Source organism: Rhinoderma darwinii, chromosome 1 (genome assembly GCF_050947455.1).
Source record: "Rhinoderma darwinii isolate aRhiDar2 chromosome 1, aRhiDar2.hap1, whole genome shotgun sequence".
Taxonomy (NCBI): Eukaryota; Metazoa; Chordata; class Amphibia; order Anura; family Rhinodermatidae; genus Rhinoderma; species Rhinoderma darwinii.
The window spans coordinates 329,356,099-329,428,187 of record NC_134687.1 but is presented as its reverse complement, the minus strand read 5'-3'; positions in this window follow the sequence as shown (position 1 = coordinate 329,428,187).

Here is a 72,089-nt window from a genome sequence, read left to right as displayed (position 1 = left end):
AGGGACTTGGGGACAGTGTATGCTCATGGTTCAAGAATTTGTTAAGAGACAAAAATAAAGACTCGTTGTAAATTAGTACTATACATACTTAAAATGGGCTAATGTCAGTATTCGCATATTACAAAGATCTGTGTTAGACCCAATTGTTTTTAATTTCTTAATGAACTTGTCGATGGGATTGAAAGTAAACTGAAACAAAACTTTCTAGGATACTTAAAACTCGAGAATGTAAAATATTACAGATGGACCTAGATAACTTGGCAGCATGAGAAAATACATGGGAGATTTATTTTAATATTGATAGATATAAAGTAATGCACCAAGGCCGTTGTGATCATAATACATTAGATGGAATTAGCAGCACATGGCTCAGTGGTTAAAATCCAACAAAGGAGTACATCTACATGGAGTTTGTATGTTCTCCCTGTGTTTGCGTGGGTTTCCACTGGGTACTCAAGTTTACTCCTACACTCTAAAAACTTTTTAAAAGGGTATCAGATTGAGAGCCCCACGGGGGACAGCAAGTAAGGGAAAATTCTGTACAGTGCTGTGGAATATTTTATTGCTATATAAGTAACATAAATAAATAATAATTGAATGAAACTGGGGATAACAGAACAAGAGTTTGTGTATTCTAATTACAAGTAAGCTAAGCAGCAGTACTCAATGTCAAGCAGCAGCTGCAAAAGCAAATAAGATTTAAGGGGGCATAAAAAGATATATAAATACCCATAATTCCAATGTAATACTACCCCTCTATAAATTGGATTCAGTTTTGGGCTCCACATAGTAAAAAGAATATATGAAAACTGGGAGGGGGGTGTTAAAGGTGGACGGAAAGGTCTTTGAGCGAAAGGCGATTTGGACATCAATAAAGGAAAGAATTCATTACAGTTAAAGTAGTCAAACTATGAAATGCCCAACCACAAGAGGTAGTAATGGCAAATACTGTCAGCATTTTAAAAAGGGCTAGATGCTTATCTAATATGAAATGTCATTGAGGGATATAATTGATTGAGAGAGGTTAATCTTAATGGACCTGAATCTTTTTTCAACCTATGTATCTATGTGAATTCCCATAGATTTTTGGTGTGGAATTTGCACCAAAAAATGCGTCAATTCCGATACTTAAGAATGTGGCCTCAGGCTATTGTGGACATTTTTAAATTACTCTATTTTTGCTTCTAAGTGGGAGGTTCTGTCACCAATGTATTTAATTGCTATTGTATTGTCATCTGGAGCTGCATCAATATCCTTTTGAACAGAGTCTCTTTATTCTGACAGCAGAACTCTCATGCGTGGCTCAGAGAAAGAGGTTGTGCGGCAGCATGTATTAAGTAGTGAGAAAATGTTGAAGGGGAGACTAACATTTTATTTGTCTTTCTAACCTTTGCAGGGAAATCCTGGTCTGACTGACCAGGGTACATGGCCACCAACTCATGAGAAGGGCTGCAGTTTGCAGAGCCTCCTGATACCTACTTTCTGTTGATGAGCCGTCCCAGGAGCCAGATCAAACATATTCTCTTTTTTCTATGTGCTATTTTGGTCACGTCCTGTGGGTTGGTAATAAGAGTTCAATTGAACCAATGATGTTTTATGTGACCTTTCCTCTCCCCGTAGTAGTGGATGCAGAAGCGGATTGGCTACTCCTGGTACTTTTTTTTGACCGTATTTGCTACTCGGTGTGCCTGATATGGGCTGCTATAAATCAAGCTGTGAATGGAGCTCTGTTTCACTCAACTATTCTCCTTAGCACGCCACCAATGTGAAAGGGGTTCAGGTTCAGTATACTATTTTTGCTTTAACTGCATTTAAAGTGTTTAAAAATGCAGCAGCTAATATTGTCAATTCACAATTGTTCTTGAGCACTGTCATAGCTTAGTAGGTTTACCTGTAGGCTTATGGAAAACTAGACATGACATATTGTGATGTTATAACGCATTGCAATAAAAGACAAACTCAGTTCTGCTCCATCAGTTACTATGTCAAATAAATAGAAAATAGAAAATTATAAAGCAGCAGACATTCTTAGCACAACCAATGACTTCTTTGCCTATTTGATATGTCATGAAATAAGATCATAAAGCCACATGACTTTTCTTTAGAATATTAATCCATTTGAAAATAAGTTACACATGTAATAGAGCCCTGCTGTATGCCAGTTTTAATTAAGGAACGTTGTGACAATTTGTGCTCATTTCTCTGTTTGAACATTAAAGCAACAGGAGTTGTTACAGTGGGTGGTAGATGACTTAGTTATTGCCATTACCTGGCAGCATATGGAGGTGCATAGAAGCAAATGAAATTAACAAAGCAAATGTTACTTATGAATGACAAAATGGAGCTTAATCCTAATCCTAATGCTTTTCAAATTTCCCTTATGACAATTAAAATAAAAGTTCAAATAAAATAAGTAGACCAATATCATTGTTTGTAGGCAATTTGAATTGAAGTATTGGAAAACTGTGGTTTTCTATAGTTCGTAAAGCTCAATAAAAAAAGAATATACCGTATATCAGTTCTAAGATAGAGCGTCAGTGCTGCCAATATCAGCCAATCAGATCACTTTTTTAATTTTCAATCATACCGTGGGAATGTGAAAGCCGAAATCTGATTGTAGCCATGGACAACACTGACACAACTCCATTTACCAACAATCATGTCAAATTATAGTGATTTTAATACAGGAGGCAGGCGTGGTGTGGAGATGTGCTGTCATCACTGCATGCTAAGTAGAATGTACATGTAGTGAGAGATGGGGCTCTAGTGAGCTGCAGCGTACCTGGAGATGAGTACCCCAGAGCCCCTTACCTTCTGTGCATGAAACCCTGAGCCCTGGAGTTCTGTACTAATTTGCATGAGTTCTGATATCGCTGTTGCTACTACTGCTGTAGTCTTGGTCTGTGTGAGGTTGGCGGTGGTGAGTGAGTGAAGGAGCACTGCATGTAGCAGGGCTTCCCTCCATTTTTCCTGAGCTCCATTAAGGCTTCATCTGTGTCTCATCTGTTCCTCATCTATGCTTCATCTGTGCCTCATTTGTGCCTCATCTATATGTCCCTCTGCATCATTGAGCCTCATTGTGCTTCACTATGCTTCAATGTACCTGTGCCTCATAGTTGCCCTGCTTGAGCTATCAAGTGCCTGTGCCTCAATTGAACTACTGGACAAAGGTGACCTGTGAATTGTGTTTCCCTCTTGAGCTCCATCCGTGCCTCATTTGTGCCTCATTTTTGGCTTATTTGTTCCTCATCTGTGCTTCATTGAGTCTTATTGTACCTCATTGCGTCTTATTGTACCACATTGTACCTCATTGCGTCTCACTGTGCTTTATTGTGCCTTATTGTGCCTAATTTTTGTGCCTTATTGCTGTTCTGCTCGAGCCTCATGTGTGCCTTAATTGAGATGCTTGTGTTATTATAATATTGCATTCCGTAGGTACTATTATTACAGCTGTATTAAACCATGACAGTATTATTGTAACACACCATACAGTATTTTTTTTTCCATTAACTTTTTTTATTTAAAAGATATATCAAATATGCTAGGAGTCCCTGCCTCTCCGTGGAACTACTGTCCTGTACTGAAAACATGATTACAGTACGGGACAGTTGTCCTGCAGCGAGGCAGGGACTCCTAGCAACGTACATAACTATGATGCTAGGAGCCCGGCTCCCTGCAGTGTGTTCGGTCCAGGACTTGCGGCCGAAATACGTTCCGTCCATTACGGACGTAACATGCTCGTGTAAACCCAGCCTTATAGGCATATCTCTTTACTAAATGCTGATTATGAAATTCTGGCAAAAATTTGTGCTATAAGACTTGAGATATTTATAAGACAAATAGTGGATGTAGATCAAATGGGATTTATGCCACAGGGTTCAAGTATTTATAACCTAAAGAATGCCTTTACTGGTATCCAGATTGGCCTAATGGATAAGAAGGGAAAAGGCCTTGTGTCCTTAGACGCAACAAAAGGCTTTTGACTGCACAAACTGGTCATTCCATTGGTTGGAGATGAAGGCCTTTGGTTTTGGGGATACTTTTATAGACTAGGTTAAACTATTATACTCAAATCCAAAATGTCCAAGTCCTGGTGAATAACCACACTACGGACAGTTGTGGTGTTGAGGGAATGAGACAGGTGTGCCCTATATCGCCGCAAACTTTTTGCAATTTTTATTGAGCCTCTAGCTATTGCAGTCAGTGGTGATGATAGAATAACTGGATTTGGTCCGGGTAGTAGAAAGAATAAAATATGTTTGACGATATCATGCATTTTTTTGGATAATGTATCTACCTCTTACCCAGTTATGATGGAGATAATAAACAAATTTGGTGGGTTCTCTAGTCTAACAATAAATTGGGGTAAGTCTTATCTACTATCACTAGCTAACACAATAAATGAGATTGGCAGTGGTGCTGGAAGTATTACCCATTCTAATTATTTTAAATATCTGGGTATTGTTATTTCTGGTAGGGTTGAAGAATTTTTGGAACTTAACCTCTCCCCTACCCTGTTATGGGTACAGGCTAAGTTGAAGAACTGGAGGAGATTCCAATTTTCCCTGTCGGATCAGATTGCGTTAATTAAAATTATTATTTTGCCTAAAATTATTTTATAGTTTTATTAACTGTCTTGTAATGATCCCAAAAGCATGGTTTAAGTTACTTGATTCCAAGATATCTGACTTCTTTTGGGATGCTCAAAAATCCAGAATTAACTGCTCAACTTTACTGCTACCTCGGGAACAAGGAGCAATAATCACCGTTATTTTTTTAAAATATATTTTCTCTCTTTTCAAATGCAATATTTGGTTGACTAGAGAAATATCACTTTCAATGTATATTTGGTTGATGTTTTGTCAAAAGGGAAATATGTTAATATTTATGAATTGCTTGCATCTGGATCATTGCAGGATTGTGAGCTCTCAAGTGGTAGAATGTTGCACAAAGTTTGGGTAACACTTAAGAAGAAGTATAAGGTAAAATTCACAAAATTTTCTCCACTATGGTATAATAAGAAGGAAACTGATGACACCTGCCTTTTGTGTTAAAAAAAAAGCATCACTAAATTATCAAAATTACTGGATAATGGTAAAATCATCAGTTTTAATCACTTACATTTATATGCACTGAATGACAATATGGATAAATTTAAATATCTCCAACTACACCATGCATTATGTGCAGAGGCGTTGGAGTCACTCAATGTGGATAATTGGATATTTTCTTATTTTTTGGAAAACACAAATACTAGAAAAGGGAGCTTAGGGAAAATGTATAAAAACTCAGGACTGACACGTTAAATAGTGACTTGCTTGAGGATAAAAGACTAAAATGGTCTAGGGATTTAGGCCCTCTCTCTAAAACACAATGGTATGAAATATGGACTATTCTAGCTAGTTCTAGGCTAAGCTCTTCATATAAATTGGTGCAATACAAAATATTATACAGGATATATTATACGCCTAACTTTCTATATACAATCGGTAAATGTGACTACTCAATTTGGGTTAAATGTGGAGAACAAGATGCAGGTCTAATTCACATTTTGTGGCGCTGCTCAAAACTGTTCTTAGTACATATTGATTTGATTTACGATCTTCCTGTGCAATTGTCCATTAACAATTGTGTTTTGGGCCTGTGGGAAAATTCCCCGGGTACATGGCAGACCATTATGTTTATCAATTCTTTATTATATATCGCAAAATACTGTATTGCCAAAAATTCTCCACAAGTGGCAATATGGAAGAAATTAGTTGATGAGATGATCACTTTTGAAACATGTGGCTTCAGGAAGAATCTTGGTAGGGAAATAATGTATTTCTATGAGTGCTGGAAAAACTAAAATGTTAACCTTCTCTTTTTTTTTTTTCCATCTCGTCACCTCTACAGATAATGTCTGAAAATCAGTTTGGTATTAGCTATTTTGCACATATATTAGATATTACGTATCTTTTCTATTTTTTTGCACTTATAGCAGACATTGTTTGAGACATATTGTATAATGCGTTTTTGTATCTATGAAAAAAAATAAAAGAAAGGAACGTTGTGACAATTTGTGCTAATTTCTCTGTTTGAACATTAAAGCAACAGGAGTTGTTACAGTGGGTGGTAGATGACTTAGTTATTGCCATTACCTGGCAGCATATGGAGGTGCATAGAAGCAAATGAAATTAACAAAGCAAATGTTACTTATGAATGACAAAATGGAGCTTAATGCTAATCCTAATGCTAATCCTAATGCTTTTCAAATTTCTCTTATGAAATTAAGATAAAAGTTCAAATAAAACAAGTAGACCAATATCATTGTTTGTGGGCAGTTTGAATTGAAGTATTGGAAAACTGGCTTTCTATGTTTCAAAAAGCTCAATAAAAAAAAAGGATATACCGTATATCAGTTCTAAGATAGAGCGTCAGTGCTGCCAATATCAGCCAATCAGATCACTTTTTAAATTTTCAATCATACTCGGGGAATATGAAAGCTGAAATCTGATTGTAGCCATGGACAACACTGACACAACTCCATTTACCAACAATCATGCAAAACTATAGTGATTTTAATACACTATAATATAAAGATACACGTTTACTGACCAAGCAAACGAGAAATTAACAGTCTTAATTCCTAAACTCTTTTTGCATTACTTTACTGTCTTGATTTACCAATGCTGTACTTTGTTTTTGTTTTTACATGGCGTGGAGTGAATAGAAAAGCTTAGTCTTACCTTATCACAATTTTTTTTATCATCTAACTTCATCTTACCCTTATCAGTAGGAACCAAAAACTTTGTTGCTCTCTTAAGGCCCTTTTACACCAGCCGATAAGTGACCAGTGCAGCGAGCGCCAATCAACTAGTTAATCGTTGATCGGCACTCGTTTGCTCCTGTCACACGGAGCTATGGATGGGGACGAGCGGTGGTTACTCCGATCGCTCGTCCCCATACATTATTATCATGTCGGCAGGGCGTCTCCCTGTTTACACAAGGAGATGTGCTGCCGGCAACGATAATATTTCACTTTTTTTTTAAAACAATACGACCAGCAGATGATCAAGCATGTACTCGTTCATCTGCTGATCGTTCCCGTGTTTACACAGGGCAATTATCGGCAATGAGCGTTCTATGAATGCTCAACTGCCTGATAATCGTCCAGTGTAAAACCCTCTTTAGGCCTTCTTCACACAGTCTTTTTTTCCTGTATAAAAAAAAATGCTTCTAAAAACACTAGCAGTTTTCAAATGTAATATGCATTTTTTTATGGCGTTTTTGTGGCGTATTCCATTTGGTGTCATTTTGTACATGCTTTTTTTTTTTCGTTTTTGAAGTCCTATAGAGAAGCCTATGGAAAAATTTCTATACCTAAAGTATGATACGTTTGTAAAGAAACAACAACACTGACCACAAAATTGTGTGTAGTGTATTTCATATTTTACTTTAGACTTTAATGTAACATCTGGCCGCACTAAAAAAACAAACCACAAAAAATGGCATCAAAAACACAGAAAAACGCTGTGTGAATGCAGATTCACAAAATTAAAAAGTAAATCCAGTTTCTGTTTCAACCTGTTGTACAATATGTACAGAATAACAAAGCGCTTACCTCGCTGACATTACATCATTGCTAAGTACGCGCAGTACAATTCTATTTGAAAAGTGACAGAAAGATGAAGAAAATAAAATTTGTCTGAAGAATATTCCCTACTTGTATAATAGGGAGATGATTAACTTTTATGTCTTATCCACTGTATAGATGATACAATTTATATTGATGGATGTCATACTGGTGATGCCGGGTAGGGGCAGTGGTCTAGCAAACAATTGGGGTCCAAGAAGTGAGACCACCACTAATCTAGCATTTGTTACCGATTCAGTGGATAACTAATAATTTGTTATAAGCTGTAATATCTCATTAATTATTTACAATGTGGACCCTGGGAAACCCTTTTAAGGCCTTGTTTACATCAGCGTCGTGTTCCTTTCATCGGTTCCATTAGACCTTTTCGACAGAGGAACCCATGAACTGAAAGACAAATGGAAGCCATAGCTTCCATTTGAATTACCAATGATTTCAATGCTAAATCTTCAGTTGCTAATGGTTTCCGTTTGTCTCCGTCCCATAAGGTTTCTGGTTTTTTTAGCAGACATAATAGCGTGAAATAACGGAAAGGTCGAACCCGACGCTGATGTGAACGAGGCCTAACATATACCTAAGTTGTTAAATAACATTCCTGCTCTATGAATGTTATGAAAACATATACCCCAAAAACATATTATCAAGTCTTCTATTGTTTTGTAGTTCTTTTTTTTTCTTAGTAACTGAATTGTTAGCAAATGAGTAGAAACAACTTACATCTTTATATACTCTAGATCCTTCACATTGTTCAAGGTTTCTTTCTCAAACCATCTTAAATATCTTTTTATTTATTTGCATGCAAAGCAGAAGATTCTGTCAGTGTTAAGCTAGAAAGTGACAAAGATACAAATGAAGGCCAACAGCTAACATTCCACTCAGGGCAGTGTGATCCATGGCAGGCACATTTTCGCTATGTATAGTCAACAATAGAGTTCTCAGCAGTGTTGTATTCAATAAAAAGCACAAAGAAAACAAGATTTATTACTCACAAGACACAAGGATGGGATATCTAACGTTATGATTGATGATTGCTTTAAACGCTTAGATTGACAAATTCAATAAATCAAGGCATGCCTACGTATGTTTACTGAAATTAGGTCTACTTTATCCTACAGTGCATTAGGAAAGTCCTAAGACCCTTTCACTTTTTTTCAGATTTTGTTATATAGAGGCTTTGTGCTAAAATAAAAAATAAATTCAAGTCTTTCCCCATTATTCTGCAAACATTTAAATACATTTGATTGGATATGATTTGGAAAAAAAACACCCCTATATAAGGTGTCACAGCTGACAATACATATCAAAGCAAAAACCAAGCCATGAGGAGGAAAGAACGACCTGTAGAGCTCAGAGACAGGATTGTGTGGAGGCACAGATCTGGAGAATGGTACTAAAAAATTTCTGCTGCACTGAAAGTTCACAAGAGCACAATGGCCTCCATAATTCTTAAATGGAAGAAGTTTGGAACAATCAAGACACTTCCTATAGCTGGCCGCCCCACCAAACTAAATAATAAGGGGAGAAGGGCCTTGGTAAGAGAGGTGAGCAAGAACCCAATGGTCACTCTGGCTGAGCTCCAAAGATCCTGTGTGCAGGTGGGAGAAAATTCCAAAAGGTCAACCATTACTGAGCACTCCACCAACCTGGGTTTTATGACAGAGTGGCCAGAAAGATGCTTCTCTTCAGTAAAAGACACATGAAAGCCCGCCTGGAGTTTTCAAAAAAGCACCTAAAGGACTCTCAGACTGAGAAACAAGATTCTGTGGTCTGATGAAACAAAGCTTGAACTTTTTGGCCTCAATTCTAAGGGTATGTTCACACGGCCAAATTTCAGACGTATACGAGGCGTATTATGCCTCGTTTTACGTCTGAAAATAGGGCTGCAATACGTCGGCAAACATCTGCCCATTCATTTGAATGGGTTTGCCGACGTACTGTGCAGACGACCTGTTATTTACGAGTCGTCGTTTGACAGCTGTCAAACGACGACCCGTAAATTCAGTGCCTCGGCAAAGAAGTGCAGGGCACTTCTTTCAGACGTTTTTGGAGCTGTTTTCTCATAGACTCCAATGAAAACAGCTCCAAAAACGAGTTGGTAAAAAAATGAGTTGGTAAAAATGCGAGTTGGTAAAAAACGTCTGAAAAGCAGGGTCTGTTTTCCCCTGAAAACAGCTCTGGATTTTCAGACGTTTTGGTTGACTACGTGTGAACATACCCTAAGCGTCATGTCTGGAGGAAACTGCTCATCACCTGCTCAATACCATCCCTACAGTGAAGCATGGTGGTGGCAGCATCATGGTTTGGGGGTGTTTTTTAGTGGGTGGGACAGGGAGACTTGTCAGGGTTGAGGGAAAGATGAATGGAGTGAAGTACAGAGATATTCTTAACCCCTTAAGTACGCAGCCTTGTTTTGGCCTTAAGGCTCAGAGCCATTTTTGAAATCTGACATAATTCACTTTATGTGGTAATAACTTCGAAATGCTTAAACCTATCCAAGCGATTCTGAGATTGTTTTCTCGTGACACATTGGGCTTTATGTTAGTGGTAAAATTTGGTTGATATATTTAGTGTTTATTTGTGAACAATTGCACAATTTAGAGAAAATTTAGAAAAAATAGCATTTTTCTAAATTTAAATGCATCTGCTTGTAAAACAGATGGTTATACCACCCAAAATAGTCACTAGTTCACATTTCCCATATATCTAATTTAGATTGGCATAGTTTCTTGAACATTCTTTTATTTTTCTTGGACGTTACAAGGCTTAGAACAATAACAGCAATTTCTCATATTTTTAAGAAAATTTCAAAAGCCTTTTTTTTAAGGTACCTGTTCAGTCCTGAAGTGGCTTTGAGGGGCCTATGTATTAGAATCCCCAATAAAACACCCCATTTTAAAAACTAGACCCTTAAAAGTATTCAAAACAGCATTTAGAACGTTTTTTAACCCTTTAGGCATTTCACAGGAATTAAAGCAAAGTGGAGGTGAAATGTGCAAATTTCATTTTTTTTGCTGAATTTCAATTGTATTATTTTTTTTCTATAACACAGAAGGTTTTACAAGAGAAACACTACTAAATATGTATTGTCCAGATTATGCAGTTTTTATAAATGTCCCACATGTGGCTCTAGTGTGCTCGTGGACTAAAACACAAGCGCAAGAAGCACCTGGTGCATTTTGGGGCCTCTTTTTTATTAGAATATATTTTAGGCAGCATGCCAGGTTTGAAGAGGTGTTGAGGTGCCAAAACAGTAGGAATCCCCCAAAAATTACCCCATTTTGGAAACTACACCCCTCACGGAATTAATTTATGGTTGTTAGTATTTTAACCACACAATTTTTTCACAGCACATATTTGAATTGGGCTGTGAAATTTAAAAAAAATATTTTTTTCCAATAAGATGTCATTTTTTATCAAAATTTCTTATTTTCACAGGGAACAAAATACCCCATTTTGTTTCGCAATTTGTCCTGAGTGCGGCAATACCCCATTTGTAGTTATAAACTGCCGTTTGGGCCCATAGGAAGGCTTATAAGGAAAGGAGCACTATGCGTTCTTTGGAGTCCAGATTTTGTTGGATTGGTTTTCCGGTGCCATGTCGCATTTGCAGAGCCGCAGAGGTATCAAAGCAATGGAAACCCACTAGAAGTGACCCCATTTTGGAAACTACACCCCTAAAGGAATTCATTTATGGGTGTTGTGACCATTTAGACCCCACAGGTTTTTCACAGAAATTATTTTAATTGGGCTGTGAATTAAAATAAATGTAATTTTTTCCAATAAGATGTAGTTTTGGCTCAAAATTTCTTATTTTTAGAAAACAATAAAATACCCCATTTTGTTGCCAAATTTGTCCTGAGTGCGACAATACCCCATTTGTAGTGATAAACTACCGTTTGGGGCCATGGGAGGGTTCAGAAGGAAAGGAGAGCTATTTGTTCTTTGGAGTCCAGATTTTGCTGGATTGGTTTTCGGGTGCCATGTTGCATTTGCAGAGACCCAGAGGTATAAAAGCAATGAAAACCCCCAAGAAGACCCCATTTTAATATCTACACCCCTTAAGGCATTCATCTAGAGGTGTAGTGAGAGTTTTGACCCCACAGGTATTGTCTGAAAGGTAATGCGCAGCAGATGGTGCAGTGTGAGATTTGCAATTTTCTAGATATGTATGCCATTTCAGTGTCCAATATATTGTGCCCAGCATGCGCCACCGGAGATATACACCTTATAAATTGTAATGTGGGTTCTCCTGGGTACGGCAATACCCTACATATGGCTGTTATCAGCTGCCTGGGCACACAGCAGGGCTCAGAAGGGAAAGACGAGGGGGGATAAGCTGAGCTGAGTGCATCAGGGTAAGTAAAACTGGGGTAGATTAAAAATCAAGGGATGTATGATAAATTTTAAAACACTCTTTCATACAGAGCCCTGTTTTTCTGGACACGTGCCACATTGATATATTGTGTCCTTCCTTATCCCATTCTTATAGCAGACTTTGCACCTCTCTTGACTTTTTCCCATCTTGCCAGTTTGGGGAACTTCTCCTGGAAAGTGTTGCCCTGGTACGAAGCGTGTGGCCTCGCTTCCAGAAGTACTGGGTGCCACCCCTTCTTGGTCCCTAAAGATTAGTTTCTTGATAACCTCCTCTTGAAATTCCAGGAAAGTTCCCATCTGGCATGCACATCAACGTGACACATACGCATTGTATAATGCCATCTGTATGATGTGCACGACCAACTTCTCATACCACACCGAATGGAGCTGTAGGGCATCAGGACTTGATCTGACAAGTCCACCCCTCCCATGTACCTATTGTAGTCCAGGATGCAGTCTGGTTTTGGGGTCTCTGTACTGGTACCTTGTACAGGTACATGGGTACTGGCGTGGCCATGTGTTGTTGTTAATACAAGGACATCTCTCTTGTCCTTGTACTTGACACAAAATATGTTGTTGCTAGAATGTGCCCTGCTCTCACCCCTTCTGAGTGTTTGCCCAAGCAGTGTCTTAGAGAGGCCTCTCAGATTTCTTCTAGCAGTGCCGCATGTCTCAGTACTTCTGGAAGCGAGGCAGTTGAAGAGTGGGACGCTGGTATAAAATGTATCCAGATAGAGGTGGTAACCCTGGTCCAGCAGAGGGTGCACCAAATCGCACACAATTTTTACATTAACTCCCAGTAAGGGGGGGGGGCATTCTGGGGGCTGAATACTGGTGTCCTTTCCTTCATATATCCTAAATTTGTAGGTATAGCCTGATGCACTCTCGCACAGCTTATACATCTTCACGCCATACCTTGCCCTCTTACCCGGCAGGTACTGGCGGAATTGAAGCCTCCCTTTAAAATGTACCAAGGACTCATCAATAGAAATACACTTCTCGGACGTGTATGCTTGGGAAATCTGGGTACTGAAATGGTCTGATAGGGGTCACAGTTTATACAAACGGTCAAAACTGGGGTCATCTCGGGGTGGGCGCTGCTCATTATCAGTATAATGTAGGAAGCGAAGTATTGCATCATTTTTATTTTTTTTTAGGTTCCAGTTCAGCTCAAAGTATTCACAACAGCATTTAGAAAGTTTATTAACCCTTTAGGTGTTTCACAGGAATTTAGAGCAAAGTAGAGGTGAAATTTACATATTTATTTTTTTGGGCAGAAAATCCTTTTTATTCAATTTTTTCTGTAAAACAGAAGTCTTTACCAGAGAAACGCAACTTAATACTTATTGCCCAGATTATTCCGTTTTGATTAATATCCCACATGTGGCCCTAGTGTGGTAATGGACTGAAGCACCGGCCTCAGAAGCAAAGGTGCACCTAGTGGATTTTGAGGCCTCCTTTTTAATAGGCACCATGTCCGGTTTGAAGAGGTCTTGTGGTGCCAAAACAGTGGAAAACCCCCAAAAGTGAACCTATTTTGGAAACTAGACCCCTTGATGAATTCATTGTAGTTTTCATGGGGTGCATGCGACTTTTTGATCAGTTTTTATTCTATTTTTAAGAGGTGTGGTGACTAAAAAACATAAATCATTTTTTTTTTTTAAAAACGTGCGCTATAAATGACATATTCACTTTATTTTGCGGGTCGATACGATTACGGCGATACCATATGTTTATAGGGTTTTTTTTATGTCTTACGGCGTTTGCACAATAAAATACTTTTTGTAAAAAATCATTTACTTTTTGTGTTACCTTATTCTAAGGACTTGTTTTTTGCGTAACGAACTGTAGTCTGGATCAGGACCATTTTTAGGTACATCCGACTTTTTGATCTCTTTTTATTCCATTTTTTGGGAGGTGAAGTGGCCAAACAATTGTGATTCTGGTACAGTTTATTGTTATTTTCTTTTATCGCGGGATAAATAATGGAATAATTTTGTCATTCAGGCAGTTACGGACGCGCCGATACCAATTATGTATAGTTTATTTGTTTATTTATTTTTATTAATAATAAAGGACTAATAAGGGAAAAAAGGGGATTTTTAATTTTATTACTGTTAAAAATTTTATTTTCTTATTTTTACACAACTTTTTTTTACTTTTTTACACTTTTTAACTTTATCCCACTAGGGGACTTGAGAGCGGAGGCCCTGATCGCAATTCTAATACACTGCACTACATGCATAATGCAGTGTATTAGAGCTGTCAGCTACTCGCTGAGAGCAAGCATAGTGGGTCCTGATTTTGTACCATCATCAGGCTGTTGTGAGTGTGGAACATTGCAATCCCAAAAAAAACCTACTGGTTCAACATAAAGGTGGACTCCTATAAGTCGGCTAAAGGCTAACACAACTTTTTTTTTTCGCCACCCAACTTGCAGGAATTGTCTTTCTAGTCTCCAAAACAACACACTGTCTTCTGCTGCTATCCATACACCATATGCATATATAATGTTATATACACCGATCAGTCATAACATTAAAACCTCTGACAGGTGAATTGAATAGCATTGATTATCTCGTTACAATAGAACCTGTCAATAGATGAATATATAAGGCAGAGAGTGAACAGTCACTTCTTGAAGTTGATGTGTTGGAAGTAGAAAAAATAGGCAACTGTAAGAATTTGAGCGACTTTGACAAGGACCAAATTGTACTGGCTGAAAGACGAGACCAGAGGACCTCCAAAATGGCAGGTCTTCTTGGGTGTTTCCAGTATGCAGTGGTTAGTGCGTTCCAAAAATGGTCCAAGGGAACACAATCTATGTACAGGGTCATGGGCACCCAATGCTCCTTGTTGCCTGTGGGGATTGAAGGCTAGCCCGTCTGGTCCGATCCCACAGAAGTGCTACTGTAACACAATTTGCTGATAAAGTTAAATAATTTAAAAGAAAATATATCTAATAGTAGATGGTATATGTTGGTACTAATTTACTATACTTAGAGAACTGATGGTATGAAAATGCAAAAGTACGGTAAACACGTATTATTTTTTTAAGTTGTATAATATCACATTGCATTGTTCTTATGATGTACTATGATGCATTTGGCACTTTAAGGGTTTTGACTCCTGCGTGACTCCTGTTTCTATGTATGCTTTTCCCGTAATGCCTTTTCCTCGTGGGACATGTTGCCATGGCAATTAATTTGTTTAACACTTTGATAGGGATTATGGTATTTTACCTGTGGTGTGGGAGAAGTCGTTCTTTTGTATGCAGGAAAACAAGTGATCCTTTTATATTCCTTATTGTATAATCTATATAATTTCTAATCTATACTGGCCTAGTGCGCATGCGCTCCTGTGTAAAGGGTTTGCGCAAGGCCGGTAGTAGCCATAATATTGGCGAATGTGCTCAGATGGGTTTTGTATGCGTTTCGAGTATGACACTGATGACGCGGAAGGTCTGCACCTACTGAAACCTGGATGCGACATGTACCATTGGGCACCAACATTTGTTATGACTATTTAAATGCAGTGAGCTTAACTTTATACATCTCATGATAAATTTTGCGAAATGTGCATTCAGCTGCCATCTGGGGTTACCTCTCCAACCACCAGATCATGTCCACATCAGGTATTCTATCACTTTTTAATATGGAGTAAGTTTAGTGTTCTTTTCTACATACAGAACCAGGTTCAAGTGTATGTATATTGGTACTATTTATTCTTATTTGATATGCTATTGCACAAATGCACTGCGTTGTATTGAAAGTTGAATAATAATAATAATCTGAACGGAAATAATTAGGAGCTGATACTGTCAACTCAATGATTCTGCTTCTAGCTTTGTCTTTTGAGTACCGTCAACTGACTATATGTTATTGAAGTAATAAAGATTATATGAATTTTTCATTAAAGAGTGTTTAGTAGTATAATCTTTTTTGGAATCTGGATATTGTGGGATTTTGTGAAATAGTGGAGGATCTTAATGGTTTAGACTATTTGTTTATTTAAACTTTTTGACAAATGTATAAGTTAATATAATGCGCTGCCACACTGTTGCCAAAATTGTTAAGGAATGTTTTGGGGAACATGTCAAAGAGTTCAAAATGTTGACTTGGCCTCAACATTCCCTAGATTGCAATTTGATCGATTATCTGCGGTATGTGCTGAAAAAATAAGTCTTATTCACGGAGGCCCAAACTCTTAACTTACATGACTTTAAGGATCTGCTGCTAACGTATTGTTGCCAGATACTCCCGAACACATTTAGATGTCTTGTAGAGTCCATGCTTCGAGTGGTCAGAACTGTTATGGCGGCACAAGGGAGACCTGCACAACATTAGGCAGGTGGTTTAAATGTTATGGCTGATCATTGTATGTCTATACTGTTAGGTGCTGCACCTCATGAGTTTGGGGGAGAGAAGCCACATGAAGTACAATTTGCTATTATGCATCCAGCATTAAGTTGACAACATGGTCAGAGACAATGATGCTCTTTATGTGGGGATGACACCTACTCCCTGCTTTGCTAATGTTCTCTAAGTGAGGCATCAGCATTTTTTAAGCCTCTAATCATGAATTCAAAGGGTCTTCAGTCAGCAGGAGAGTATAGTCTCTCTTTAAGAGATAAGATGTTGTTAAAAATGTTCTCCTGGACCTGCAGTGGCAGAACGTCCATCCACATAATGATCTAGGCAGATTGTATGAGCAGTGCAGAGCGGTCAATGATTACATCATGCAGCACTACACTGAAATGGGAGATGTGTGTCTTGAGGTCAGGTATTGGCATCACATCAGAAATTCCAGCATTATACAAAGGACTTTGAAAGTGTCTACTTGGTTTAATAGCAGGGTCAAAAACACCACCAATAAAATAATTTTACTATACTTACTTTGATGTGGCAATATGGGGATGGAGTCCACATTCTCTGTGTAACTCTATGCAATGCATGGTACTGGAAGAAAATATAGCTATAGTTGGTATTGCTGAAACATGGCTGGACTCTTCACATGACTGGGCTGTAAATCTACAGGGTTTTACACTGTTTTGTAAAGACAGGACAAATAGGGAAGGCGGTGGTGTATGTCTGTATGTGAGAAGTGATATGAAGGTGAGTGTGAATGAGACATTAGAGGGTGAAGATTGTGAGGAGGTTGAAACCTTGTGGGTGGAATTACAAAGGGAGGTAAACACTGAAAAAAATACTTTTGGTGTAATTTATAGACCCCCCAATATAACTGAGGAGATGGAAGGCCAGCTATATAAACAGATGGAGCGGGCTGCACAGGTGTGTACTGTAGTGATAATGGGAGATTTTAATTACCGGGATATTAATTGGTGTCATGGTTTGGCTTCAACTGCAAAGGAAAGACATTTCCTCAACCTGTTGCAGGAATATTTTATGGGCCAGTTTGTGGAAGACCCGACTAGAGGTGAAGTTCTGTTGGATCTGGTAATTTCTAATAATTCAGTTGTTGGGAACGTCAATGTTCGTGAAAACCTCGGTAACAGTGATCACAATATAGTTATATTTTACCAATACTGTAAAAAACAAACACAGGCTGGGAGGGCAAAACACTTAATTTTAAGAAGGCCAATTTCCCCAGGATGAGGGCTGCAATTCAGGATATAGACTGGGAAGAACTAATGTCAAATAATGGTACAAATGATAAATGGGAGATTTTCAAATCTACTTTGGGTAATTATAGAGCAAAATTTATTCCTATAGGTAACAAGTATAAACGACTAAATTTAAACCCCACATGGCTTACACCTTCTGTAAAAAGGGCAATACATGAGAAAAAAAAGGGCATTTGAAAAATACAAATCTGAGGGTACAGCTGTAACCTTTGTAAATTATAAAGAGCTTAATAAAATTTGTAAAAAGGTAATAAAATCAGCAAAAATACAAAATGAAAGGCAGGTGGCCAAGGATAGTAACACAAATCCCAACAAATTCTTCAAGTATGTAAATGCAAAAAAGCCAAGGTCTGAACATGTAGGAACTCTAGATAGTGGTAATGGGGAGTTGGTCACAGGGGATCAAGAGAAGGCAGAGTTACTAAATGGGTTCTTCAGCTCTGTATATACAACAGAAGAAAGAGCAGCTGATGTAGCCGGTGCCAGTGCTGTTAATATATCAGTTGATATACTGAATTGGATATATGTAGAGATGGTCCAAGCTAAATTAAACAAAATAAATGTACACAAGGCCCCGGGACCAGATGGGGTACACCCTAGAGTTCTTAAAGAGCTTAGTTCAGTTATTTCTGTCACCCTCTTCATAATATTTAGAGATTCTCTAGTGACTGGTATAGTGCCAAGGGACTGGCGCAGGGCAAATGTGGTGCCTATTTTCAAAAAGGGCTCTAGGTCTTCCCCGGGTAATTATAGACCAGTAAGCTTAACATCTATTGTGGGGAAAATGTTTGAGGGGCTATTGAGGGACTATATACAGAATAAGGGTATGTTCACACGCAGTAGCAAAATACGTCTGAAATTACAGAGCTGTTTTCAGGCGAAAACAGCTCCTGAATTTCAGACGTTTTTGCAAGTACTCACGTTTTTCGCGGCGTCTTTTACGGACGTTGTTGGAGCTGTTTTTCAATGGAGTCAATGAAAAATGGCTCCAAAAACATCCCAAGAAGTGACATGCACTACTTTGACGCGGGCGTCTTTTTACACGCCGTCTTTTGACAGCGATATGTAAAATTACACCTCGTCTGAACAGAACATCGTAAAACCCTTTGCAAGCAATGGGCAGATGTTTGCAGGCGTACTGGAAGAAAATATAGATATAGTTGGTATTGCTGAAACATGGCTGGACTCTTCACATGACTGGGCTGTAAATCTACAGGGTTTTACACTGTTTCGGAAAGACAGGACAAATAGGGAAGGCGGTGGTGTATGTCTGTATGTCAGAAGTGATATGAAGGTGAGTGTGACACCGGACTCGTCAAAGACACAGGACTTGTCACGGACACTGACCTTGTTACGGACACTAGACACGGCACAGGACTCGTCACGGACACTGGACACGGATACCAAACTCATCACGGACACTGTACACGGATACTGGAGTCATCACAAACACTAGACTCATCATGGACACTGGACTCATCATGGACACTAGACACGGATACTGGACTGGATAGTCACGGACACAGGTTTCAGAAAACTGGATACAGAACCTCTGGGTTAGAACTAACATTGCTCCGGCACTGAGGAAGTGGGCAGAGTTCCTTAAATGGTCCAGGATGTGCTGGGATAGGCTGGGGGCAATATTCCTTGTGCCCTAGCCATTTAAGAGCTGGGACGAGCGCGTGTGCGCACCATACAGACATAGGCTGAGAGCAGAGGAGAGAGCAGAGCGCGCAAGCGCTACATGGTGCTTATAGCCTTTTACCCAAATATTTTATTAATCTAAAATGGCAAAATATCTCCATAGTATTTCACACAGATTTTTTTTATAAAACCAAAAGAAAGAAACAGAAAACAATATGTAGAATCTTAAGAAGTCCATGTATATTTATGAAGAACTATGAATATAAAATTGTTCTTGTAACTATTGTACTGCAGTCTTATTAATATATAAAACTGTAAGAAAACATTTAGAAATAATAGAGTATCCCTGTGATTACTGTTCCCCAAAAATATATAGATATAATGGATGTATGCAGAATTTTCCAATTTTCAGCTACTCTTTTCGGCACGTTATATCTATTTTTGCTAAACATAAAGAAATAACACATTCTTTTTTTATATTCATCTCTAGACAATTTAGGAAGTAATTGTCTTTTTAAATAAATGTGGTTGATTTAGAGAAAACCCAATGTTCATCCTATTTTTAACTCTGGAGGAAGTTAAGTATTCACATGGGGCACCTTCACCTTCAGGTATCCATGCGGGATAATAAGTCATTCTGCAGCAGCACAATGTACTGTGATTAACGTTTTATTTGAAAAAAGACCAAAAGACAGAGAGCGGTTACTGACATAGAAACCACAGAAGACAATTATTTTATCTCTAAAGGGACTTTGTCTCTAATTCACTTTTATTCATGAACAAGTACAGATAGTGGAAAGAACTAATATTATCCAGTTAAAGCTCATGGAATTTTTTTGAAATTATTTTCAGCTTGTTTCTTATGCAATATAATTTACTGGTTAATTAAAGATGATAATATACTGAATTGTAATAATTCTTTATGATTTTTTCACACTTAACATTTTGGTAATTTATCATTTCCATAAGATTTATTTGTTCATTATTCAAACATAGTAATTTTTACTAGTTCTTACATACTTAGTTTTTTTTTTATTAAAGGGTTATTCCCAACACTAGACATTTTGTGGTGTATCCACACAATATGCAATAAATGTCTGACAGATTTGGGTCCCAGCTCTGGGACCTGCACCTATATCAAGATCTGGGGTCAACAGACCCCTGTTTCTCCTAAGGCGGCCTCTAGCTCCAGGTTCCTGCAGGGAACTGGTGGAGAGGGAGCCGTGTGCATGTGCGCAGCCTTCTCCATTATGTTCTATGTGAGTTATGAAAACAGCCAAGCAGCGCTTGCTCGGCTGTTTCCGTAACTCCAATAGAATGGAGTTCTCTCCACTAGTCCTGGCCTGGAATCTGCAGCCGCCTCACCAGGCGAAACAGGGTCAGATGACTCCCGTTCTCGATATTGGTGCGAGTCCCAGAGCTGAAACCCGCATCTATCAGGCATTTATAGCATATCCTGTGGGTATACCATGAATGTCTAAGTTGGAGATAACACTTTAACCTAAAGAGTGATAAAGAAAAATAATCATTATAGCTTTTGCTAATAACGAATTGCCAATATTATATGCTTATGCTACATATATGTATACTTTGCCTCTAAAATGTATTTTATATAATCCTGATAGCTACGGTTTGTTCTTAAACAGTATTCTCCGAATATCAGATTGCTGGCCTCCTTACTAGGTCTCCAAAGCCGTTCTGAGAAAATATTGCCAAGTTTATTGGAGACAGACATGGTATTCTAGACAACAAAATACTTGTAAATTAAAGGATGTGTCATAAGTACGCATTTCTTATGTGGCCAATAACTTGTAACTCTAAGGGCAAAGCCCCACGTGGCGGAATTGCTCTGGAATTCCGCTGCGGACACTCAGCAGCATTAATCCGCATAGGCTGCGGTGCGGAATTTGGTGTCCGCAGCATACAATGGATGTTGCGGACGTGTGGCGGACTGGTTGCAGACTCATTTCGGAAGTTCTCCATTGACTTCAATGGAGATTCTAAATTCCGCATTGAAGTCCGCAGATGTCATGTGTTGTGTAGCGTATTGGTTTTACTAACATGACATTTCTTCATTCTGGCTGGACCTATGTGTTTCTAAGTCTACAGCCAGACTGAGGAAGTCAATGGGGCTCCCGTAATTACGGGTGACTATGTGTTTGCACCAGTAATTACGGGTGACTATGTGTGTGTACCCGTAATTACGGGAGCGTTCCTAGGCGACGTCTGTAAATAGTCACTATCCAGGGTGCTGAAAGAGTTAAGCAATCGGCAGTAACTGTTTCAGCACCCTGGACAGTGACTACCGATCACAATATACAGCAACCTGTAAAAAAAATAGAAGTTCATACTTACCGAGAACTCCCTGCTTCTTTCTCAAGTCCGGCTTCCCAGGATGACGTTTCAGACTAAGTGACGGCTGTAGCCAATCACAGGCTGCAGCGGTCACATGGACTGCCACGTCATCCAGGGAGGTCGGGCTGGATGCCGAAAGAGGGACGCGTCACCAAGACAACGGCCGGTAAGTATGAAATTCTTTTACTTTCACTAGGGAAAGTGCTGTCCCTTCTCTCTATTCTGCACTGATAGAGAGAAGGGAAGTACTTTCACCTCAATACGCAACGGCCAGTCCGCATCAATTTACTGCACATTTTGGGCAGATCCGCAACAGAATCTGCAACGCAGATTCTGTGCGCCATTGATGCGGACAGTTGCGGAAGAAATACGCCACGTGTGGCCATGCCCTAATGGAGCCTCCAACGCAGATGTGAAAATGGCCTCTCTCGAACTCTTTGATTGTAATCTTACTTCTAAATAAACTTTTAATTTACTTTGACCATCAGACAAGAGAGTTTGTTCAAGATTTCCTTATTAACAGAAATGTCACACCAGTTGAACCCATTGATAGTGATGGCAGTAATAAAGTGCAATTTAAGAAGATATATTAGTAGATACTTGTAAATTAAAGGATGTGTCATAAGTACGCATTTCTTATGTGTCCAATAACTTGTAACTCTAATGGAGCCTCCAACGCAGATGTGAACAAGGCCTCTCTCAAACTCTTTGATTGTGATTAGAGATGAGCGAACTTATGAAAAGTTCGGTTCGGCTGGTTCGCCGAATTTCACGAAAAAGTTTGATTCGGACCGAACTAGTTCTGACCGAACCTGTAATTTCCGTGCGCCGAGCATGGTACTGTACAGGGTGCTGAAAGAGTTAATGGGCTGCACTAACTCTTTCAGCAACCTTGACAGTACCATGCTCGGCGCGCGGAAAATACAATTTTAATGTAATAAAAAAAAAATAATAATACGTTCATACTTACATTCCTCCTGTCCAGCCTCCAGCGATGACGTTTCATCCATGTCGCCGCTGCAGCCAATCACAGGCTGCAGTGGCGGTCACGCACGTCAAGTGACCGCCTCTGCAGCCAATCACAGGCCGCCGCTGCAGCCAATCACAGGCTGCCGTGGCCGCTACAGCCAATCACAGGCTGCCGCGGCCGCTACAGCCAATCACAGGCTGCTCGCGGCCTCTGCAGCCAGTCACAGGCTGCCGCGGCCGCTGCAGCCAGTCACAGGCTGCCGCGGCCTCTGCAGCCAGTCACAGGCTGCCGCGGCCTCTGCAGCCAATCACAGGCTGCCGCGGCCGCTGCAGCCAATCACAGGCTGCCGCGGCCGCTGCAGCCAGACACAGGCTGCCACGGCCGCTGCAACCAATCACAAGCTGCCGCGGCCGCTGCAGCCAATCACAGGCTGCAGCGGCCTCTGCAGCCAATCACAGGCTGCCGCGTCAGGAAAGAAGGTCAGACTGGAGGAAGAAGAGGGACTCGTCACCAAGACAACGACCGGGTACGTATGAAATGCTTTTTATTTTATTTTTAATCAGCAGCCTCTTTTCTCAAGTGGCTACCGATTAGTATAATATTTTTGTAATGTTTTTTCTGCCGGTGAACCGAACTTTTCGCGATGTTCCGACCGAAACCGGGTTCGATTGTCCCGGTTCGCTCATCTCTAATTGTAATCTTACTTCTAAATAGACTTTTAATTTACTTTTACCATCAGACAAGAGAGTTTGTTCAAAATTTCCTTATTAACAGAAATGTCACACCAGTTGAACCCATTGATAGTGATGGCAGTAATAAAGTGGAATTTGAGAAGATATATTAGTAGATACTGTTACATGATCATACTGTATACGGGACTGACCGGTTCAGCATCAGCGGGTCTCTGACACGCAGGATCCACCTGTAATCGATCACATCTATAGACACACAGGACCCGCTGATGCTGAACCCGTCAGTCCCACGGACCTGACTGGTACAGCATTCAGAGTAAGGCCTGAGTTACACGAGCATGTGCATTTTGCGCATGCAAAAAACGCAGCGTTTTGCGTGCGCAAAAAGCACTTAACAGCTGCGTGTGTCATCAGTGTATGATGCGCGGCTGCGTGATTTTCGCGCAGCCGCCATCATTATGACACTCCGTTTGGATGTTTGTAAACAGAAAAGCACGTGGTTCTTTTCTGTTTACATTCAGAGTTTGACAGCTGTTGCGCGAATCACGCAGTTCGCACGGAAGTGCTTCCGTGCGACCTGCGTGGTTTTCACGCACCCATTGACTTCAATGGGTGCATGATGCGCGAAAAACGCTGAAATATAGAACATGTCGTGAGTTTTACGCAGCGCACTCACGCTGCGCAAAATTCACGGACTGTCTGTACTGCCCCATAGAGTAATATTGGTGCGTACGACACGCGTGAAAAGCACGCGCGTCACATGCGTGTATATTACGCTCGTGTAAAATGATGCCTAAGATACAGATGCTCTGTATATGGAATACAGAGCAGCTATATCTCAAAAAGTAAAAATAATCTTTAATAAAAAAAGAATTATAAAGTTGCAGAAAACACACTGATTGACCTTTTTATATAATTTATAAAACCTTTGAAAGCTATTTAAAAAAAAAAAATAAATAAATATATATATATATATACAGTGAAGGAAATAAGTATTTGATCCCTTGCTGATTTTGTAAGTTTGCCCACTGTCAAAGACATGAACAGTCTAGAATTTTTAGGATAGGTTAATTTTACCAGTGAGAGATACATTATTTTAAAAAAAAAAAAGAAAATCACATAGTCAAACTTATAGATATTTATTTGCATTGTGCACAGAGAAATAAGTATTTGATCCCTTTGGCAAACAAGACTTAATACTTGGTGGCAAAACCCTTGTTGGCAAGCACAGCAGTCAGACATATTTTGTAGTTGATGATGAGGTTTGCACACATGTTAGATGGAATTTTAGCCCACTCCTCTTTGCAGATCATCTGTAAATCATTAAGATTTCGAGGCTGTCGCTTGGCAACTCGGATCTTCAGCTCCCTCCATAAGTTTTCGATGGGATTAAGGTCTGGAGACTGGCTAGACCACTCCATGACCTTATGTGCTTCTTTTTGAGCCACTCCTTTGTTGCCTTGGCTGTATGTTTCGGGTCATTGTCATGCTGGAAGACCCAGCCACGAGCCATTTTTAATGTCCTGGTGGAGGGAAGGAGGTTGTCACTCAGAATTTGATGGTACATGGCTCCATCCATTCTCCCATTGATGCGGTGAAGTAGTCCTGTGCCCTTAGCAGAGAAACACCCCCAAAACATAATGTTTCCACCTCCATGCTTGACAGTGGGGACGGTGTTCTTTGGGTCATAGGCAGCATTTCTCTTCCTCCAAACACGGCGAGTTGAGTTAATGCCAAAGAGCTCAATTTTAGTCTCATCTGACCACAGAACCTTTTCCCAATCACTCTCAGAATCATCCAGATGTTCATTTGCAAACTTCAGACGGGCCTGTACATGTGCCTTCTTGAGCAGGAGGACCTTGCGGGCACTGCAGGATTTTAATCCATTACGGCGTAATGTGTTACCAATGGTTTTCTTGGTGACTGTGGTCCCAGCTGCCTTGAGATCATTAACAAGTTCCCCCCGTTTAGTTTTCGGCTGAGCTCTCACCTTCCTCAGGATCAAGGATACCCCACGGGGTGAGATTTTGCATGGAGCCCCAGATCGATGTCGATTGACAGTCATTTTGTATGTCTTCCATTTTCTTACTATTGCACCAACAGTTGTCTCCTTCTCACCCAGCGTCTTACTTATGGTTTTGTGGCCCATTCCAGCCTTGTGCAGGTCTAGCATCTTGTCCCTGACATCCTTAGAAAGCTCTTTGAGTCACACTGATTAATTGAGTCTGTGGACAGGAGTCTTTTATACAGGTGACCATTTAAGACAGCTGTCTTTAATGCAGGCACCAAGTTGATTTGGAGCGTGTAACTGGTCTGGAGGAAGCTGAACTCTTAATGGTTGGTAGGGGATCAAATACTTATTTCTCTGTGCACAATGCAAATAAATATATATAATTTTGACAATGTGATTTTCTTTTTTTTTTTTATATATATATAATCTACCTCTCACTGGTAAAATTAACCTATCCTAAAAATTCTAGACTGTTCATGTCTTTGACAGTGGGCAAACTTACAAAATCAGCAAGGGATCAAATACTTATTTCCTTCACTGTATATTAAAAAAAATAGCTTCCAAAGGTTTATGTAGCCTTTAAGCTGGCCTTACATTGATTTCAGCCATTTTCTGAATGACTTGTCATTCACTTTTGGCTCTTTTTACGACAAAGCCATAATATAAATGACAAATCACTGATCGATCTCTGTCTTCATTTATAGTAATGTTTGGGCTACTATCGATGAGATGCAGATCTGTCATTTGGCAGATCAACTTTTCTACAAATATTTCCTTTCAGTTGGTATCTCTTGTGCTCGTTTGTGTCACGAAAATGAGCCAATACTCTGGCGGAAAATGGTCTAAATCTAGTATATAGACAGTTGTAAAATTTGGAAAGAAAACTTTAAAAAAATGTATACACTTTTAACAATAACAGCAAAAACAATAATGCATTCATGTTTTAAAATTATTATGTTTATTATTATTATTATGTTTATTATTATTATTATCAAAGTCTTCATTAAATTAGTAATCCACCAACTTGCTCTAGTCATTTTAAGTTCTTTGCCTATTCATGCATTTGAAATATAGTACAAAGTGAAACATTAAAAAAAAAGATTCATAAAGGTTATGAATGTCATTTGTGTTCCCATAAATTTTACTTCACTAGGCTTCTAGAATTTATAGTTATGAGGTATTGGGGTTGATTAACTTCAGAGTAAAGGCATATATTCAGGAAGAACTCAGTGATACCAATGAAATTAAGACACTGCAGCCTTTTGCAGTACTTTTAAAATAATTTAACCCTATACTTCTTGATTAGCATCTGCTCGTAATCCTATAAACTAAATGGTTAAAATATTACAATTCTAATGCATATACTGTATTTTTTTAAAACAATATATTTTTAGTGAAGACAAGAAAAAATATGAAAAATAAAGTATCACAGAAAATATGCACAGCTTAAATATAATAATTTGACCTCAGAGCGTATAATGTTGGTGTACAGAAGTACAATCGTCATGACAGCGGTTTAAGAAAGGAAAGTAGTATTAAATCAAAATAAGCACAAACCACAGTGGTATAAAACAACAACATAACTACAAAGTTGCTATATTGGATGTGTATCTTCTTAACCCCTTAATGACTGGGCATGTTTGTACCTTAATGACCAAGCCAGATTTGTCAAATCTGGTATGTCTGACTTTATCAGAGAATAACTCTGTGAAAGTTTTGAATATCCAAGTAATTCTGACATTGTTTTTTCGTCACATGTTGTACTTTATTTTAGTGGTAAAAGTAGGCTGATACGATTTGTGGAAATTAATTAAAAAATAGAAAAATTGAAGAAATTTTGTAAAAATTCACATTTTCCCCTATTTTTAACTGCAATATGTCACATATCTACACACATACTGTACAATTTTTTTAATTAAATATATATTTCTATCTCTTTACTCCATTTTGGCAGCACTTTTGAAAAAATAAAATAAATTTTCAGCAATTTAGAGGACTTACAAATTAAATAATAATTTTATAAATTTTGAAGTACATTTTTATTTTTCCTGCACCAAGCCAGGTTTTCAGAGGCTCATAGGTGTCAGAATGGTGGAAACCCCCACAAATGACCCCATTTAGAAAACTAGACCCCTTAAGGTATTTACCTAAGGGTATAGTAAGTATTTTGACCCCACAGTTTTTTGCGAAATGTAATACATAGCAGGTGAAAAAAAAATAATTTCACTTTTTTTCATAAAAGTATCAGTTTGAAGACCAATTTCTTTGTAAAGCGACCATGAGAATGAAGAAACACCCCACAAAATCTATCACCCTGTTTCTCTTGTTTTCAAAAATACCAACATTGTGGCCCTAATGCGCTGCCTGGACACACGGCAGGACCCAAAAGGAAGGGAGCACCCGGAGGCTTTCAGGACTCATATTTTGCTTGAAAATGTTTTAGGCCCCACTGTACATTTGGAGAGGCTTTGAGCTGCCAGAACGATAGAAACTCCCCATAAACGACCCCATTTAGAAATCTAGACCCCATAAGGTATTTATTTAGGGGTATAGTAATTATTTTGACCCCACAGTTCTTTGCTAAATTTAATGCATATCAGGTGAAAAAATTAATAATTTCACTTTTTTCATAAAAGTATTTGTTCGAAGACCGATTTCTTTGTAAAGCGACCATGAAAATGAAGAAACACACCCCAAAATCTATCACCCTCTTTCTCCTGTTTTCAAAAATACCCACATTGTGGCCCTAATGCGTTGTTTGGACACACGGCATGGCCCCAAAGGAAGGGAACACCCGGAGGCTTTCAGGACTCATATTTTGCTTGAAAATGTTTTAGGCCCCAATGTACATTTGGAGAAGCTTTGAGCTGCCAGAATGATAGAAACTCCCCATAAACGACCCCATTTCGAAAACTAGACCCCTTAAGGTATTTATCTAGGGGTATAGTTAGCATTTTGACCACACAGGTTTTTCGCTAAATATATTGAAATTAGTCTGTAAGAATTAAAATGTACTTTTTTTCTGAAACAACATAGAAATTTTTATTATTTACAAGGAATAACGAAGAAAATGCACCCCAACATTTGTAAAGCAATGTCTCCCGATTACGACAATACCCCATATGTTGTAATAAACTGCTGTTTGGTCCCACAGCAGGGCTCAGAAGGGAACGAGCGCCATTTGGATTTATGATTTTGCTGGAATGGTTTTCGGTGCCATGTCGCATTTGCAATGCACTGGAGGGACCAAAACAGTGGAAACCCACCAAAAGTGACCCCATTTTGGAAAAACCTTCAAGGAATTTTTCTAGGGGTATAGTGAGCATTTAGACCCCATGGGTCTTTTGCAGAGTTTATTAGAATTAGGGCGCGAAAATTAATATCAACATTTTTTCTACTAAAATGTTGCATTTTCTCATTTTCACAAGGGATAAAGGAGGAAAAAAACAACCATTTTTTTATAAAGCAATTTCTCCCGAGTACGGAAATACCCCACATGTGGTCATACGTTTTTTCATTAGAAATGAATTAACCCTTTCAGGACTGATCCATTTTTTGCTTTCATATTTTAGATTTTCACTCCCCGCTTTCCAAGAGCCATAACTTTTTTATTTTTCCATCAATAGAGTGGTGTGAAGGCTTATTTGTTGCGGGACAATCTGTAGTTTTCATTGGTACCATTTTGGGGTACATGCGATTTTTTTTGATCACTTTTTATTCCATTTTTTTGCAATCCTGAGCAAAAAACAGGAATTCTGACACCGTTTTTTAGGTTTTCTTTTTGCGGCGCTCACCGTACGCTATAAATGACATTTTTACTTTATTCTGCGGGTTGGTACGATTATGGCGATACCATATGTATATAGGTTTGGTCCTTTTTTTTAGCATTTGCGCAATAAAATGACTTATTTATAAAAAAAAAAATTTCTGTGTCACCATATTCTGAGAGCCATAATTTTTTAATTTTTTAGTCAAAAAAGCTGTGTAAGGGCTTGTTTTTTGCGGGACGGATAGAAGTTTTTATTGGTACTATTTTCGGGTACATGCGACTCTTTGATCACTTTTTATTCTTTATTTAGGGAGCGGTGGTGACCCCAAAAATTGCGATTCTGTCTTAGTTTTTTATTGATTTTTTTTGGGGTGTTCATCGTGCGGAAAAAATAACATTATAGTTTTATAGTTGGGTTCGTTACGAACGCGGTGATACCAGATATGTGTACTTTTTTAACGTGTTCATTTTTTTTCTATAATAAAAGTCTTATTATAGGAAAAAAAGCATTTAGTGTTTATAGAACTTATAACTTTTATTTTTACACTTTTTTTAAAACATTTTTATTACTTTTTTTTACTTTTTTAACTTGTCCCACTAGGGGACACTTAGTCTTGCAGCTTTGATCGCTGCTAGAGTACATTACACTAAACACGTAGTGTAATGTACTCTAACTGTCATTGTGACGTGACTGTCACACTGACAGGAAGCAGAGGAGGAACGGCCGGAGGCTGTTCCTCCGAGGCTTCCGTGCATGGCAACCCGGAGGTCATTATCTGACCTCCGATTTCCGTGACAAGCATCGGTAGCCCCCACGATCACTGCTGATGTGCTTCAAACCACTTAAATGCGGCGACGGCAATCCGTCGCCGCACTTAAGGGGTTAACTGCCGAAATCAGCGGCGATGGTCCGCTGTCCGGCAAGACTGATGTCTCAGCTGTCGGGGACAACTGTCAGCGCGGGTCTGTCACTCTGTGTTTACACAGAGTGACAGTTTGAAATGCGGACGAAAATGAACGTCATGGTGCGGGAACTAGCAGCCGACCATGACGTTCATTTTCGTCCTTGGTCGTTAAGGGGTTAAACTGTCTTGCATTGTGCATTTTTGTTGTGTTTTCAAAAACTACCGCGTATTATTACGTATTATTACAAAGTGTTTCATCTGTAAGCCCTAATGTTTTAAATTCCAAACCAAATTACAGGTGAAATATTTAAAAAACACATGCGTTTTTTCAGAAACGTTTCTTTGGGCAGCATTTGAAAATGCAACAAAAACGTGCACTGTGAACTGAGCTTTATAGCATCTAATCTTTAGAATACAGATAAGAAGAATTGGCAGATATAATAGAAATGGATTAAGCCAATAACAAAAAAAAACGTAAAGGTGGTTTTACACAGCATATATTTTCGCCCTTGTTTAAACCTTTAAAGAATCTCCGATTTACAATACAGCTAGTCAATCGGTGCTCATTTGCTCCATTCAAACGAAACAATGATCGCTAGTATCTAAATGATCAACCAGTAATACAATTGTTTATCCCCATACATTTGCATCTTGTTGGCAGCACATCCTCGGTTAACACAGGGAGAGATGCTGCCAACTATCGATCATTAGATAATTAAAACAGAAATAGAGTTTTTATACCTTCTTGTAAGCATCTAATAGGAGTTTTAGGAAGTACAGTGAAGATTTCAGAGGGAGACAGGTTTAACGCTTAATTATTTTTCCCATGTTGTTGTAAAGGTTGGTTTAAGGGCTAAGTTAGATAAAATCTTGCAGAGAAGAAATGGTTAAGGAAGATATGTCTTTAACCATGTTGGGTACCTTGAGATTAAGTTAGAGTAGTCTAAAATAAAATCTTATATATTTGATTAACTGGTTCACGATTGCCCACGGTAATCAAATGGTGGGCAATCGAGGGCCTTAAAACACGCACCATAGTATATCTATAGCTGGCTGCCCAAGCAATCGGGCTAAATGTAGGGTGCCCGGCCATCAGTGACTGCCGGGCACCCTGGAGAGAATATATAAGAGGTTTTCACCCCTTCTGTCTTCTATGATCTCTTGTACACAATGCTCAATGAGCACTGTGTATAGTATAGAAGCAGCAGCGCATGATCGCCGGGATGCTGTTAGTGGAAGACTGCTTCTTGCTCTCACTAGACCCAACACAGCCCTACCAGTTACAATAATCACTATAAGGGCATTTTCAGACGTGGTGTAATTTTCCCGCTGCAGATTTTGCCGCAAATTCGTGGCAATTATGCAATGAATCTGCAGCAATATTTGCATATTTGACATTGCATATATCACAGCGGACTTGCCGCAGATTTCAGTCTGAAATCTGCAGTGAAATCCTCTGCATCTCCGCTGGTGGCCATGCATGCTGCGGAATGAAAATTCTGCAAATTCTGCACCGCAGCCTACTTTCTGCAACGTCTGAACTAAGTTACCTAAAAAGCCATAGAAAGTAGAAAGGAGTGTCCGCAGCAGAATTCCACAGCATTCCGCCATGTCTGAACATGCCCTAAGAGGGCTGATTTCCCCTGTAACTAGGGCTGCTGTACATTGACGTAGAAACCGCATCTGAATCTGTGCCAAAAAACGGCTTTTAGCCGCTCGTGGGAAAAAAGTGGCCTGTCTTTTCTTGTCGTGGTATCGCCTCTGACCTCCCATTGAAATCAATGGGAGGCAGAAAATTCATTTTTCATTGCATTTTTTGCCCGCTGTGCTCAATGGTCGTGGGCGGAAAACGCAGCGAAAACTGCAGCAGGAAAATGGAGGCAGGTCAAAATCTACTTCAAAATTCCTTCTACAGATTGTTTCTGCCTGCAAAATACCCAGTGTGAACTAGGCCTTACAGTGGAAAAACATGATGTAAGGGCATGACCACACGTGGCGGATTTCATCCGCAACTGTCCGCATCAATGCCGCACAGAATCTGCGTTGCAGATTCTGCTGCGGATCTGCACAAAATGTGCAGTAAATTGATGCGGACTAGCTGCTGCGGACTGCGGGAAAAGTGCTTCCCTTCTCCCTATCAGTGCAGGATAGAGAGAAGGGACAGCACTTTCCCTAGTGAAAGTAAACGAATTTCATACTTACCGGCCGTTGTCTTGGTGACGCGTCCCTCTTTCGGCATCCAGCCCGACCTCCCTGGATGACGCGCCAGTCCATGTGACCGCTGCAGCCTGTGCTTGGCCTGTGATTGGCTGCAGCCGTCACTTAGACTGAAACGTCATCCTGGGAGGCCGGACTGGAGACAGAAGCAGGGAGTTCTCGGTAAGTATGAACTTATATTTTTTTACAGGTTGCTGTATATTGTGATCGGTAGTCACTGTCCAGGGTGCAGAAACAGTTACTGCCGATCGCTTAACTCTTTCAGCACCCTGGAAAGTGACTATTTACAGACGTCTCCTAGCAACGCTCCCGTCATTACGGGAGCCCCATTAACTTCCTCAGTCTGGCTGTAGACCTAGAAATACATAGGTCCAGCCAGAATGAAGAAATGTCATGGCAAAAAAGCAAGACGCATCCGCAGCACACATAACATGTGCATGACAGCTGCGGACTTCATTGCGGAACTTAGAATCTCCATTGAAGTCAATGGAGAAATTCCGCCATGAGTCCGCCACTGCTCCGCAACAGACAGAGCATGCTGCGGACACCAAATTCCGCTCCGCAGCCTATGCTCCGCAGCGGAATGTTACGCATCGTCTAAACGAACACTTCTAAATAGAAGTGGAAGTCAATGCAGAAACGGCTCCGCTGCGGATTAACGCTGCGGAGTGTCCGCAGTGGAATTTAAGTGAAATTCCGCCACGTGTGAACCCAGCCTAATAGAGAAGAACAAAATTAAATAAACTCCCTCAAAGTTATTTTCTGATTTCTGAGGGACAGGCCATAATAATAATAATAATAATAATAATAATAATAATAACGATAATAATAATAATAAAAAAATAAAAATTTAATTAAAATAATTAAAATAATCAATACACAATACACAAAATACCTACCCAAAAAAAAGGTTCCCTACGCCAATCACTGTCATAACGCTAGCCCTGACCCAAATACCCTAAAATAGACATGTAAGTTATCAAAATGTATGGAAGACAATGACAATCACAAATATATTTTAGGGTAAAACTATATTATTAAAAGAAAAAAAAAATGTAAAATTATTATTAAAAATTTTTTTTTACAATTATTATTTTCAAACTATAAGTCTAAAATAGAAAAAAGGATGTGTATATAAATGATGAAAAAAGAAACCTGCATTGTCTACAAAAAATATGTTTCAAAAATCAGATCGCTAGCCCAACATATAAAAAAGTTATAGCCGTTTAACTAACGCCTGCTAAAAATGACTGAACGGAGTCTGGTCCTGAAGGCTCAAAACAGCCTGAGCCTGAACTGGTTAAAGTTCATGAAAGTTCAGAGGAGGTTTTTAAAATGCATAAAGACTCCTCACTTGGAATTTTCCTATCTTGCACAATGGTTAATAAGATTAATTAGGACCTTAGGGCAGACAATAAAATTTGTGAGACATTAACCAGGGATAGTAATATGTCATTAGGCATACATATGTAGCAATCTTTAAGTTGACACTTAACCCCTTAGTGACCACAAATACGCCTTTTCACGTTGGTCACTAAGGGGCCTTAGGCTAGGCTGACGCCTTTTCATGTGAGCCTAGTCTAAGTCCTGCACGGGTCTCCAATGCAGGCTGGAGCTGGGGCTCTGCTATCTGATGACAGCTGAGCTCCTGCTCCAACGCCCGCGATCAAAGTTTACTTAGATTGTGGCCATTTAACCTGTTAAACGCCGCCGTCAATAGCGACTGCGGCATTTAACTTGTTTACAGAGGGAGTGGGCTCCCTCTGTCACCCATCGGCGGCCGGCAAATGCAATCGCGGGTCTCCGATGGGGTGTCATGCCAGCCGGGGGCTTGATGAAAGCCCCCAGGTCTGCCCTGGACATATGCCTATTAGGACGCACCGGAGGCACGTCCTAACAGATTGCCTGTCAGATTTACACTGACAGGCAATAATGCTCTGGTATACGAAGTATAGCAGAGCATTATAGCAGCGATCTGAAGATCGCACAGTAAATTCCCCTAGTGGGACTAATAAAATAAGTCATCAATATGAAATAAAGATTAATAATAATAAAAATTACAGTAAAAAAATAAATAAAACCATTTTTTTACATAAAAAGTAATTTTATTTAGTAAAAGTGTAAAAAATAAATAAATGTACACATATATGGTATCGCCGCGACCGTAATGACTCAATTAATAAAGTTAATATGTAATTTAAACCGCAAGATGAACACCGTAAAAAAAACGCAAAAAACAATGGCAAAATTGCAATGTTTTTCCATCGCCCCCAAAAAAGTCATAATAAAAATGAATCAATAAGTCCCATGTTCCCCAAAACAGTACCAAAACTATGTCTCGTCACGCAAAAAACAAGCCCAAAAAATCACTACATTGATGGAAAAATTTACGGCTTTTGGAAAGCAACGATGCAAAAACAAATAATTTTAGTTCAAAAGTGTTTTTATTGTGCAAAAGTCGTAAAACATAAAAAAACTCTACATATGTGGTATCCCCGTAATCGTACCGACCCATAGAATAAAAAAAAACAATGGTGGAATTTTTATAATCCCCCCCAAAAAGTTAATAATAGTTAATAAAAAAATTATATGTACCCAAAAATGTTGCTATTAAAAAGTACAACTAATCCCGCAAAAAACAAGTCCTCATACAGCTATGTAGACGAAAAAATAAAAAAGTTATAGCTCTTTGAATGCGACTATAGAAAAACGAATAAAATAGCTTGGTCATTAGGGCTTAAAATGGGCTGGTCAGTAAGGGGTTAAAGGGTAGCTAAACGTTTGACAAACTTCTGACATGTCATAGTGACATGTCAGAAGTTTAGATTGGTGGGGGTCCGAACAGTGAGACCCCCACCAATCTCGAACGAAGCAGCTGAAGTGCTCGTGTGAGCGCTCAGCCGCTTAGTTTCTGTTCGGCTTTTTCTGGAAAGCCGATGTATCAGAGTACGGGCTCATAGACTTTCTATTGAGTCCGTACACCAATACACTTATTTCCGGAAACAGCCGAACTGCTTCATTCTAGCTATTGGTGGGGGTCTCAGTGCCCGGACCCCCACCAATCCAAACTTCTGACATGTCACTATGACATGTCAGAAGTTTGTCAAAGTTAACGTTACACTTTAGCGTGCTAAATACACTGTGGCAGAAAACTTTACCTCAACTTTTTCAATGCCATTTGTTGTGTTAAGTATTAAGTTATCACACTGCAGCAAAGTAACAAGATCAGGTTAAAGTTTGCTACTTCTGTAAAAGCAGACAACATTCAAGACATGATGTAACAAGCATTTTGAGTCCTCCAGATGAAGATAGCTCTTTTGGTAATTTTGCTTATTATCATTTTCTATATTTAGTAAGTGGAGGTGTACTCAACAAAAAGTAGTGGTTCATTTCTCTAAGTCTCCTTTGAAACAGTAAGGCCATGTTCAGACGTGGCGGAATTGCTGTTGAATTCCGCTGCGGACAGTCCGCAGTGGAATTCTGCAGCAGCCGTTTTTTACATTTGGTTCTATACATTTTTAGGAAACTTAGTTCAGATGTTGTGGAAATTAACTGTGTGGAAATCAGGCTGCGGTGCAGAATTTCCCCTCCGCAGCATGCACATTATGTTGCGGAGAAGCAGCGGAAGTTCACTGCGGATTTCAGCCTTTGCAATGCAAAAACGATTCTGTGGCAAGTCAGCTGTGATATCTGCAACATCTGAATTACCTGTCAAATATGCAAATGTTTGTGCAGAGTCCTTGTGTAATTGCCCCGAATCTGCACCAACATTTGCAGCGGAAAAATTCTGCCACGTCTGAGCGTGGCCTAACGTAGCCATGCTCTGAGGCATTGGCTCCACAAGACCTCTGAAGGTCTTCTGTGATATCTGGCAAAAACTTTAGCAGCAGATCCTAAGTCCTGTAAATTACTAGGGGGGTCTCCATGGATCCGACTTGTTTTTCCAGCATATACCACAGATACTCGATTGGATTGAGATCTGGGGAATATGGAGGCCAAGTTTACACTTTGAACTCTTTGTCATGTTCCGCAAACCATTCCTGAATTTTTTTTGCAGTGTGGCAGGGCGCATTATCCTTTATGAAAAAAAGTCATTAAGGAATACCATTGGCATGAAGGGGCCTACTTAATCTGCTACAATGTTTAGGTATGTGGTACGTGTCAAAATATCATCCACAAGAATAGCAGGATCTAAGGTTTCCCACTAGACCAGGCCACCTTCTTTGATTGCTCCATGGACCAGCTCTGATGCTCACATGCTCATTGAAGGCACTTCTGGTGGACAGGGGCCAGCATGGGCATTCTGACAAGTCTGTGGCTACGCAGCCCAATGCACAGAAAGCACTTCACCCGTCAATGGTTTTAATGTTATTGCTGGACAATGTAGATTTCATAAAACAATATTTTCTGGAATTAAAGTGACCAAATGCATGTCTTGCAATCAATGTGAGAACTGTTGAAGAGGAATCAAGCTGGGCATGCTTTGTTAAATGTTGTTTTACACTTAATATTTTCTAAGACTCAAAGAGGGGTCTTAAGTGGCACTTAAATCATGTATAAATTGTCTCAGAAATACATTCCATATGGAACAGTTATCCAAAAGTCCAGTTTCGTTATCTATAAAGAAAATGTGTTTTATTCATAAGGAATACTTGCCATATAATTAAAAGTCTGTAGTATAGACGTTCGGAATCCCTTGTGGGCATCACAGTAGAAAGATATAATAAATCTGCATGCTCTGCTACAGATTTATAACAACATTTTCTTTAGAAATATATTACTTAAACCTTCTCCTACAGTTCCTACAAAATCTACAGCAAAGTTATTTACAGTTACGTATATTGACATTATAATATGCTGTATATACCAAATTTTTTTAACAATCTCGCTCATTTTTCCGTTTTATTTTTTTTTATAACAAAAGTGATCTCAAAGCAAAGTGCTCATCCCTTAATACATAGTTGTTATTTTTTTTTTTACAAATTTTTATGACAATCCAAGTAAAAAAAGAATTAATAATAATCAAAAGTTTGTATTTTTTAGTCAACAATCAAATAAGATACTTCTAAAAAATTAGAAATCGAGAATAATCACTTCATCTCATCCCAGACCTTGTAGAACAAAATAATTAAGGAATACATCTTATATTTTATATTTAACCATTCTTATTCTTTGCTTTTAAGAGTGGTGGTGATAGCATGCTGCTGCCTGCTGATACCGACGTCACGGATGTAATGTAACTTATTGTTTTACCTTTATTTAATTGCTAATAATAGTAACACAGAAATTGGCATATTTTTCTGCGTCAATGTAAAGGATCTGCCAGGCACAACTTCTGTGTATACGCCCATAGGTAATCAGTCTGCACCTGAGTCTATGTCTCTGAGACTGACTCCAGCTTCCACCACTCAGGCTGGCAGGCTTAAGAGTGGGAGAGCCTATCGCAGCCTGGCCAGACAGAGCTAGCTCCCGCCCTCTGTCTATTTATACCTGCCTTTCCTGTTCCTCCTTTGCTTGTGATTCTTCTCGTGTGGTTTCCTGGCCCAGCTACAGCTTCTACTATTTGATCCTGCTCCATACTGACCCTGGCTTACTGACTACTCTCCTGCTCTGCGTTTGGTCCCCTCGTACACTCCTGGTTGGACTCGGCTCGTTCACCACTCTTGTTGCTCACGGTGTTGCCGTGGGCAACTGCCCCATTTCCCTTAGCTTTGTGTACCCTTGTCTGTTTGTCTCGTGCACTTACTGAGCGTAGGGACCGCCGCCCAGTTGTACCCCGTCGCCTAGGGTGGGTCGTTGCAAGTAGGCAGGGACAGAGTGGCGGGTAGATTAGGGCTCACTTGTCCGTTTCCCTACCCCCATCATTACATAATCACAAGCCCATATACCTAGTCTACCCTGGTACCTGACTCTACTATGGACCCCCTTGAGACCCTGGCCCAGCAAATGCAGGGACTCTCCCTACAGGTCCAGGCCCTGGCTCAGAGGGTCAACCAGCCTGATGCTACCATGGTAGTGCCCCTCACCTCACCTCTTGAACCCCACCTCAAGTTGCCTGACTGGTTCTCAGGGGACCGGAGGACTTTTCTCTCCTTTTGGGAGAGTTGTAGGCTCTACTTTCGCTTAAAGCCTCACTCCTCAGGTTCTGAGAGCCAGCGGGTGGGTATAATTATGTCCCGGCTCCAGGAAGGGCCCCAAGAGTGGGCCTTCTCCTTGGCTCCTGATGCCCCTGAACTTTCCTCCGTTGATGGTTTCTTTTCTGCTCTCGGACTCATTTATGACGAGACTGACAGGACTGCCTTTGCCGAGAGTCAGCTGGTGACCTTACGTCAGGATAAGAGACCTGTTGAGGAGTATTGTTCCGACTTTAGGAAGTGGTGCGTAGCTTCTCGGTGGAATGACCCTGCCTTAAGGTGCCAGTTTAGGTTGGGTCTGTCGAACGCCCTGAAAGACCTGCTAGTTAGCTATCCCTCTTCTGACTCCCTAGACCAGGTTATGGCTTTAGCGGTACGACTTGACTGACGTCTCAGGGAACGACAACTTGAACGTTTTTGTGTTTTCCCCTCTGACTCCCCCATGATGCCTCCCGAGGTCCCGTTGCTTTGCTCTTCCACGGAAGACTCGGAGGTACCTATGCAACTTGGGGCCTCCGTGTCCCCCCGACAACGTAGAGAGTTCCGCAGGAAGAATGGTCTCTGCTTCTATTGTGGGGATGACAAGCATCAAGTGAACACCTGTCCTAGGCGTAAGAATAAGCAGCCGGAAAACTTCCGCGCCTAAGTGATCATCGGGGAGGTCACTTGGGCGCACAGGTATTTCCCGTAAATATGAAACATAATAAAATCTTGCTTCCCTTTCAGGTCTCTTTTTTTGTCGTAGGTCTGCTACCGGCAGTGCCTTCGTGTATTCACGGTCTTCTGCTAATATCATGTCTGTGGAATTTGCTATGTCTCTAGCTATGCCTTTGATTGATTTGCCTAAACCTGTCCCGGTAGTGGGTATCGACTCCACTCCTCTTGCTAATGGTTATTTTACACAGCATACCCCTGTTTTTGAACTCCTTGTTGGCTCCATGCATTTGGAGCAGTGCTCTGTGCTGTTGATGCAGGGATTATCGTCCGATTTGGTTTTAGGCCTTCCCTGGTTGCAGTTGCATAATCCCACGTTTGACTGGAATACTGGGGAGCTTACCAAATGGGGTAATGAATGCTTGACGTCATGTTTTGCTGTTAATTCTATTTCTCCCCCTGAGCAGGTGAACACGCTACCTGAGTTTGTTCCGGACTTCGCTGATGTTTTCTCTAAGGAGGCCTCCGAAGTGTTACCTCCTCATAGAGAATACAATTGCGCTATCGAATTGGTACCAGGAGCTAAGCTCCCTAAGGGTAGGATATTTAATCTTTCTTGTCCCGAACGTGAAGCCATGAGAGAGTATATCCAGGAATGCCTGGCCAAGGGTTACATTCGCCTCTCTACTTCTCCGGTAGGTGCTGGCTTCTTCTTCTTCGTAGGGAAGAAGGATGGTGGTCTTAGGCCATGCATTGACTACCGTAACTTGAATAAGGTCACTGTAAGGAACCAGTATCCCCTTCCTTTGATTCCTGATCTCTTTAATCAGGTTCAGGGGGCCCAATGGTTCTCTAAGTTTGATCTACGGGGGGCGTATAACCTTATCCGCATCAAAGAGGGGGATGAGTGGAAGACTGCGTTTAACACGACCGAAGGTCATTTCGAATACCTTGTCATGCCCTTTGGGTTGTGTAATGCTCCTGCGGTCTTCCAGAATTTCATAAATGAGATTTTAAGAGATTACCTGGGGGTATTTCTTGTAGTGTACCTTGATGACATACTGGTGTTTTCCAAGGACTTGTCCTCCCACATTGAGCTTGTCAGGAAGGTGCTCCAGGTCCTTCGGGAAAACAAACTGTTTGCGAAAACCAAAAAATGTGTGTTTGGGGTACAGGAGATACCATTTTTGGGTCAAATCCTCACTCCTCATGAATTCCGCATGGACCCTGCCAAGGTCCAGGCTGTGGCGGAATGGGTCCAACCTGCCTCCCTGAAGGCGTTACAGTGTTTCTTGGGCTTCGCTAAATATTACAGGAGATTTATTGCTAACTTCTCGGTCATCTCTAAGCCTCTTACGGACCTCACTCGCAAAGGTGCTGATCTCCTCCACTGGCCTCCTGAGGCTGTCCAGGCTTTTGAGGTCCTTAAGAAGTGCTTTATCTCGGCACCGGTGCTGGTTCAGCCCAACCAAATGGAGCCATTTATCGTGGAAGTTGACGCATCCGAGGTGGGAGTGGGGGCTGTCTTGTCCCAGGGTACCAGGTCCCTCACCCATCTCCGTCCCTGTGCCTACTTCTCCAGGAAGTTTTCGCCCACTGAGAGTAACTATGATATTGGCAACCGCGAACTCTTAGCCATTAAATGAGCATTTGAAGAGTAGCGCCACTTCCTGGAGGGGGCTAGGCACCAGGTAACGGTCCTTACCGACCACAAGAATCTGGTTTTCCTAGAATCTGCCCGGAGGCTAAACCCGAGACAAGCTCGATGGGCGCTATTTTTTACCAGATTCAACTTTTTGGTTACCTATAGGGCTGGGTCTAAAAATATTAAGGCCGATGCACTGTCGCGTAGCTTCATGGCCAGCACTCCTTCGGAGGAAGATCCTGCTTGTATTTTGCCTCCTGGTATAATGATTTCTTCTATTTATTCTGATTTAGTTTCTGAAATTGCGGCTGATCAAGGTTCAGCTCCCGGGAACCTTCCTGAGGACAAGCTGTTTGTTCCCCTGCAATTCCGGCTAAGGGTACTTAGGGAAAATCATGACTCCGCACTATCTGGTCATCCAGGCGTCCTGGGTACCAAACACCTCATTGCCAAAAACTATTGGTGGCCTGGTGTAATGATGGGGGTAGGGAAACGGACAAGTGAGCCCTAATCTACCCGCCACTCTGTCCCTGCCTACTTGCAACGACCCACCCTAGGCGACGGGGTACAACTGGGCGGCGGTCCCTACACTCAGTAAGTGCACGAGACAAACAGACAAGGGTACACAAAGCAAAGGGAAATGGGGCAGTTGCCCACGGCAACACCGTGAGCAAAAAGAGTGGTGAACGAGCCGAGTCAAACCAGGAAGAAGAAATTGATGGCCTATCCTCAGGATAGGCCATCAATATCTGATCGGTGGGGGTCCGACAATCGGCACCCATGCCAAATAGATGTTTTGAAGGGGCTGTGGCGCTCATTCGAGCGCTGCTTCACCTTTATTCCTGTCACTGTTGTACTGTGAATTGCCGACACACCTGTAGCGACGGTTCACAGTATTACAACCTTTTACCATGGACTTGAATCCCCCACTGATCAGATATTGACTTATCCTGAAGAAAGCCAACAAATTCTTATAACTGAAAAACCCCTTTAACAGGGAAAAACAAGCATTCAATATCATTAAAATACACTCTTAAGAACATTCTCAAATCATCTTGGGATAACATGAATACACAATCTTGAATGTTCATAAAGTAAAAAGAAATTCTGGACTGGCTGTTAGATTCTATTTGGTCCAAATAAATTCTTTGCTAATTGAAAGTACCCTGCTGTCCCTAAAAAAGTCGTGTATGACACTCTGAGGTCTCCTAGGACTGTATCTAACCCATTTTGAGATCTTTAACACTAATACCGTATTAGTAATGTCACCTGGACACAGACTGATGCATTGCGGCACTGTATAACAGCTTGACTGTAATGATGGGTGTAGGGAAACGGACAAGTGAGCCCTAATCTACCCGCCACTCTGTCCCTGCCTACTTGCAACGACCCGCTCTAGGCGACGGGGTACAACTGGGCGGCGGTCCCTACGCTCAGTAAGTGCACGAGACAAACAGACAAGGGTACACAAAGCTAAGAGAAATGGGGCAGTTGCCCACGGCAACACCGTGAGCAACAAGAGTGGTGAACGAGCCGAGTCAAACCAGGAGTGTACGAGGTACCAAACGCAGAGCAGGAGAGTAGTCAGTAAGCCAGGGTCAGTATGGAGCAGGATCAAATAGTAGAAGCTGTAGCTGGGCCAGGAAACCACACGAGAAGAATCACAAGCAAAGGAGGAACAGGAAAGGCAGGTATAAATAGACAGAGGGCGGGAGCTAGCTCCGTCTGGCCAGGCTGCGATAAGCTCTCCCACTCCTAATCCTGCCAGCCTGAGTGGTGGAAGCTGGAGTCAGTTTCAGAGACATAGACTCAGGTGCAGACTGATTACCTATGGGCGTATACACAGAAGTTGTGCCTGGCAGATCCTTTACAGTACCCCCCCTTTTATGAGGGGCCACCGGACCCTTTCTAAGTGGACCTGGTTTATTGGGGAAACGAAGTTGGAACTTCCTGACCAATACCCCAGCGTGAACATCCCGGGTGGGTACCCAAGTCCTCTCCTCAGGCCCGTATCCTCTCCGATGGACCAGGTACTGGAGGGAGCCTTGGACCATCTTGCTGTCCACAATCTTGGCCACCTCCAATTTCCACCCCCTCAGGGATGAGAACGGGAACAGGAGGTTTCCTCGAGGGAGCCAAGGACGGGGAGCAGCGTTTAAGGAGGGAGGCATGAAACACGTCGTGTATTCGAAAAGATGGGGGCAGCTCCAGTCGGAAGGAGACAGGATTGAGGACTTCAATGACCTTATACGGCCCAATAAACCGGGGAGCAAACTTCTTGGACGGAACCCTAAGGCACAAGTTCCTAGACGATAACCACACCAGATCCCCGACCATAAACAAGGGGTTAGCAGAACGTCTTCTATCAGCCTGAGTTTTTTGTACGCTCTGGGACGCCTCTAGGTTCTTCTGAACCTGGGCCCAGACTGTGCACAGTTCCCGATGAACGACCTCTACCTCGGGATTGTTGGAACTACCAGGTGAAACGGAGGAGAACCGTGGATTAAACCCAAAATTACAGAAAAAGGGGGAGACCCCTGACAAGTTACTGACCTGGTTATTAAGGGAAAATTCGGTGAGGGGAATGAATGAGACCCAATCATATTGACAGTCAGAGATAAAACACCTTAAATATTGTTCTAGAGATTGATTAGTCCTCTCAGTTTGGCCATTAGTTTCAGGATGGAAGGCAGAGGAGAAGGACAGATCAATCTCCAACTTTTTACAGAAGGCTCTCCAAAACAATGAAACAAATTGTACCCCTCTGTCCGAAACAATATTGACAGAGACCCCATGGAGACGCAGGATGTGTTTGACAAACAAGGTAGCTAACGTCTTGGCATTGGGTAGTTTCTTGAGGGGCACAAAGTGGCACATCTTACTGAAGCGGTCTACTACAACCCACACCACCGACTTGCCTTGAGATGGAGGCAAGTCGGTGATAAAATCCATGGAGATATGGGTCCAAGGTCTCTGGGGAATGGGCAAAGAACGTAGTAAGCCCGCTGGTCGGGACTTGGGAGTCTTGGACCTAGCACAAAAACTCACAAGCGGCAACGTAGGCCTTAACGTCTTTAGGCAACCCAGGCCACCGATAGTTTCTGGCAATGAGGTGTTTGGTACCCAGGACGCCTGGATGACCAGATAGTGCGGAGTCATGATTTTCCCTAAGTACTCTTAGCCGGAATTGCAGGGGAACAAACAGCTTGTCCTCCGGAAGGTTCCTGGGAACTGAACCTTGATCAGCCGCAATTTCAGAGACTAAATCAGAATCAATAGAAGAAATGATTATACCAGGAGGCAAAATACAAGCAGGATCTTCCTCCGAAGGAGGGCTGGCCATGAAGCTACGCGACAGTGCATCGGCCTTAATATTTTTAGACCCAGCACTATAGGTAACAAAAAAGTTGAATCTGGTAAAAAATAGCGCCCATCGAGCTTGTCTCGGGTTTAGCCTCCGGGCAGATTCTAGGAAAACCAGATTCTTGTGGTCGGTAAGAACCGTTACCTGGTGCCTAGCCCCCTCCAGGAAGTGGCACCACTCTTCAAATGCCCATTTAATGGCTAAGAGTTCGCGGAAACCAATATCATAGTTACTCTCAGTGGGCGAAAACTTCCTGGAGAAGATGGGTGAGGGACCTGGTACCGTGGGACAAGACAGCCCCCACTCCCACCTCGGATGCGTCAACTTCCACGATAAATGGCTCCATTTGGTTGGGCTGAACCAGCACCGGGGCCGAGATAAAGCACTTCTTAAGGACCTCAAAAGCCTGGACAGCCTCAGGAGGCCAGTGGAGGAGATCAGCACCTTTGCGAGTGAGGTCCGTAAGAGGCTTAGCGATGACCGAGAAGTTAGCAATAAATCTCCTGTAATAATTAGCGAAGCCCAAGAAACACTGTAACGCCTTCAGGGAGGCAGGTTGGACCCATTCCGCCACAGCCTGGACCTTGGCGGGGTCCATGCGGAATTCATGAGGAGTGAGGATTTGACTCAAAAATGGTATCTCCTGTACCCCAAACACACATTTTTCGGTTTTCGCAAACAGTTTGTTTTCCCGAAGGACCTGGAGCACCTTCCTGACATGCTCAATGTGGGAGGACAAGTCCTTGGAAAACACCAGTATGTCATCAAGGTACACTACAAGAAATACCCCCAGGTAATCTCCTAAAATCTCATTTATGAAATTCTGGAAGACCGCAGGAGCATTACACAACCCAAAGGGAATGACGAGGTATTCGAAATGACCTTCGGGCGTGTTAAACGCAGTCTTCCACTCATCCCCCTCTTTGATGCGGATAAGGTTATACGCCCCCCGTAGATCAAACTTAGAGAACCATTGGGCCCCCTGAACCTAATTAAAGAGATCAGGAATCAAAGGAAGGGGATACTGGTTCCTTACAGTGACCTTATTCAAGTTACGGTAGTCAATGCATGGCCTAAGACCACCATCCTTCTTCCCTACGAAGAAGAAGCCAGCACCTACCGGAGAAGTAGAGGGGCGAATGTAACCCTTGGCCAGGCATTCCTGGATATACTCTCTCATGGCTTCGCGTTCGGGACAAGAAAGATTAAATATCCTACCCTTAGGGAGCTTAGCTCCTGGTACCAATTCGATAGCGCGATCGTATTCTCTATGAGGAGGTAACACTTCGGAGGCCTCCTTAGAGAAAACATCAGCGAAGTCCGGAACAAACTCAGGTAGCGTGTTCACCTGCTCAGGGGGAGAAATAGAATTAACAGCAAAACATGACGTCAAGCATTCATTACCCCATTTGGTAAGCTCCCCAGTATTCCAGTCAAACGTGGGATTATGCAACTGCAACCAGGGAAGGCCTAAAACCAAATCGGACGATAATCCCTGCATCAACAGTACAGAGCACTGCTCCAAATGCATGGAGCCAACAAGGAGTTCAAAAACAGGGGTATGCTGTGTAAAATAACCATTAGCAAGAGGAGTGGCGTCGATACCCACTACCGGGACAGGTTTAGGCAAATCAATCAAAGGCATAGCTAGAGACATAGCAAATTCCACAGACATGATATTAGCAGAAGACCCTGAATCCACGAAGGCACTGCCGGTAGCAGACCTACGACCAAAAGAGACCTGAAAGGGAAGCAAGATTTTATTACGTTTCATATTTACGGGAAATACCTGTGCGCCCAAGTGACCTCCCCGATGATCACTTAGGCGCGGAAGTTTTCCGGCTGCTTATTCTTACGCCTAGGACAGGTGTTCACTTGATGCTTGTCATCCCCACAATAGAAGCAGAGACCATTCTTCCTGCGGAACTCTCTACGTTGTCGGGGGGACACGGAGGCCCCGAGTTGCATAGGTACCTCCGAGTCTTCCGTGGAAGAGCGAAGCAACGGGACCTCGGGAGGCATCATGGGGGAGTCAGAGGGGAAAACACAAAAACGTTCAAGTTGTCGTTCCCTGAGACGTCGGTCAAGTCGTACTGCTAAAGCCATAACCTGGTCTAGGGAGTCAGAAGACGGATAGCTAACTAGCAGGTCTTTCAGGGCGTTCGACAGACCCAACCTTAACTGGCACCTTAAGGCAGGGTCATTCCACCGAGAAGCTACGCACCACTTCCTAAAGTCAGAACAATACTCCTCAACAGGTCTCTTACCCTGACGTAAGGTCACCAGCTGACTCTCGGCAACGGCAGTCCTGTCAGTCTCGTCATAAATGAGTCCGAGAGCAGAAAAGAAACCATCAACGGAGGAAAGTTCAGGGGCGTCAGGAGCCAAGGAGAAGGCCCACTCTTGGGGCCCTTCCTGGAGCCGGGACATAATTATACGCACCCGCTGGCTCTCAGAACCTGAGGAGTGAGGCTTTAAGCGAAAGTAGAGCCTACAACTCTCCCGAAAGGAGAGAAAAGTCCTCCGGTCCCCTGAGAACCGGTCAGGCAACTTGAGGTTCAAGAGGTGAGGTGAGGGGAACTACCATGGTAGCGTTAGGCTGGTTGACCCTCTGAGCCAGGGCCTGGACCTGTAGGGAGAGACCCTGCATTTGCTGGGCCAGGGTCTCAAGGGGGTCCATAGTAGAGTCAGGGACCAGGGTAGACTAGGTATATGGGCTTGTGATTATGTAATGATGGGGGTAGGGAAACGGACAAGTGAGCCCTAATCTACCCACCACTCTGTCCCTGCCTACTTGCAACGACCCGCTCTAGGCGACGGGGTACAACTGGGCGGCGGTCCCTACGCTCAGTAAGTGCACGAGACAAACAGACAAGGGTACACAAAGCAAAGGGAAATGGGGCAGTTGCCCACGGCAACACCGTGAGCAACAAGAGTGGTGAACGAGCCGAGTCAAACCAGGAGTGTACGAGGTACCAAACGCAGAGCAGGAGAGTAGTCAGTAAGCCAGGGTCAGTATGGAGCAGGATCAAATAGTAACAAGCTGTAGCTGGGCCAGGAAACCACACGAGAAGAATCACAAGCAAAGGAGGAACAGGAAAGGCAGGTATAAATAGACAGAGGGCGGGAGCTAGCTCCGTCTAGCCAGGCTGCTATAGGCTCTCCCACTCCTAAGCCTGCCAGCCTGAGTGGTGGAAGCTGGAGTCAGTCTCAGAGACATAGACTGTAGCGCCCATGGCCGCGGGCCGTCGGGTTCACCCACTTCCCGACGCCCGCAGCCATGGATCTGTGAGTGCTGGCCTTCGTCTCCCTCCTAGGAGATGCCAGCGCTCACTTCCGCTCCGTCCGGCCGGGTCCCGTAGGGTGCGCGCGCACGCTCGTGCCCGCTCTTAAAGGGCCAGCGCGCGCACATGAAAACAATGTTCATTAACCCACATGATTTCCTGCCCTGTAAGAATGCCCCAGCCCTTCTGATCCTTGCCTGAGCGTTGTTAGTCTTTCCCTGTCTGTCTCGCAAATGGTCCCTTAGTGTCTCCCGTTCCAGTTGTTACCCGTGCCCTGTTACCGTTCCTGTATTCCGCATTGTTCCTGTGCCTACCCGTGTTCAAGTGCCATCTGCCACGTCAAGTGCCATCTGCCACGTCAAGTGTCATCTGCCACGTCAAGTGTCATCTGCCACGTCAAGTGCCATCTGCCACGTCAAGTGCCATCTGCCACGTCAAGTGCCATCTGCCACGCAATGTGCCATCTGCCACGTCAAGTGTCATCTGCCACGTCAAGTGCCATCTGCCACGTCAAGTGCCATCTGCTCATCGGATACTGCCCGCCACGTCTAGCGCCACTTTCCGCACCTGCCTCCATCCGTGCTGAAGCCACAGTCACCATCCGGACTTTTTCAGGTACCTAAGCATTACTGTCTACTATCTTACTTTCACATAGACTGTGACCTGGTCAGCTGCCTCCCCGCTACGGCAGAGCGGCCTAGTGGGTCCCCAAACCCAGTGTCCGTGACAGTACGCTCAGGCCATGGAACCCGCTGGCCAGCCCAAGACCCCAGTACAGAAGATTCAGACAGAGATGCATGACCTACGCACTCGTCAGGATCAACTCCTTGAGGCGGTGAATTCTATTCTGGTCCGCCTGGATCTACTCGCTGTTCCACCCCCGGTTCTTCCTCCAGAAGCTGTTGCTGTGCCACTGCCTGTTGCTCCCCCTGTTTGTTCCGGATCCTCAGTTCCTCTGCCTCTTCCTCCTCGCTATGACGGTGATCCCAGAGCATGCAGAGGATTTCTCAACCAATGCACGGTGCATTTTAGGCTACGGCCTCATCTCTTCCCCTCCGAGGAGGCTAAAGTAGCGTTCATTATCTCCCTCCTCGCTGGCAAGGCCCTCGCATGGGCAAACCCCATCTTGGAGCAACAAGGACCTGTATCCGCGGACCTAGCCTTGTTCCTGCAGTCCTTTCGTGCCGTGTTCGAGGAGCCGGGTCGAACATCCTCTGCTGCAGCCACTCTGTTGACCCTCAAGCATGAAGGATCCACAGTAGGGGAGTATTCGATCTCCTTCCGTACCCTAGCACCCGAGCTGGCATGGAACAATGAGGCACTGGTGGCGACCTTCTGGCAGGGACTGTCCTCTCACATCAAGGACGAACTGGCAGCCCGCGACCTTCCTTCTACCTTGGATGCCCTCATACTGTTAGCCACCCGGGTTGATATGAGAATCCGGGAGCGCTCTCAAGAGGTTTGTGAGGAGAGCCGGGCCCACAGACCAGCACCCCCTGCCCAGAGACCACAATTGTCCACTCCTAGTGCGCTACCTGAGGAACCCATGCAGGTAGACAGAGTCCGGTTATCTGAACAGGAGAAGCAGCGCAGACGCTCCTCTGGACTTTGCATGTATTGCGGCCTCAAGGGTCATTTTGTGCGTCAATGCCCACAGAAACCGGGAAACTCCAGTACCTAGGGTTGGTTGGAGAGGCAACTCTAGGTGGAACGTCTCCAAACGTTAAAACCTCTTCCAAATTATCGATACCTGTGGCCATCGTCACCGGACAGGCATCACATACTTCCTCCGCCTATCTTGACTCTGGAGCGGCTGCTAATTTTATCCACCAAGATCTAGTGGATCGGTTTCAACTACCCACAGTCCGTCTGGAGAGACCCCTGGCAGTTGCCTCTGTGAATGGTCTACCGCTGCCTGATCCAATCATGCTCATCACTGAGCCGGTGACATTACGGGTCGGAGCTCTTCACTCAGAACAGATCTCCTTCCTGGTACTACCCAAGGCTATCAATCCTATCCTGCTGGGTCTGCCATGGCTCCGTCTACACGCCCCGACACTCGACTGGAGTTCTGGAGAAGTTCTTCAATGGGGTTCCAGATGCCATAGCCATTGCCTGTCACAAGTCCGTCCTGTTGTGCCCCCTCTGCCGCAGTCACTCTCCGATCTACCTCCTCAGTATGCCAGTTTTACGGATGTCTTCTGCAAACGAGAGGCTGAGACGTTGCCTCCACATCGGAATTATGACTGTCCCATTGAACTGGTTCCCAATGCTTCTCTTCCCCGTGGATGAGTATATCCTCTCTCCTTGCCAGAGACTTTATCGATGTCAGTCTATATCAAGGAGAACTTGGAGAGGGGTTTTATTCGAAAATCTTCCTCCCCGGCCGGGGCAGGATTCTTCTTCATTAAAAAGAAAGATGGATGTCTCCGACCCTGCATTGATTACCGTGGTCTCAATCAGATCACGGTCAAGAACAAGTACCCGTTGCCACTCATTTCCGAGCTGTTTGATCGCATACGAGGAGCCAAAATTTTTTCCAAGCTAGATCTGCGAGGGCCTATAATCTAATCCGGATTCGCCGGGGTGACGAATGGAAGACGGCATTTAACACCCGCGATGGGCACTACGAATACCGAGTGATGCCCTTCGGACTGTGTAACGCTCCCGCAGTATTTCAGGAGTTCGTTAATGACATCTTCCGAGATCTCCTCTATACATGTGTTGTAGTTTATCTCGATGATATTCTAATCTTCTCCCCAGATCTGATGACCCATCGGAGGCACGTTCGTCAAGTTATTCTGCGACTAAGAGAGAATCGCTTGTATGCCAAGTTAGAGAAATGCACCTTTGAAAAGAGGTCTCTGCCCTTCCTGGGCTATGTCATCTCAGATCAAGGCCTTAAGATGGACCCTGAGAAGTTAAAGTCTGTCCTGGAATGGCCACGTCCTCAAGGCCTAAGGGCCATACAGCGGTTCTTTGGTTTCGCCAATTTCTACCGGCAGTTTATTCCGAACTTTTCTTCTCTGATGGCCCCCATCTCTACCCTTACCAAGAAGGGTGTGAACGCCAAGGTGTGGACTCCGGAGGCAGAGTCCGCATTCATTAGCCTCAAGAAAGCCTTCACTTCTGCTTCGATCCTCCATCACCCTGACATATCTCGGCAGTTCTCACTGGAAGTGGACGCTTCCTCTGTTGGTGCAGGCGCACTTCTGTTCCAGAGGAGCTCCAAAGGAAAGGCAGTAGTGTGTGGCTACTACTCAAAACTGTTTTCCTCTGCTGAGCGCAATTATTCCATTGGAGATCGGGAGCTACTGGCTATCAAATTGGCCCTGGAGGAGTGGAGACATCTCCTGGAGGGCGCTGCTCACCCCATTCTGATCTTCACCGACCACAAGAATCTCACTTACCTTCAGTCCGCTCAAAGACTGAATCCTCGTCAAGCCAGGTGGTCACTGTTCTTCACCCGTTTCCAATTTCTGCTCCACTACCGTCCCGCTGACAAGAACGTCCAGATCATTCGAAACGGAAGACACGGTGGAGTCCCTTCAGACGATCATAGACCCATCCTGCGTTGTCACCGCCAATCCTCTGCAGCTTAGAAATATCCCTCCAGGGAGAACTTTTGTTCGGTTGGCAGACAGAAAAAGAATTTTTCCGCTGGGGACACAGTTCTAAACTAGCTGGGCACGCCGGTGTCCGTAAGACCCAAGACCTGATCACTTGTCACTTCTGGTGGCCCACGCTACCTAAGGATGTTCTGGACTTTGTCTCTGCTTGCACGGTGTGTGCCTCGAACAAGGTGGCTCATAGCAAGCCTGCCGGCCTGCTTCAACCCCTGCCTGTACCCAGTGCCCCCTGGCAGCACATCGCTATGGACTTCGTCACGGACCTTCCTCTCTCAGCAGGATGCAACACCATCTGGGTGGTGGTGGACCGGTTCTCTAAGATGGCACATTTTATCACGCTGACCGGCCTACCCTCTGCTCCTCGACTGGCAAGCTTCTTCATTCAGCACATCTTCCGCTTGCATGGCTTGCCTCTTCACATTGTGTCCGACCGGGGGGTTCAGTTTACCTCCAAGTTCTGGAGAGCCCTCTGTAAACTCCTGGATGTGAGTTTCGAGTTTTCCTCTGCCTATCACCCCCAGTCCAATGGACAAGTTGAGAGGATCAACCAGATCATGGAAAATTATCTCCGCCACTTTATCTCTTCACAGCACGATAACTGGGTACAGCTTCTACCATGGGCGGAGTTTTCTTATAATAACCACACAAGTGAGTCCACCACCTCCACTCCGTTTCACATCGTGTACAGTCAACATCCCAGAGTTCCTCTTCCAGTGTCGACTTCATCTCTGGTACCCGCTGCTGACTCTGCATATGAGGACTTCCTGCAAATCTGGCAACAGACCCGGTCCTCTATTTTGCAGGCGGTAGATCGCATGAAGCGTAAGGCAGATACCAAAAGAAGAGAGCCGCCTCAGTATCTTCCTGGGACTAAAGTCTGGCTGTCCTCTCGAAACATTCGCTTGAGGGTGCCTTCATACAAGTTTTCTCCCAGGTTCATTGGTCCCTTCGAGATCCAGCAACAAATTAACTCTGTTTCCTATAAGCTGCGGCTGCCCCCTACACTCAGAATCCCTAACTCCTTCCATGTGTCCCTCCTGAAACCAGTGGTCCTGAACCGCTACAGCAAGACCTCAGTTGCTTCCAGCGGTCATTCTGATGTATTCGAGGTAAAGGAGATCCTGGACCGCAAGAGGGTTGGAGGAAGGACTTTCTATCTGGTGGACTGGAGAGGGTTTGGTCCTGAGGAGTGGTCCTGGGAGCCAGAAGAGAACCTCAGCGCCCCTACTCTTATTAAAAAGTTCCTCTCTCACTCTGGTCCCAAGAAGAGGGGGCGTAAGAGGGGGGATACTGTAGCGCCCGTGGCCGCGGGCCGTCGGGTTCACTCACCTCCCGACGCCCGCAGCCATGGATCTGTGAGCGCTGGCCTCCGTCTCCCTCCTAGGAGATGCCAGCGCTCACTTCCGCTCCGTCCGGCCGGGTCCCGTAGGGTGCGCGCGCACGCTCGCGCCCGCTCTTAAAGGGCCAGCGCGCACATGAAAACAATGTTCATTAACCCACATGATTTCCTGCCCTATAAGAATGCCCCAGCCCTTCTGATCCTTGCCTGAGCGTTGTTAGTCTTTCCATGTCTGTCTCGCAAATGGTCCCTTAGTGTCTCCCGTTCCAGCTGTTACCCGTGCCCTGTTACCGTTCCTGTATTCCGCATTGTTCCTGTGCCTACCCGTGTTCAAGTGCCATCTGCCACGTCAAGTGTCATCTGCCACGTCAAGTGCCATCTGCCACGTCAAGTGTCATCTGTCACGTCAAGTGCCATCTGCCACGTCAAGTGCCATCTGCCACGTCAAGTGCCATCTGCTCATCGGATACTGCCCGCCACGTCTGGCGCCACTTTCCGCACCTGCCTCCATCCGTGCTGAAGCCACAGTCACCGTCCGGACTATTTCAGGTACCTGAGCATTACTGTCTGCTATCTTACTTTCACATAGACTGTGACCTGGTCAGCTGCCTCCCCGCTACGGCGGAGCGGCCTAGTGGGTCCACAAACCCAGTGCCCATTCCCCAGAGACCTTGGACCCATATCTCCATGGATTTTATCACCGATTTGCCTCCATCTCAAGGCAAGTCGGTGGTGTGGGTTGTAGTAGACCACTTCAGTAAGATGTGCCACTTTGTGCCCCTCAAGAAACTACCCAATGCAAAGACGTTAGCTACCTTGTTTGTCAAACACATCCTGCGTCTCCATGGGGTCCCTGTCAATATTGTTTCGGACAGAGGGGTACAATTTGTTTCATTGTTTTGGAGAGCTTTCTGTAAAAAGTTGGAGATTGATCTGTCCTTCTCCTCTGCCTTCCATCCTGAAACTAATGGCCAAACTGAGAGGACTAATCAATCTCTAGAACAATATTTAAGGTGTTTTATCTCTGACTGTCAATATGATTGGGTCTCATTCATTCCCCTCGCCGAATTTTCCCTTAATAACCGGGTCAGTAACTCGTCAGGGGTCTCCCCCTTTTTCTGTAATTTTGGGTTTAATCCAAGGTTCTCCACCGTTTCACCTGGTAGTTCCAACAATCCCGAGGTAGAGGTCGTTCATCGGGAACTGTGCACAGTCTGGGCCCAGATTCAGAAGAACCTAGAGGCGTCCCAGAGCGTACAAAAAACTCAGGCTGATAGAAGACGTTCTGCTAACCCCTTGTTTATGGTCGGGGATCTGGTGTGGTTATCGTCTAGGAACTTGCGCCTTAGGGTTCCGTCCAAGAAGTTTGCTCCCCGGTTTATTGGGCCGTATAAGGTCATTGAAGTCCTCAATCCTGTCTCCTTCCGACTGGAGCTGCCCCCATCTTTTCGAATACACGACGTGTTTCATGCCTCCCTCCTTAAACGCTGCTCCCCGTCCTTGGCTCCCTCGAGGAAACCTCCTGTTCCCGTTCTCACCCCTGAGGGGGTGGAATTCGAGGTGGCCAAGATTGTGGACAGCAAGATGGTCCAAGGCTCCCTGGAGAGGATACGGGCCTGAGGAGAGGACTTGGGTACCCGCCCGGGATGTTCACGCTGGGGTATTGGTCAGGAAGTTCCACCTTCGTTTCCCCAATAAACCAGGTCCACTTAGAAAGGGTCCGGTGGTCCCTCATAAAAGGGGGGGTGCTGTAAAGGATCTGCCAGGCACAACTTCTGTGTATACGCCCATAGGTAATCAGTCTGCACCTGAGTCTATGTCTCTGAGACTGACTCCAGCTTCCACCAGTCAGGCTGGCAGGCTTAGGAGTGGGAGAGCTTATCGCAGCCTGGCCAGACGGAGCTAGCTCCCGCCCTCTGTCTATTTATATCTGCCTTTCCTGTTCCTCCTTTGCTTGTGATTCTTCTCGTGTGGTTTCCTGGCCCAGCTACAGCTTCTACTATTTGATCCTGCTCCATACTGACCCTGGCTTACTGACTACTCTCCTGCTCTGCGTTTGGTACCTCGTACACTCCTGGTTTGACTCGGCTCGTTCACCACTCTTGTTGCTCACGGTGTTGCCGTGGGCAACTGCCCCATTTCCCTTAGCTTTGTGTACCCTTGTCTGTTTGTCTCGTGCACGTACTGAGCGTAGGGACCGCCGCCCAGTTGTACCCCGTCGCCTAGAGCGGGTCGTTGCAAGTAGGCAGGGACAGAGTGGCGGGTAGATTAGGGCTCACTTGTCCGTTTCCCTACCCCCATCAGTCTGTGTCCAGGTGACATTACTAATACGGTATTAGTGTTAAAGATCTCAAAATGGGTTAGATACAGTCCTAGGAGACCTCAGAGTGTCATACACGACTTTTTTAGGGACAGCAGGGTACTTTCAATTAGCAAAGAATTTATTCGGACCAAATAGAATCTAACAGCCAGTCCAGAATTTCTTTTTACTTTATGAACATTCAAGATTGTGTATTCATGTTATCCCAAGATGATTTGAGAATGTTCTTAAGAGTGTATTTTAATGATATTGAATGCTTGTTTTTCCCTGTTAAAGGGGTTTTTCAGTTATAAGAATTTGATGGCTTTCTTCAGGATAAGTCAATATCTGATCAGTGGGGGATTCAAGTCCATGGTAAAAGGCTGTAATACTGTGAACCGCTGCTACAGGTGTGTCCGCAATTCACAGTACAACAGTGACAGGAATAAAGGTGAAGCAGCGCTCGAATGAGCGCCACAGCCCCTTCAAAACATCTATTTGGCATGGGTGCCGATTGTCGGCCCCCACCGATCAGATATTGATGGCCTATCCTGAGGATAGGCCATCAATTTCTTCTACCTGGAAAAGCCCTTTAAATGCCCCATAAGTGTTCAATGTTCTTGAATATGGCGTAGGTGCTCTAAAGTAAGCAAAACTATACCAGACTTGAACATTCCCGCCACCATATTTTACTGTTGTTTTAGTAATAATTTTTCTTCCGTTCACTACCTTATGTAAACCCTTTTATTACTGTCAGAAATCTTAACTTAGAATCATCAATAAATATTACTTTTTTTAACCCCTTAATACCGAAGGTATTTTAAACCTTAAGTTTTTCAAACGCCACATTCAAAGAGATATAACTTTTTTATTTTTCCGTCGACATAGCTGTATACGGACTTGTTTTTTATGGGACAAGTTGTATTTTTAATAGCACCCTTTTAGGGTACATATAATTAATTGATGAACTTTTGTTAACTTTTTTGTTGGGGTAATGGGAAAAAAACCCTGAAATTTCGCTATTATTTTTTTGTATTAAATTTACACCGTTTTAAGTGTGGTATAAATATCATAATAACTTTATTCAGTGGGTCGTTACGATTGCGGTGATACCAAATGTATATATATTTTTTATGTTTTACTACTTTTACACAGTAAAAACACTTTTTTTTTTTCAAAATTATTTGTTTTGTGTTGCCATATTTTAAGAGGCATAACTTTTTTATTTTTCTGCTGACATATCTGTATGAGAGCTTCTTTTGCGGGAACAACTTGTAGTTTTTATTGGTACCACTTTGGAATACATGCGACATTTTGATCACTTTTTATAAAAAAAAACGTTGAAGCATGAAGGATGAACAGAAAACATTGCCATTCGTTTTTTTTTTTTGTTTTTTTATGGCGTTCACCGTGCGGGTTAAATAATGTAATAGTTTTATAGTTGGTGTCATTATGGACGTGGTGATACCAAATATGTGTAAAAAGTGGGATTTTCTTTTTTTTTACTTGGGATTTTTATGTATTTATTATAAACTTTATTAAACATTTCTTAACGTCTTTTTAGTCCCACTAGGGGACTTTACTATGTGATTATTTGATTGCTTTAAGGGTATGTTCACACACTTAGCAAAAAGCGTCTGAACATACTGAGCTGCTTTCAGAGAAAACTTTGAGGCGTTTTTTAAGCTGAAAATGAAGCTTCTTCTAATTTGAAGCTTCTTTTGTGTTCAATGGAAAATCAGCTCCAAAAAACGGCACAAGAAGTGACATGCACTTCTTTTTACGGAGTGTCTTTTTACGTTTTTTAAAACAGCGGCATAAAAAGACGCCCCGTATGAACTAAATGCTGTTTTTCCCATTGATTTCAATGGGCAGATGTTTTTAGGCATTCAGCTTCCGTTTTTTCAGGCATTTTTCGAGGTGTAAATGCCCTGAAATACGCCTGAAAACACTGCGTGTAAACATACCGTTATAATACACTGCAATATGTCTGTATTGCAGTGTATTATTCCCTGTCAGTGTAAAACTGACAGGTATCTGTTAGCCCATGTCTCTGCCATGGCCTAACATGCATTCACTAAAGGTAGACCTGCGGGCCTTTGTTATGCCCCGGGCTGCCAAAAAACCTTCGGATCCCCATGATTGCAACGCGGGGTGCCGATGGGGTAAGAGAGGGAGCCCCCTCTCTCTAAATCCACTCAGATTTGGTGGTCGCTATTGACCGCCGCATCTGAGGGATTAAACGGGCTCACATGACCGGAGACATATGCAATTGGTTAGCGACAGCCTGGGCTTCAGGAGCAGGCCCGATTTTGGGGAAACAACATCTGAAGTGTGACCGTAAAAAGGCAGCGCTTCAAAAGAACTACCCTGAGTGGCCGCCGTAAAAACACTATACAACGATTGTTAAGGGGTTAATGATGCACCTTTACTTATCCTTAACAAAGCTTTTTTGTATTGGTCTTCTGATGGTACCGTCTGCTTTGGATGCAACTATTCCAGTTTAGGCAAGACATTTTAGAGTTCCATGCACATGCTCAGAATTGTTTAGTTTTGCCATAACTTGAGGCAGCTGTAAATATAGGCAATGTCTGTGAGAGGAGAGACAAATAATGGAAACTGTAGCCCTTTACCTTGATAATTCTGCCCTCATTAAGCCATGGCAGCATCAAAACAATGGTACGGTTCAAAGCTGGATTACATCATGACATCATCTGGGGAGAATTCAAACATATACTGTACTAGTATAGAAAACCTGTTACACGGGTTTGCTAGCAAAAGGAATGCAGTGGTCTGTTATATATATATATATATATATATATAAATGCTCCCCATAGCTGCCTCCACGCCGTATAATGCCCCCCATAGCTGCCCCACACAGTATAATGCTCCCCATAGCTGCCCCCACACAGTATATGGCCCCCCATAGATGCCCCCCCACAGTATAATGCCCCCCATAGCTGCCCCCACACAGTATAATTGTAATGACGGGGAATGGAGACAGACAGGTGAGCCCTAATCTACCCGCCACTCAGTCCCTGCCTACTTGCAACGGCCCGTCCTAGGCGACGGCGTACAACTGGGCGACGGTCCCTACGCTCAATAAGTGCACGACAGACAAACAGACAAGGGTACACAGAAGCTAAGGGAAATGGGGCAGTTGCCCACGGAAACACCGTGAGCAACAAGAGTGGTGAACCAGCCGAGTAAAACCAGGAGTGTACGAGGTACCAAACGCAGAGCAGGAGAGTAGTGAACGAGCCGAGTCAAACCAGGAGAGTACGAGGTACCAAACGCAGAGCAGGAGAGTAGTCAGTAAGCCAGGGTCAATATGAAGCAGGGACTAATAGTTCAAGCAACAGCAGCAGAGCCAGGAAACAGGAGAATCACAGGCAAAGGAGGAGCAGGAAGTGAAGGTATAAATAGACAGAGGGCGGGAGCTAGCTCCGTCTGGCTAGGCTGTGATAGGCTCTCCCACTCCTCAGCCTCCCAGCCTGATTGGTAGAAAGAGGGGTCACTCGATCAGACTTAGGAGCAGGTGCAGACTGACTAACCACGAGCGTCGACACAGAAGCTGTGTCTGGCAGATCCTTTACAGTACCCCCCCTTTTATGAGGGGCCACTGGACCCTTTCGAGGTGGACCTGGCTTATTGGGGAACCGAAGATGGAACCTCCTGAGCAATACTGCAGCGTGAACATCCCGGGCGGGTACCCAAGTCCTCTCTTCAGGCCCGTATCCTCTCCAATGGACCAGGTACTGGAGAGAGCCTTGGACCATACGGCTGTCCACAATCTTGGCCACCTCGAATTCTACCCCTTCAGGGGTGAGAACAGGGACCGGAGGTTTCCTCGAGGGAGCCAAGGACGGGGAGCAGCGTTTCAGGAGGGAGGCATGAAACACGTTGTGTATATGTATTGACGGGGAAGGGAGACAGACAGGTGAGCCCTAATCTACCCGCCACGCAGTCCCTGCCAACTTGCAACGACCCATCCTTGGCGACGGCGTACAACTTGGCGACGGTCCCTACGCTCAATAAGTGCATGACAGACAAACAGACAAGGGTACACAGAAGCTAAGGGAAATGGGGCAGTTGCCCACGGAAACACCGTGAGCAACAAGAGTGGTGAACGAGCCGAGTAAAACCAGGAGTGTACGAGGTACCAAACGCAGAGCAGGAGAGTAGTGAACGAGCCGAGTCAAACCTGGAGTGTACGAGGTACCAAACGCAGAGCAGGAGAGTAGTCAGTAAGCCAGGGTCAATATGAAGTAGGGACAAATAGTTCAAGCAGCAGCAGCAGAGCCAGGAAACAGGATAATCACAGGCAAAGGAGGAGCAGGAAGTGAAGGTATAAATAGACAGAGGGCGGGAGCTAGCTCCGTCTGGCCAGGCTGTGATAGGCTCTCCCACTCCTCAGCCTCCCAGCCTGATTGGTAGAAGGAGGGATCACTCGATCAGACTTAGGAGCAGGTGCAGACTGACTAACCACGGGCGTCGACACAGAAGCTGTGTCTGGCAGATCCTTTACAATAATGCCCCCCATATCAGCTCCTCCCACAGTATAATTCCCCTCATAGCTGCCCCCACAGTATAATTCCCATCATTGCTGCCCACACAGTATAATGCCCCTCATAGCTGCCCCAAACAGTATAATGCACCCCATAACTTCTTCCACCCAGTATAATGCCCCGCATAGCTGCCCCACAGTATAATGTCCCCCAAAGCTGCCCATAGCTTCCCCCACACAGCATAATGCCCCCCATAGCTGCCTCCACACAACATAATGCTCCCCATAGCTGCCCCCACACAACATAATGCTCCCCATAGCTGCCCCCACAGTATAATGCCCCCTCCCTCCCATACACAGTATAATGCCCCCTCCCTCGCATACACAGTTTAATGCCCCCTCCCTCCCATACACCGTATAATGCCCCCCCCTATGTACGGACCAAATAGAAAAATAATAACATACATACTTACCTATCCCCATTCCCACGACGGGTGGAGGTTCCTTTGCCTCCTCTGCACTGTGCTTAGTGTGTTGTGAGCGGCTCGGCAAAGGCAGGCACGATGTAGTGACGTCATCGCGCCTGTCTGCACCGAGTCACTCACAACACACTAAGCACAGCGCAGAGGAGGAGAAAGCTCAGAAAACCCCTTTAACTACTTGACGTTTGTATGCTCACACTGGGTCTGCATAAATAGACTTGTTATTTTGGATTGATAATCCAGAAGTACGATGAACATGTAGCGTTCTTGTTCCTTTCTGAACATAAGATATAAATGGGCTGAATATATTTTCTTGAGTATTCATTTTAGTATACATACATCAATGGTTAATGGAACAGAAAATGGAAAGATTGTGAAGGTCATGCAATCACAAGCCTGGAACGATTAGTGTATATGATTTCCTAACAGCTTCTCTATATTTATTATGTAATGGTAATGAAAGGGAATGGATTTTCTGTTTGATTGTGAATAGAGTGTTGTATTCATATCATATATCTTATATTTATAGAATTAATACAGTTCATTCTCGACACACACCCAAACTGTTTTTGGTCACAAATGCTTCCTCATGTGTGATGGTTTGGCTGCAAAATTGGCTGTCCTGATTTGCTTCTTGCTTCTTATTGCATGTATATACAGATAAAGCCATCTTTATCTTGACTTTTAACACATTAAATAAACAATGGCTAGACCCCTTATCTTGACTTTTTCTAATGATTTTTTTATGTCTTTTGTTGTGTGATATCATGCTGCAGCAAGTTATCGGAGTCCAGAAAAATTTGGCTACATCTGTAAATCTTATTCTGATTTAAAGAGTCAGTGCACAGGAATTTTTAGATTACCCAGCCAATGGTCGTCTATACCTTTTTCTATATAGTATGCCTTTGGACATGAATCGAATGCCTGAACAATAAGGTGCATTATCCATGTTTGTAAGGTCTTATATTCTGTTCATAGCTAATACCTTCTTCCTGGTCCCCATGATGATCGTGTTCCTAGAGCCCATACTGTATTGATCTTCTGCTTTATGACCTGGTTTTGATGTTCATCTCTCTGGTCCTTACATGTTGTTTTGTCTATCTTCTATTATGACTCTCGGCCTTGTAAGTATTTATCTAGATGTAATTGCTCCAGCTCTGCCGAGTAGCAGCCATCTTCTCATATGGTCTAAAGCGGACGTGCTGGCAGCATGTGTGTCTTGCTAATACTTGCATTAAAGAAAACATATTTGGTATTAGTGACCCAAGTTCAGTAGAGGTGTTGTGACAATAGAACAGACCCTAAATTGTGTCTGTAATACTCATGGAGAAAACATGTTTTTAGGTTAAATTACTAATGTAATAATATTTCAGACAATCACTTAAACATCCCTTTGCTTTTAGGTTTGTGATAATTTTTTGCCGTAAGGGTCATAAGGGTCATACATAAGGGTCACAGAAGTGGGACCCCCTCCTATCATGTATTAATGGCATAGCCTTAAGCAAGAAGCATAAATAGATTCAGCAGTGAGATGGTACAACAGGTCTTTATGTTTATTATAAATATATCAGTATAATAGGTATATAGAAATTTACCAGTTATATAGATATAACAATAGAAAACTATACATACAGTATTGTATTGTTATATCTATATAATTGGTAAGTTGCTATGTACATAGGGTGAACTTAAGAATGACTTTACACCAGTCTTCTAGTGTTTAAAAAGTTTTTAGGCACTCTCGTCACTTTTAAAAAATGTGAGCAGAGCTTATTGGGAGGGGGTGTTCGCCTCTCAATAAATTTCTTGCATATTCTTCCAGCGGGCTTCAGACTAAACCCAGATTCACATGAACGAGTGCAAACTCGGACGTGAGAAACTGCAGTTTTTGAAATCCGAGTTGCCCCTGTGCGGGTCCCGTTTTTACGGATCCCCATAGACTTGAGTCTATCGAGGGATCGTGAAAACAGAAGATAATAGGACATGTTCTATTCTTCAACGGACCTTTCACACGGTCCATTAAAACAACGTCCGTGTGAACGGCCCCATTGAAATACATGCGTGCGTCTGATGTTTGTTGTTTTAACGGCCGTCACACAGATGTATTCAACATTTAGCATATCGAATGACAGTCTTCATAAGGCTGGGCCATAGTAATAAAGATAAATCTGGGGCATTTTAAATTGTGTGACTTCTAATAAATTTTTACAGCTGCTATATTGAACTGTACATTTGTTATACTAATTTGTTCTTTTTTTAACCTTTCACTTTGATAAATGAGTCTAGAGGTACATTTAGGGTAAGTTCACACGTAGGGTAAATACTGCCAATTTTACGCAATGGATTTATTTGCAGAAAATCCGCAGCATAATACAGTAGCAGCAGAATGGATGAGATTTGAACAAATCCCATCCATACGCTGCGTAAATGATGAGCAGAAAAAACTTTCATAAATTGACCAGTGGTGCAGTTTTTTAGTCCGCAGCATGTCAATTGTATTTGCGTAAATGCTGCTTATATGTTGTGGGTTTTCCCCATTGAGTTCAATAGGAGATAAAAGCCGCAACAAACAGCAGATGTGCGTTTTTTTGCGGCTTCGGCTGAAAATCAGCTATTCCGCTGCAAAAAACGCAACTCAGAAAATAAAAAAATCTTATACTTACACAGAATTCTGTCTTTCTTCATCCAGTCCGGCTTCCTGGGATGACGTTTCATCTCATGTGACTGCTGCAGCCAAACACAGGCTGCAGTGGTCACATGGGATGAAACGTCATCCCAGGGCTGCAGTAGGTCAGCACGTCGGAAGGATGCGTCGCCATGGTAAGTATCCATTTTTTTTTCTGTGCAGTTTTCCCCAGCTGACAATCTGGTTGAAAAACTGCACCACAATTTTGAGCGGTTCTCTTGAGGAATTTTGAGGCAGATTTTGACCTGCCTGCACTTCCTTTCCTGCATCTTTTGTGGCGTTTTTCGGCCGCGGCCATTAAGCGCATAGCGGGCAAAAAATGCTTTCTCTGCCTCCCGTTGATTTCAATGGGTGGTCAGGGATGGAACAGCGGGAAGAAAGACCATGTCGCTTTTTTTCCCCGCGAGCGTTTTTTTTTGCTCATGGGGAAAAAATGCCTCTGACTCCCATTGAAATCAATGGGATGCGATTTCGGAATTTTTTTGCGCAATTTCCAATGCGGGTACCACGTCAAAAACAGCAGCAAAAAAACTCAGTGTGAACTAGCACTTAGGGTATGTTCACACACTGTGTTTTCAGGCGTATTTCGGGGCGTAAACGCTGTGAAATACGCCTGAAAAAACAGTAGCTTATTGCCTACAAACATCTGACCATTGAAATCAATGGGAAAAACTGTGTTTCATTCAGACGGGGAATTTTTTTTACACTGCCATTTTTAAAAAATGTCGCGTAAAAAAAACGCTGCATATAAAGAAGGAACATCTCACTTCTTGAGTAGTTTTTGGAGCTGTTTTTCATTGTGTCAACAGAAAACCAGCTCCAAAAACGTCTAGAAAAAATACATTAAAAAAACGCTTTCAGCTTAAAAAAATGGCTGAAAATCTAATTTTCAGCTGTTTTTGATCTTGCGTGTGAACATTACAGTCACATTAAAATTGGAAAAATCCCCATGAAAATTAAAACATTTTTATGGTGGGTTTTGAATTTACGTCTCAAGCAAATATAGTTCATAAATGCAGGTCATTATGGATGTGGCAAAACCGATAATGTGTATTGTTTTTATTAATTTTATTTCTTTTTTTAATAATAAAATATTCTGTAAGGGAATAAACATTTTTTGTTATTTATTTTTTCTGTAAAACCACTTAGATGCCTTCGTCAAAGTGACTGCGGAATCTGTGAGGTTAAACAGCTAGTTGTGAAGTAAAATAAAAAAGGCCCCATATATGACATTCAGGGCACAAGTATGCGCCCTGGTTGAAAAGAGGGGGCTGATATCATGAAAACTCCCTGTTACCAATTACAGTGGTTTTATCTACAGCCATGCACGGACAGGAGAAGGATCAAGGATCCCCCTCCTATCCCTGCACTGCCAGCCCATCCTCATGCTGCCCCCTCTCTGCTGTTCACAGATGCTAGAGTAAAAGCTGCAAATAAAGTATATATACAGCTCCCACATCAACCTACTCTAGCTCAGGCTAGATCACACTCAGGGCTTGTCCACACGTAACCGAATTGCTGCAGAAAAGTTCTGCAGCATTTCCATTAAAACTAGCTGTGGAAAAACCACACTGTTTCTTGCATTTTGTTTACTGCAGAAAATGGTGCAGATTTTGCTGCGTTTTATTCAATGCAGAGAGATGGTGATATCTTCTCTGAAAAATGCAGCAATTCAGTCCACTTTCCGCAGCAGGAATTGACATGCAGCGGTACGAAAAATATGCACCGCAGGTGAATTTCTGGTCGGAAATTTTACGCAGCGTGTTGATGAGATTTGTTAAATCTCACCAACTTTGCTGCTACTGTATTGTGCTGCGTATTTTCCATCCGCAATTCCAGACGGAAAATACGCAGCAATTCCGTTACGTGTTATGACACGGGTTAAACTGTAAGGTCCTTTTACTGCAACCTGAACACAGCTTAAAGGGGTTTTCCGAGTTAAAATGTGTATGTATTAATGCTTGTAACTTTTTAATGTAAATACATTTGTAATATACTTACATTTTCCAAATTGGCCCCGTTTCCTGATGCTGCCGTGGGGTACTTGACGGTTGACTTCACTCTCTGGCCGCTGTGTTGATCTTAAACTCTCTTCCGGATATACGACACGTTACTTGTGACGTGCCGTGTATATGCTGTTCTGTTGTACAGCCTGTAACGCGCATTCGCAGTCCCTGCTGTTCCCCCTTCACGACTGCCATATGGCTATATACGTTCCAACTGTCGATACAGAGTGCAGTCACCACGTGTATAAACGTTAACAGCCTTGAACGTTGTTTAATGAGTGCAGTGCTGCTTCAGTGTGAGCAGCGCTGCACTCTCATCTCTGCTGGGGCTTTAAGAGCTCCGGACTACACCCCCACTGTAGATAGTGCCACACACAACCCTCCTGCAGATAGCACTACCTAATCTCCCTCGAGGAGCGGAATCCCCGGCCAGCTCTCTGGCCAGGGATTTCCCTCCTAAAGGGAGCCCCTGACGTCTCTCCATCCCCGCTGTAAATAGTGCACCCCCCTGTAGATAGCAACCCCCCTGTAGATAGCGCCACCTAAACTCCCACTTGGAGCGGAATCCCTAGTGTCAGATCGCTCTGTGCTGGGGATTCTGCTTCTAGAGAGAGCCCCTGATGTCAGTGTCCATTTGGACAGCGACATCAGAGGCTCTCTCTAGGAGCGGAATCCCAGGCCGATGCTATGACCGGGGAATCCGCTACTGGAGTAGCCCCTGGCATCACATTGTTCCTTTGGATGTGCTGCCTGGATCTCTTCTTTTTACATTGGTGACTAGGACGTTTGGATCCAGTCCTGTTGGGCTCTGCACTCCGCATTTCTATACCATTCTGGTGCTGTTATTTCCTCCTTCATTTTGACTATCCATATATGGACAGTGACATCAACGGTTCTCTGTAGGAACGGGATCCCCGGTGTCAGATAGCTCTATGTCGGGGATTCCGCTTCTAGAGATTGCCCCTGATGTCACTGCCCATTTGGACAGTGACGTCAGAGGCTCTCTCTAGGTGCGGAATCCCCGGCCGACACTCTGACCAGGGATTCCGCTACTTGAGAAGACCCTGGCATCACTATTCATATATAGAAAGTGACGTCAGTGGCTCTCTCTAGGAGCGGAATCCCCGGTGTCAGATCACTCTGTGCCGGGGATTCCACTACTGTAGAAGCCCCTGGCGTCAATATCCACATATGGACAGTGACGCCAGTGGCTCTCTCTAGGAGTGGAATCCCCTGTGTCAGATCGCTCTTTGGCGGGGATTCCACTTCTAGAGATTGCCCCTGACGTCACTGTCCATTTGGACAGTGATGTCAGAGGCTCTCTCTAGGATCGAAATCCACAGCCAACAATCTGACCGGGGATTCCGCTACTGGAGAAGCCTCTGGCGTCACTATACATATATGGACAGCGACGTCAGCGGCTTTCTCTAGGAGCGGAATCCCTGGTGTCAGAGCGCCCTTTGCCCGAGATTCCGCTACTGGAGTAGCCCCTGGCGTCGCTATCCATATATATGGACAGTGATGTCAGGGGCTACTCCTGGAGCAGAATCCCCGGCCACAGCGCTGCCGACACTGAGACAGGGAATTCCGCTTTTAGAGTTAGCCCCTAACGTCACTGTCCACATATGGACAGAGACATCAGGGGCTCCCTCTACGAGTGGAATCCCCAGACAGATGGATTCCACTCCTACAGGGAAGTACAGTGGTGCTAATTACAGGAAGGGGGTGCCAATTATGGGGGGCTGATACATACAGAGGGAGTGGCACTATCTACAGGGGAGGTGGCGCTATCTGCAGGGGTGGCGCTATCTACAGAGGGGATGTTGCTTTCTACATGGGGTGGTGCTATCTACAGGGGGTTGGCACTATCTACAGGAGGATGGTGCACTCTGCAGGGTGAGGTTCTATTTGCAGGGGGGATGGTGCTATCTACAGGGGGTGATGCTATCTGCAGGGGGTGGCACTATCTACAGGGGGTATTTAGGGAAGAAGCAGGCAGCTAGTATTCTATCTGTAATGGAGTGGCCAGCGCAGTCACCAGATCTCAACCCCATAGAGCTGTTGTGGGAGCAGCTTGACCGTATGGTATGCAAGAAGTGCCCATCAAGCAATTCCAACTTGTGGGAGGACCTTCTGGAAGCATGGGGTGAAATTTCTTCCGATGACCTCAGCAAATTAACAGCTAGAATGCCAAAGGTCTGCAATGCTGTAATTGCTGCAAATGGAGCATTCTTTGACGAAAGCAAAGTTTGAAGAAGAAAATTATTATTTGAAATAACAATCATTATTTCTAATCTTGTCAATGTCTTGACTATATTTTCTAGTCATTTTGCAACTCATTTGATAAATATAAGTGTGAATTTTCATGGAAAAAACAAAATTGTCTGGGTGACCCCAAACTTTTTAATGGTAGTGTATATATACAGTGAAGGAAATAAGTATTTGATCCCTTGCTGATTTTGTAAGTTTGCCCACTGTCAAATACATGAACAGTCTAGAATTTTTAGGCTAGTTTAATTTTACCAGTGAGAGATAGATTATATATATAAAAAAAAAAAATCACATTGTCAAAATTATATATATTTATTTGCATTGTGCACAGAGAAATAAGTATTTGATCCCTTTGGCAAACAAGACTTAATACTTGGTGGCAAAACCCTTGTTGGCAAGCACAGCAGTCAGACATTTTTAGTAGTTGATGATGAATTTTGCACACAAGTTAGATGGAATTTTGGCCCACTCCTCTTTGCAGATTATCTTTAAATCATTAAGATTTCGAGGCTGTCGCTTGGCAACTCGGATCTTCAGCTTCCTCCATAAGTTTTCGATGGGATTAAGGTCTGGAGACTGGCTAGGCCACTCCATGACCTTAATGTGCTTCTTTTTGAGACACTCCTTTGTTGCCTTGGCTGTATGTTTCGGGTAATTGTCGTGCTGGAAGACCCAGCCACGAGCCATTTTTAATGTCCTGGTGGAGGGAAGGAGGTTGTCACTCAGGATTTGAAGGTACATGGCTCCATCCATTCTCCCATTGATGCGGTGAAGTAGTCCTGTGCCCTTAGCAGAGAAACACCCCCAAAACATAATGTTTCCACCTCCATGCTTGACAGTGGAGACGGTGTTCTTTGGGTCATAGGCAGCATTTCTCTTCCTCCAAAAACGGCGAGTTGAGTTAATGCCAAAGAGCTAAATTTTAGTCTCATCTGACCACAGCACCTTCTCCCAAACACTCTCAGAATCATCCAGATGTTCATTTGCAAACTTCAGACGGGCCTGTACATGTGCCTTCTTGAGCAGGGGGAACTTGCAGGCACTGCAGGATTTTAATCCATTACGGCGTAATGTGTTACCAATGGTTTTCTTGGTGACTGTGGTCCCAGCTGCCTTGAGATCATTAACAAGTTCCCCCATGTAGTTTTCGGCTGAGCTCTCACCTTCCTCAGGATCAAGGATACCCCACGAGGTGAGATTTTGCATGGAGCCCCAGATCGATGTCGATTGACAGTCATTTTGTATGTCTTCCATTTTCTTACTATTGCACCAACAGTTGTTTCCTTCTCACCCAGCATCTTACTTATGGTTTTGTAGCCCATTCCAGCCTTGTGCAGGTCTATGATCTTGTCCCTGACATCCTTAGAAAGCTCTTTGGTCTTGCCCATGTTGTAGAGGTTAGCGTCAGACTGATTCATTGAGTCTGTGGACAGGAGTCTTTTATACAGGTGACCATGTAAGGCAGCTGTCTTTAATGCAGGCACCAAGTTGATTTGGAGCGTGTAACTGGTCTGGAGGAGGCTGAACTCGTAATGGTTGGTAGGGGATCAAATACTTATTTCTCTGTGCACAATGCAAATAAATATATATAATTTTGACAATGTGATTTTCTTTTTTTTTTATTTTATATAATCTATCTCTCACTGGTAAAGTTAACCTAGCCTAAAAATTCTAGAATGTTCATGACTTTGACAGTGGGCAAACTTACAAAATCAGCAAGGGATCAAATACTTATTTCCTCCACTATATATATATAGTGCTGTCTCGTATTTTGGAGCATATATATATATATATATATATATATATATATATATATATATATATATATATATATATATATACATATATATATATACATACATGTATACATACATATAATATAGAGGAATATATATAAAAATTTACAGAAAAGGTTTTTTTTCACATTTTTTGTGATTTGTGTGCTCATAATAAAAATGTAAAACACTGAATTAATTAAACTAATCTGGATGAAATGAAATGAAATGAAATCCTCATAAGTCTTGTAAAAAATAAATAAAAAAATATGTGATATTCAAAGCTGTTGAAAATATATTATCGTTTAACCCCTTAAAGACACAGCCTGTTTTGGCCTTCAGGACACAGCCAATTTTTTCAAATCTGACACGTTTCACTTTATGTGGTAGTAACTTCGGAATGCTTTAACCTATCCAAGCGATTCTGAGATTGTTTTCTCGTGACACATTGGACTTTATGTTACTGGCAAAATTTGCTCAATACATTCCGTATTTAAATGTGAAAAACACCAAAATTTAGCAAATTTTTCTAAATTTAAATGTATCTGCTTGTAAGACAGGCAGTTATACCACACAAAATAGTCGCAAATTAACATCCCCCACATGTCTACTTTAGACTAACATAGTTTTTTTGAACATCCTTTTATTTTTATAGGACGTTACAAGGCTTAGAACTTTAGCAGGAATTTCTCACATTTTCAAGAAAATGTCAAAAGGCGATTTTTACAGGGGCCAGTTCAGTTGTGAACCAGATTTTAAGGCCTTATATATTAGAAATCCCCAAATAAGTCACCCTATTTTAAAAACGTCACCCCTCAAAGTATTCAAAACACCATTTAGAAAGTTTCTTAATCCTTTAGACGTTTCACAGGAATTAAGGCAAAGTAGAGGTTACATTTTCAAATGTAATTTTTTTTTGCAGAAATAATTTTTTCATTTATTTTTTTGTAACACAAAGTTTTACCAGAGAAACGCAACTCAATATTTATTGCCCAGGTTCTACAGTTTTAGGAAATATCCCACATGTGGCCCTAGTGTGCTAATGGACTGAAGCACCGGCCTCAGAAGCATTGCAGCACCTAGTGGATTTTGGGCCTCCTTTTTATTTGAATATATTTTAGGCACCATGTGGGGTTTGAAGGGCTCTTGTGGTGCCAAAACAGTGGAAATCCCCAAAAACTGACCCGATTTGGGAAACTACACCCCTTAAGGAAATTATCTAGGAGTATAGTGAGCATTTTGACCCTACAGGTTTATTGCAGAAATTATTGGAAGCAGGCCGTGAAAATGGAAATCTACATTCTTTCAAAGAAAATGTAGGTTTAGCTAATTTTTTTTTCATTTCCACAAGGACTAAAGGAGAAAAAGCACCGCAAAATTCTTAAAGCAATTTCTCCCGAGTAAAAAAGTATCCCATATGTGGTAATAAACAGCTGTTTGGACACACGGCTGGGCTTAGAAGGGAAAGAGCACCATTTGGCTTTTGGAGCTCAAATATAGCAGGAATGGCTTGCGGCGGCCATGTCGCATTTGCAAAGCACCTGAGGGACCAAAACAGTGAAAATGCCCAAAAAGTGACTCCATTTAGGAAACTACACCCCTTGAGGAATTCATCTATGGGTGTGGTGATCATTTTGACCCCACAGGTGTTTCATAGAATTTATTAAAATTGGGCAGCGAAAATAAAAACAATCCCTTTTCTTTAATAAGACGTAGGTCTAGCTCAAAATTTTTCATTTTCTCAACAAATAAATGAAAAAAAGAACCACAGCATTTGTAAAGCAACGTCTCTGGAGTACTGCAATACCCCATGTGGTCACAAACTGCTGTTTGGGCACATAGCAAGGATCAGAAGAGAAGGAGTGGCATTTGGCCTTTGGAGCACAGATTTTGCTGGATTGGTTTCTTGACACCATGTCGCTTTTGCAAAGCCCCTAAGGTACCAGTACAGTATAAACTACTCAAAGGGGACTCCATTTGTGATACTACACCCCTTGAGGAATTAATCTAGGGGTGTAGTGAGCATTTTGACCCCACAGGTGTTTCATAGATTTTATTTGAATTGGGCAGTGAAAATAAAAAAATATATTTTTTCCAATAAGACGTAGCTTTAGCGCAAAATTTTTCATTTTCTCAAAAAATAAAGCAGAAAAGGAACCCCAACATTTGTTAAGCAATTTCTCCCGAGTATGGCAATATGCCATATCTGATTATAAACTCATTTTTGGACACACGGCAGGGTTCAGAAAGGAAGGGGAGCCATTTTGTCGCTATGGAGCATTTGCAAACCCCTGTGGGACCAAAACAGTGGAAACCCCCCAAAAGTGACGGACATTTTGGAAACTACACCCCTCAAGGTATTCACCTAGGGGCTTAGTGAGCATGTTAACCCCGCAGGTGTTTTGCATAAATTAGTGTGCACTCGATATTGCAGAGTAAAAATGGGATTTTTCAATAGATATACCAATATGTGGTGCCGAGCTTGTGCCACCATAACAAGACAGCTCTCTAATTATTATGCTCTGTTTCCCAGTTTTAAAATCACCCTACATGGGGTCCTAATCTTTTGCCTGGACATTTGACAGGGCTCAGGAGTGAGAGAGTGCAATGCGAAAATGAGGCCTGATTTGGCGATTTACACAGAATTGGTTCCCAATTGCAGAGGCTCAGATGTGAATTAATAAAAGAAACCCCCCAGAAATGACCCCCTTTTAGAAACTACACCCCTCAAGGCATTTATTAAGGGGTGTAGTAAGCATTTTCACCCCACAGGTCTTTTCCATAAATGCGCTGCGTATGGTGCAAAGTAAAAATTTACATTTTTCCCCAGATATGCCAATTCAGTGGCAAGTATGTCGTGCCCAGCTTATGCCACTGTAGACACACACCCCAAAAATTGTTAAAAGGGTTCTCCCGGGTATGGCGGTGCCATATATGTGGAAGTAAACTGGTGTTTGGGCACACTGTAGGGCTCAGAGGGGAGGGAGCGCCATTTGGCTTTTGGAGGGCGGATTTTGCTTGGTAGTATGATACCTAAGTATGGTAGTTTTGTTTGGAGTTTTACTGGTGTTTCAGTTTATAATGTGGGGGTACATGTAAGCCAGTCAGAGTACATAAAGGACATAGTCAGGTGGTATAATAATGGGGTAAACAATAAAATAATCCATAGATGTGTGTTACGCTGTGAAGAATCCTTTCTGCATAGGCTGGTGTCGCACTGATAAATGGTGTCTTTACTTATCCCCCTCTTTTTACTTATCCCCCTCTTGGTCCACACTCCGCACCTTTGCAGTTTGGGGAATTTTGCTAGGAATTGTTGTCCTGGTATAATACAGGCGCCCTCGCTACTAGCAGATATGTTTGGGCCCTCCTCTTCCTGGTTCCCTAATTTTAGGGCCCCGATAAATCGCCTCTTGAAACAGACTAAATGTTCCCCTCTGATAGGCACAACTGCATATTTTTTATTTCCTGACTTATGGAAGCCTTAACTAATTTTATTTTTTTATAGACGTAGTGGTAGGAGGGCTGTTTTTTTTGCGGGACGAGCTGCAGTTATTATTGGTACCATTTTGGGGTACATGCGACTTTTTGATCACTTTTTATCCTATTTTTTGAGAGGCAAGGTGACCAAAAAACAGCAATTCTGCTATCGTTTTTTTTAGGGTATTTTTATACAGCGTTCACCATACATTATAAATTACATGTTAACTTTATTTTGCGGGTCAGTACGATGCTGGCGATACCTAATTTAGCACTTTTTTATGTTTTACAGCTTCTTGCACAATAAAATTACTTTT